The sequence below is a fragment of the Magnolia sinica genome, chromosome 15 (genome assembly GCF_029962835.1).
Source record: "Magnolia sinica isolate HGM2019 chromosome 15, MsV1, whole genome shotgun sequence".
Taxonomy (NCBI): domain Eukaryota; kingdom Viridiplantae; phylum Streptophyta; class Magnoliopsida; order Magnoliales; family Magnoliaceae; genus Magnolia; species Magnolia sinica.
Genome location: NC_080587.1, coordinates 71,275,843 through 71,347,931, shown reverse-complemented (window position 1 = coordinate 71,347,931; position 72,089 = coordinate 71,275,843). Strand labels below are relative to the sequence as shown.

General features: G+C 41.4%; 3 protein-coding genes across 5 annotated transcripts; all 3 read right to left on the bottom strand.

Annotated features, from left to right (window-relative positions):
- Positions 1–3,880: 3,880 nt before the first annotated feature.
- Positions 3,881–5,200, bottom strand: LOC131227714 (uncharacterized). Its single transcript, XM_058223517.1, has one exon. The coding sequence runs from the start codon at positions 5,118–5,120 to the stop codon at positions 4,170–4,172; it is 951 nt and encodes a 316-aa protein (XP_058079500.1). The 5' UTR covers positions 5,121–5,200; the 3' UTR covers positions 3,881–4,169.
- A 40,994-nt stretch (positions 5,201–46,194) lies between these two features.
- LOC131226986 (uncharacterized) lies at positions 46,195–47,103 on the bottom strand. Its single transcript, XM_058222674.1, has one exon. The coding sequence runs from the start codon at positions 47,101–47,103 to the stop codon at positions 46,195–46,197; it is 909 nt and encodes a 302-aa protein (XP_058078657.1).
- A 1,087-nt stretch (positions 47,104–48,190) lies between these two features.
- Positions 48,191–58,281, bottom strand: LOC131227037 (pentatricopeptide repeat-containing protein At2g15630, mitochondrial). Of its 3 annotated transcripts, none has more exons than XM_058222727.1 (2): positions 55,848–58,281; positions 48,191–48,463 (listed from the first exon to the last, which is right to left on the bottom strand). In XM_058222727.1, exon 1 carries the CDS (start codon positions 58,234–58,236, stop codon positions 56,350–56,352), a length of 1,887 nt encoding a protein of 628 aa, XP_058078710.1. In that variant the 5' UTR covers positions 58,237–58,281; the 3' UTR covers positions 48,191–48,463; positions 55,848–56,349. The 3 variants fall into 3 exon arrangements, with proteins under 3 accessions (XP_058078710.1, XP_058078712.1, XP_058078711.1); XM_058222729.1 differs by lacking the exon at positions 48,191–48,463 and adding an exon at positions 51,485–51,503; XM_058222728.1 differs by lacking the exon at positions 48,191–48,463 and adding an exon at positions 51,510–52,340.
- Between the last annotated feature and the right edge of the window lie 13,808 nt (positions 58,282–72,089).

The window sequence follows — 72,089 nt, the reverse complement described above, 5'->3', positions numbered from 1 at the left end:
GGATGAGTCGCATATGGCCCACCTGCTGATGGATGATTAAGAGATATTGAGCAATGACATCCCTTCACTGTCCACGTGGCTCACTTAATGATCAGGTAAATTGGTTACTGCGGCAAATGATTTCAAAGGCGGACCCGATTAATGTGTGATTATGATCTCCTACACGTGTCACGTTGCCACGTGTGAGTCCTAGAGTGGATTTAGCATTCCTGGTGCGTACCACGCAGGTCATGTCATGTCTCACCAGCATCTATTGACGATTACGGCGGACCAGGAGTTCCACGCGGGCAGTTATTTGATACTCTGGCAGAGCATGCCTCTTGATATGCACGCGCGGAAATTACACACGTTGCATGTATTAACTCAACTTAAACCGGCAGAAATGTGGGATGCGCTGCTTCTAAGTCACACTCCCAAAATCAGATTAACTGAGCGATCTCAACCTTCAATTCGTGGACACTTGTTGATTGAAATAAGACCACTCGATATTTTCATTTTCAACCGTCCAATAAATGTCCACCAATCCCGTAGTCAGATAAACAAATAAGCATACCTTTAGGTCCATAACACATATAAACTGGGACTCATAATTTGGATAGCTTAATGTGATTTATTTATATACCAAGCAAGCAATTTTCAAATAATTTCTAGGTGCCCGCGTATCATCCACACTCTGCCGGAGTATCAAAGATTCTCCCAGCATATCCCAAACAAACTGGCAAGAGGATATACGGCGTTGATATTAAACACATACATGGAGGTGGGCCCCACCACCCACTAAGCTGTTAGCCCTGCTTCACCTAATCTGGCATCGGATGTGCTGCGGACACGTGTAGGGGAGACGTCACGACACGTATTCCCTTCAGTAATAAGCAGACACATGAGAGCGACTCTGATGTCGTGAAGTTCGATATTTTCGCAGCACCCGCGGATACACAAAATATACTCTAGGTTTTCAGTTTGTATGAGTGGGTGCTCGTACTTCAATGATCCAGACCGTTGGTTCGCTGGTCCTACATCAGATGGACTATGAACCAAAATTCCCCTTAATGGGAGAAAGTAAAATGGCTTAGAAGACAAATAAAACAACCTTCAACGTTCTAAACATTGATGGCTAGGATCTTCCTATCTGGGAGATTTATCGTGAAAGTTCCGTCTGCAATAGGAGCTAGCAAACCAACGGTCTGGATCGTGAAGACGTAGGCGCTACTTGTATAAACTTGAAAGGCGCGTATAGTGCGAATATCCTCGGAGGTTCCTCGGTCGGGAGTGGATTAGGTGCGGTCCCGGTCTCACCCAAGACGGTACGGCCTCTACCGTAGGGGCCATATTGATGTATGTATTAAATATCCACACCGTCCATCTGTTTTTTGAGATCCTATTAGAGCAAGATTCCAAATATTAACCAGATCCAAATCTCAGGTGAACCATACTATAGTAAACGGTAGGATTGAACTCCCTACCATTAAAAACTACTGGGTCCCACCATAAGGTTTCTACAATGTTTATTTGACGTCCAACCTGTTGATAAGGTAACATAAACCTGGATAAAGGGATAAAACAATTATCAGATTGGTCTAAAAGCTTTGTGGCTCATTAATACTAAGTCACCACTGGTTAACATGGTTTGGTTCACTACGAATTGTTCTTCTTCATGTTTAGGTTAACGCCCTAAAATGATTTAGAAAAACGGATAGACTACGTGGATACCTAATAAATATAGCTCGGCCCCACTGTAAGGGCCGCACCTTATCCGGTCTCTCTTCGGTTTTTCTTAGGGATTGGGGGTACTTTTTAATTATAGGTTTATCTATCACTTATCTTTTTTTATTCGACCAGCAACAAAACTTACCTTATCAAACTAAACCTTTATCGGTATAATAAATCAATAAAAACAAAAATACCAAACTTTTTTAATAGTTTTATTGTAAAAGTTATGAGTATTTTTTATCCAAAATTTTCTTACCATACCTTAATAATTAACTTTGGTAAACATAAACTTTTGTGGGCGTTGAAAAAGAAGGGATAAGAGGGAAGAGTCTACCGTGCTAATTTTTCAAGGGGACCAGGGTTGTCAATGACCGAGCTTGGGCCTACATTAGAATTTTGAATAGCCCGGCCCGATGACCTGGCCGGAAGCAGTTCAAAATCTGGACGGAGACCAACCCAAGGCCCGGCCCATTGACAGCCTTACTTAAGAGGTTTGCTACATTACCTCCCCAGGTATTGTCATATCATATGGTGGACCTATAGAACTGAGATATGGGTGATGTTTCAATGATCTAAGCTGTTGAAAAGGCAAGGTATACAACTGATAGTGGTCCCTTGAAATCCTCAAGATTTTAGGAACCTCGACCTGACCCATACAACAACTGTTAAAGTGACGGTCCTTATTCAAAGGTTTGAAAATATCAATCTGGGTTTTTTTTTTTTCCTTTTTCTTTGGTCATCGGCCATCGATGGTAAGGACCATCATATAAACGGTTTGGATTATAGAAACATGACCATATATCCAACGGCTATCTGTCAGTTGTATACCATGACAATATGTAGGGACTCTTGGACCAAACCTCTTTGGGCCGTTCGTTTGAAGCTTCCTAACTATTTTATGAATTGACCCAAATATCAGCCAGTCATGCAGGCCGTTTTTGAATTGACTAAATCATTTTTGCTGCGTTTGGACGCACTATAGAATCAAATTGTGATAATCTATTAAATTAAGCAGACATTAGCCAGGTTGTAACCACCAGTCTTCGTGTCTGCTCACATGGGAGCAATCACATGTACTTTCGATCTGTGTGGGGCCCAACCATGATATGTGTGCAGAATCCAACCTATGAATCTGGTCTAATCCCTTGTGGCACTATCCATACGCAGATTGTAACTTGATCCCGGTGGGACCACCAGATGACTGATTGCAAGACATAACAATTGGGTGGGCCCAAAAAATGTCCCAATTGTTATCTTTGGTGTACTCCACTTTATGAAAGTCTGTGCAGAAGAGTGAGCCCTCAAGATCTTATGGTCTACGCGATATCTAACGGTCCACCTAACTACTATTGAAGCAGATGGGTCTAAATATTCATTTAAAGTTGAATTTGTAATTCAACTTTGAACGCCTATGTCCAACACCTTAGCTATGAATAAGGTGCAATTCTGGAATCTAAGTCTAACATTAGAACAGAGTTAAATGGATGGTTGGATGACACTCAAACATCGTAGTGGGTCCCACACAGCTTGAGCAGATGGAAATTACCATGTATCATTTCTATTTCGTTGGAGCTTTTACCCTCGGTTGATAATAAGAGAGATTTTTTACTTGCCTCGGAAAAAAGAATTATCTCACATCCATCTCTCTACTATGTGTTTGTATTAGAAGTGTTCATTTTTCGATCCGCCCCAAAACATGGGTAGATTGGGTTTGGCTAGAAAACAACAACAGATCCTAATTTGGAGACACACCCAAATCAAGAATGATTTAGAATGTTAATATAGTGATATTTACACAACCAAAAAAAAAAAAATGAAATGTGCAAAACGCTTTGCGGCGCGTTTGGATGGTCATTTTCATTTTGGTCACCCTCAGATGTTCAGCTCAATTTCTCCGTCTTGACTGGCTGTCGTATACGAAATGGTTGATACATGAATTCCACCACCTTTTACTCCACACTTTCAAGGGTATAAAGCAAAAGGGACATCCTCCCCTATCTGCCGAATTAGTTGGTTTTGGGAATCCAATGGGCTGAAAAGGTGGGACCTACATGAACTTTGATGGTAGGCCCATTCAATATTAATAAGACCCAAATGAAAATTAGCCAGGGTCAGGTCCAATAATCATCAATCAAGCCAACTAAACCATTAAAAAAGAGATTGCAATAAGTTAGAAACACAATCAATTCCAATCTCTACAATTTAACAGTATCAAGACAGCCTAATTCAGCTTTCTTACACTTTTTCTATACATCCAAACAGAAAAAAGGGCAGCTACAAGCCACCAATCCAAACCACACACCATGCACTTTTTTTAAGCACAAACCTCCATTTCTTAGGGTTTTTCCCATTCCCTTTATTGAATTCAAAAAAGGTCAGGGACCCCATATTTTTCTAAGGACATAATCAAGGTGGATTCCCACCTAAACAAGATGACACATACCTAATCCCAGACCTTTCTACCTCTCCATCTCTAAGGCTGTAAACCCTTTCCCCATGTGGATGAAGCTCTTCGATTCCTCAAGCATCTTCTCTTTCTGGTCTTCGTCGTCATCGTCATTCCTGCTTTTGTCTATGTATTCATCTTCTCTTCTATCGAGACACATGTACTCTGACCGCTCTTTATATAGCCTGAGCAAAATTAAGTATACCACCATCGCGAAAATGGTCATACAAGCTAAAGAAAAGCTAAATTGGATGTTAACGAGCGATTTCGCTCGATGGAGTGATTTTTCACCTTCACACCTCACCACAAGGTGCCCTACTTCGGAGTTCATCCAACATCCTTTTGCCACGAAGCCTGGGGTCCATAGAGCATAGCCCATGATTATGAACCACAAACCTTGGAAAGTTATACTAAGCGATCGAACGAAGCTAATTAAGAAGCTCCTTGGTCGGGCAATCCCCATAAGTGTTGTGGCAAAAGAGGTAAGGACGACAATTTGGAGGAGGAAGTGGTATTGGCCTTCGACGCCCATATGATCGGCTGAATGGAGGTGGAACATGAATAATTGTTGGCCGAAGGCTATCGCAGCGCTCAATTGGGCCAGCCCATAGCCTGCTGGGGGCCTTATATAATCAAGGACGATGGCGAAGAGGGCATAGATGAAGAAAGAGAAGGATATCAAGGAGTGCTCAAAATTCTGTAGGTGGTTCGATGGGATGGTCCAATCGGGGTCGAGCGGCTGGTGGCGATCGGGGCCGATGAATAGTTCCATGGCTATGGACATGGTGGACCCCACCATGATCAAGATGAGCTCAAGGTGCCTTAGGATGTGGGCTGGGAACCAGGGGGGGGATGTGTAGGTGTTTGGGCTGAGGGAGTGAAGCTTGATGTGGTTGAAGAGGTGCCATAGGCCTAAGAGGAGGAACCCAAAGCCAGGAGCTACATGGCCCACCAAGGTGCCCATTTTTTTTTTTTGGATGGCTGGGACGGTCTTGTGTTGGAGGGAAAGAAGAGGGTGTTTTGGAGTTTGGATTATGAGGTGGATTTTGGGTCTTGTGTTGGGATTTTATAAGTTGAGATGGGAGAAGTCTAAGGAGTCTAGACGTTTCCAAAATGAGTTTGAACTACTGAAAATTCTAATTGGTGGCTTGGAGATTAAGCTTACCGAAGGTTCTCTGGAAGGGTAGAATAGTCCTATTGTTATTTCTGACAAAAATGACCCTGGGTGTTGGAGAGGGAGGGGGACGCGACTTTGGTACAACACCAGTTGTACAAAGCCCGTGCAGAAAAAAGACTCTGTGGGGCCGACCTTGATTTATAAATGAAATCTACTCCGTCTATATATTCTTTCAGATTGTTTTAGGAGTGATATCTGAAAGAAAGATCGATCCAATGATAAAATTGGCCACACCATGGAGAAAATTTTAAAACCTTCGTTTGGCGCATTAAAGTTTTGCGTCAGGCTGATATTTTCTTTTTCACCTCATCCTGGTTGGAATAATATTTTGAACGTATTAGATGATGGCATATATTCATTAGGGTGGGGCCCAGAGGTTTCAACGGTGATCTCCGTAAAAGTAATTTTCCATGATTGTGGCGTAATTAAGTGTTGGATCAGTATGATTTTTGGTTTCTCAGACTAAAATGATTTTCCTCAGATACTGTACGAAATAGATTTTTTACATAGATTACGGTTGGCTACTATGAACATTTTGTTGTGGGGCTCCCTACGGCACCTGGTGTAGGAAATTTCTGTACGAAATACAGGAGGAGACAGGTTTACTACCCCCGGACGCGGATGTCCATGTTATCTCGGACGCGGATTGCGTCCTAGGGGCAGGGCTCTGTGGGGCCCAAAGTGATGTAAGTGTTTCATCCACGCCGTTCATAATGTTTCTCAGATAATTTTAATATGTAAAAAAAATGAGATAGTCCCAGGCTTAAGTGGACCACAAAGTTGGAAATTAACTTCTACCATTAAAAACTTCTTGGGAGCTGGAGAAGTTTCAGATCAAACTGATATTTTTTTTTCACTTCATCCACGTCTTTATGGCATTATTAACAGGTTGGATGTTAAAAAAAACATCATGGTGGCCCTTAGAAAGGTTTCAACGTGAGAGTCATTATCACTGTAGCTTTCTTTGATGTGGTCCACTAGATCTGTGGATCTACTTCATTTTTTGTCTCATACCATAAAATGATCTGAGAAAATCGATTAACGGTGTGAATAAAACACTTACATCACTTTGGGCCCCACAGAACCTTAGCTGAACGGATTACCGTCCGGGCGGGGGTTGGACGCAATCTGCGTCCTGTTGTCTCATCCGCACGCCAACACAAGCTGCCAACGCAATTGGTACGTTCCCTTGGAATGAATGCTGGACGCGGATTGCGTCCTACCCCCACCCGGATGTTAATCCGTCCAGCAGGGCTCTGTGGGGCCCACCGTGATGTAAGTATTTTATCAAAACCGTTAATTTTTTTTATATAATTATTTTAAATTACTAAATAAAAATTAAGATGGTTCCAGAATTAAGTGGATCACAAAGTGTGGATTGAACTTCCACCATTAAAAACTTCTTGGGAGCTGGAGAAGTGTCAGATCAAGCTGTAATTTGTGTTTTCACTTCATCCAAGTCTTAATGACCTTATTAATAGGTTGGGTGGTAAAAAAACATCACGGTGGCCCTTAGAAAGGTTTCAACGGTGGGTGTCATTATCACTGCATCTTCCTTTGATGTGGCCAACTGGAGCTGTCTAAGTGATTCGTTTTTCTTCTGTTAATTTAAAATGATAATATAAAAATGATTAACGGTGTGGATAAAACATTTACATCACGGTGGGCTCCACATAGCCCTGCCCAGACGGTGACGCAATCCGCGTAATGATACTCCGTTCGATATCCGCGGATCTTTCTCCGCTTCCGCCGTGCACCCACTCGACTACAAAACCAGATTCTCATATGGAGTAAATTCAATTGGGCCCACTGTGATTTTATTTGATTTATCCATACCTTCCATCCGTTTTCCCATCTAATTTTATCCGTTGAGCCCAAAGTTGAAGCTTATAAAAATCTCAAGTGCACTATACCACAGGAAACAGTGGAAATAATGATTTCCACTGTTGAAACCTTTCCAGGCCCACAGTGATGTTTATTTTTCATCCAAACTGTTCAAAGGATCAAAAAACATGGATGAAGATAAAAAAACAAATATAATATTGATCCAAAACTTCTATGGTCCCAAGAATTTTTCAACGGTGTAAATTCAATTCACACTGTATCCTTTGGTGTGGTCGATTTTAGCTTTTTACATGCTTAGGTTTTGAGCTAAGGCCCTAAAATTATCTTGTAAAATGGATGGACAAACCGGATAAAATACATAAATCACAGTTGACCCCACAGAGTCTAAGCATACTGGAAAGGTTTCAACGGTTGAAATCAGTATTGCCAGTATAATCCTAGATAAATCACATAAAATCACACTGGGCCCAACTAAATTTACTCTGAATGACAATCCAGTTTCGTGGCTGAGTGGGTGCACGGCGGAAACGGGGAAAGATCTACCAACCGATCTCTAACAGGGTGGCATTCATTGAAAGGGAACATTCCATTAATATCTAACCAAAGTCGTTCAGTATCCAATCCGCTCCCTTGCCAAGCATACAAGAGTGTGATCCATGACATCTGTCGGTTCTCATTTTTTTGATGCTCTGGCACAAGAATCAGGCTGATCTTCCTGGGCCATAATTTACCAAAGAAATGAACGGATGAAAAACTTTTTTAAATAATTCATATAGAATACGAATGAGAAGATTCGTCTGATGAACGGTTTGGATCTCAAGATACATGCCATGATAGCACATAACGCCGCGTGTAATTGGACTGCCCTGCACACGCGTGTGAACTTGCTAACCTTAATCGCTTGTATCAGATAGCCAATTTACGTGCGCCTTCATGTGAACACGTGGCATACAGATGATGAATCCGAGCGTTCATCATCAGGGACCTAATGTTTAGATGGCCTGGCCCAAATTTCAGACTTGTCCACTGATTATGTGGGCCATGCTTTCTGAAAAAAAATGGACGGCTATAAGAACTTAGAAAAATTTTCTCAACCGTCCATTGATTTCTAACATCGTAGACCATCTAGAGAGAATCTACACGATGGTTTTGATTAATGGATGGATAAGATATCATGGATGCAAGCCCCGTTTTCACAAGTGGCTTGTACGCGCGCGCGGAATTAGTAAAAATATTTACAGAATTCATAGAATACTCCTGCGTTCTTCGCGTGGTTACTTAGCGGGAGTAACTTTCTCTGACGTGGGAAAACGATTTAATTTAGATCAAATCCACTCCGTCCATCAGGTAGACCATTCTTAGTTTGGCCAACTTGAATTTTTTAATACTACGCCTTTTGGGTAATCCTTTCGTGCTGATGGAACACATCAGATGAATGGATTTGATGACATATAAACATCAGTGTGGGCCCACTTGAGTTTTGATAAAAATGCGTCAGAGGACGGTGCGGATGGGGTACTAACCCCACCAGGACCTAGCTAGAGACGGACGGTCCTGTCAGGGCTCTGTGGTGTCCACCGTGATGTATGTATTTTATCCACTCAGTCCATCCATTTTAAAAAATAATTTTAGTTGAGGATCCAAAACATAAGGCAGATTGAATCCTCAACTGGACCACACCACGAAATAGAGGGGATTGAATGCTTACCGTTAAAACCTCTGGGGGATCACAGAAGTTTTGTATCAAGCTGATGTTTATGTTTTCCCTTCATCCAGATCTCTGTGAATTTATGTACAGTTCGGATGGCAGATGAACATCACGGTGGGCCTTAGGAATGTTTCAACGATGCAGGTCATTGTCACTACTGCTTCCTATGGTGTGATCCATTCGACCATTCGATCTGCTTTCTTTTTGGGTTCTCGTCGTATAATAATTTTTCAAAATGGATGGACGGATAGGATAAAATGTATATATCACAGTGGGCCTACAAAGCCCCTGACCGAACCTTCCGTCTCTAGCTAGTTCCTGATGGTACCCAACCCGCACCTGGCGTGGATCTCGTGGAAGCTCCACGCACCTGGTGCTCTCGGTTAACGGTAGCTATCTAAGCGGACGCGGCTTTCGCAGGAAGTTCCTGCGCAAGGATGCTGAGTGGGGCCCACCACCATGTTTGTTGGAAATATACTCCGTTCATCCGTTTGGCGAGTTTATTTTAGGATAAGTGACAAAAAATGAGGTGGATACAAAACTAAAGTGGGCCACACCAGAGGGAAAATTGGGGAAAGAAATACTTACCGTTGAAACCTTAATGGCCTGCACCTTGATGTTTATATGCCATCCAAAACGTTTATAATGTCATTACCACATGGATGAATATGCCATCCAAACCGTTTATAATGTCATTACCACATGGATGAAGTGAAAATACAAAAAATTTAGTCTGAAACAGAGCTTTTATGGTCATAAAAATGTTTCAACGGTTCTCACTGAATCCCCACTTTTTCCTCTCGTGTGGCCCACTTAAGTCTGGAATCCACCTCATTTTTTGTCGCTTTTCCTAAAATGAGTTAGCAAAACGGATGAACGGAGTATATTTCCCACAAACATTGGTGGTGGGCCCACCCAGCATCCTTGCGCGGGAACTTCCTGCGCAAGCTTTCTAGTTTGTACAGGTGGGTCCCACGTTTCAGTAATCCACGCAATTGGTTTGTTGGTCCCTGGAATAGATGGACCACGTCTTGAAAATAGACGGTTGATTAAAAAAACACGGCAGTGATCGACATTAAACTAACAAAGGCCGATTTATTTTGGACCATGGTCTATCAAAGGTGGTCCACACCATTTCAAAGTTCTGGATTACTGGTCCATGGGCCCCACCTGTACAACCATCTAGATATGTCATTGACTAGCTCCTCTTCCCACACCTACGGCATCGCTTACGTCATCTCATTTGCAGAGGGAAATTTAAGAAAAGGGTATTATCGTAATTTCAACTCCTTCCTAACGTCTTCTATTCCTTCTCCGCGACGGCGTTTGAGATTTAAATCAACGCACGGAAACGAAGATGACTTCTTGTTAGCGACTTCTTCGGCGATTTTCACATTTGCAGGTGGATATAATACGGTAAAGGAGTACAATTCTAATATGGTACACCCACCTCTCCCATTGCGCACGTGCCAAGGTGATATGCAATCAAGACCGTCAATATAGTTTAAATGCCATGGATAGCCTGTTCTTTAAGAAATTACATATCATATTGTTTTCTACCGTTGCTTTGAAGGAGACTGATTAGATGGCTAGGATCATCTATCTTATATTTATTTTTATATACTTGTCATCCATGATGAGGTAGAATTATATAGACGGTTCTCATTGATACATCCTTGTTATAAATGTACTGTGCTGCAGTAAGATGGCTGTACCATATTCATTTTTAACATGTTATATAGAGCTTTCAAGCAATATGTTATATAGTGCTTTCAAGCTATTTGGCAAGAGCCACGCAGTTCAATCTTTTAAAAAAAATAAAAAATTATATAGTGATAAAAGAATAAAAATTTATTTAAAAAAAAAAAAAAAAAAAATCAGTTTACACTGCCATTTGCATTTGCAAATGACAACTGTAGCCATTCTCTTTCTCATTTCATTGGCTAATGATAGCCGGTAGCCTACAATTATTTACACCACTTCATGTTTCACATGGTTTGTTGTGAGTGAATCGGCTCTATATTTACTATAATCAAAATCTTAGAATTGTATGGACTCACCATTTTCTATTATAGATGTACGGTAAATCGTTTGAGAAATCCTTACCAAGGCATTTACAAGTGTAGTAAATCCTCTCTCTTAATAAACCCTAGCCCTTCGAAAGAAAACACTATGTATTTAATAAAGTCCTAATAAAAAATCAAACTTAAATATCCTGTTTCGCGCAAAATTGTGAAACCCAATGGTTACACCATAGTTGATTGTGAACATCACAGCGGATCATGGTTGACTGTGAAATTCCACGGTCTAAAGTGAATATTACATTAAGTCATGGTCGACCATGCCTGATAACTATTCGTGATAGCAAGCTCATGTTTTAATTGGTTGCCTCGGGAATTATTCAATACTCTAGTAGGATGCCTGTAACACCTCGGGTTTTCAGAGGCCATGTAGGAACTCGGCTCCCGAATTCCTAGGTGCCATGGGTGCCCTAATGGGCTTCGAATTTTAATTACATTTAGATGATCTCATAAACAATTGAGAGTTTAGCAGGGCATGAAGCATAAGTAAGTCATAATCAAATGAGTTAAATTTTAATTTATGATGAAACTAAGACCCCATAAGTTGGACAATTAAACTTTATTTACTGGCATGCTATGTATGTAAGTTTCAAGCGTATGTATGTATAGTCCATTGCAATGTTAAGTATTTTTTTTTTCTTCTCTCTCTCCTCTTTTACAGGATCCTTCCAAACGGAATGAAGCCCTTTTTATAGGAACCTTCCAAATCCAATCAAGCAATCTTGTACGGCATGCTATTGAGCATTATCCCCTTTCATAACAGCATGAAACAACATTATGTCGTTGTCATGGTTTATGGTGTTGCAAGCTATTATCTTGGTCTGTTATGGGCGGAAGCAGATTGTGTGCCCCACCATGATGTATGTTGATGTATGTGTTATATTCATAACATCCATCCATTCTGTGAGGTCATTATAGGGCATGTGCCCATGATGCAAGGAAGGACACGAGGTTGATCACAGTCTTTCACAAGGGATAACTACTCTGAATCCACAGACCTCTTTGGACTCATTACAAAGTTTCCTCGAATTAAATAGAAATAATTTCAATTAAATTTAAAATTAAATATATTGATGATATTAAAAAAAAAATAGCATTCGTACTAGACTTCATGGTTTTTGGTCAAAAAATAGTAAGTGTCCAATTAGCTTAACCACATTATTCTCATAAATTTTCCAAGCCCTTTTCATGTTGGCATGACTTCCCCTCCAACCAAGAAAAGTTATACACCAATTAAAACTTACCATTTATAGTAAAAATGAAATTAAAAAAGATATTTTACAGCTATCTGATAGAATCTCGCAAATTCGGCATGAGCAACCCAGCATAATAGGGTTGGTTGGATAAAGTACCTTCTTCTACCCCAAAATCATATACTGTATGTTGAAAATTTTATTTTAATTTGCGAGATACGACTATTTTAAGGTTATGACGATCCTAATCATTTTTGCCTCTGATCAGGCCTCCTCTGATCCATCTTTGTCACAAAAGTGTCCAAGACCTGCTCTACATTAGCCCGAAAATGAGGTAGATCCAAAGTTTAAGTGGACCACACTACATAAAGCAGTTTTGGCAATAACTTCCATCGTTAAAACCTTCCTATGGCCCACTATGATGTTCATTTTCCATCCAACTTGTTCATAAGGTCACACAGACCTGGATGAAGGGAAAACACAAATATCAGCTTGATGTGGCCCCCAAAAAGTTTTTTATGGTAGACATTCAATCCCACTGCTTTCAGTGGTGTGGTCCAAATATAAAAATATCCAAACACAAATTCAAAATCATTTAAATAGGGAACTAGTCCCACACATACATGACCCAAAGTGACTAGAGCCCTGGCCCATACCCTGCGGTAGCCCGAACTCAGACTAGAAGGATCCGCCTAAAGTTTGGAAGCAGGGAAGCTCCTCTTCCCTATCCATGCTCACCTCGCTCGGTTCGTCAAGCACCGCCTCACCTGAATCTAGTGACGTGTCTGGTTGGTGTTTTAAAACACCGTCCCAGAGTGCGAGTGAGTAGCTAACTCAGTGATTACTATTAGCCTTAAGTTACAACAAGCATAAATTATATGATGAATTTAATAAAATGTATACATTCACAGATCCCTAACTAATCTTGTTAATGTATATGCATGTATTATGATATGATGCATGACCTCGCAACAACACTCTCTCGAGCGACTTCATCTCACGGTCGCACATGACCAACACTCCCTCATTATGACCTCAACTGCCGAGTTACCAAATACTAGCTAATGCGATGCATGAATAATGTTAGCCGAGTATTTAATTAATTCCGTTCATCCAGCAGATTGGGGAAACTGGTACACCTCACGTATCATTGCCATCAACTGGTTGTGAGGCCAAGGCCCCTCAACGTGTGAGGCCTAGACCCCGCGATCCTTGATCCCATCGGGTTCCCCATCCCTGATTCAAGCACATGCGGAGTGTTGAGAAGAGAGATTGCTCACGGCCACTACAGGGAGGCTCGTCACCCTAGCGTAGGCCGACAGCTAGGATACAGTGTCTCATTCCACCATGTCTAGCTCTCGAGTCAGTGGATCGGCTTCAAATGGTTATTAATGGGCTTCAGTGGTTGAAGGGTGTTCCAGGTTTCATATATGCGTGAGCAAACATGGTTAACAAACATGGTTGGTCAGTAGGTAGACTAGACCGTGTGAGTTTACGCGAGTACGTGACGGACAACATCGGATACAAGTGACCCATGTAGTCCAACTACTGTCGCCCGTTTGCATCCGCCCAAATCCGTTGGTCTAGCCTCATGATAGTCCTACCGATGGGACCACCTTCTCTGGCCTCAGTTTCTTGAGAAACCTAGGGATTTAATGGTATTCAATAGCACTTCAACAAATTAGAGTTTATCATCTAGCACAAGTGATGTCAAGTAGTCATACATTAAACATATAAATTCAAGTTTCTCTATAAATGCGACTACTAACATTATTACGAAATAAATGTGCAAGTGTGTTGTGCGAGTTAGTAAGGAAGCCAAGAATTTCATGTATCTCATAGTGCAAAATATACAAGGGTTAATGCATCATACATGTTATAAGGAAACATTATACAAAAATCAAGCAAGGAATGAACAAACAATTATCAAATTCATACCCAATCATGTTGAGAACAACAAACATTCCATAATCATTCCATGTTGATTGAGAGAATCTAAAATGTAAGGTCTTACCTAAATTTTCTCTAAATTATCTAAATACATCACCCAATCAAACATAATCATTAGATTTATACTAAGATTGATGTTATGCCACCTAAGAATAATAGTCCTCACCTTTAAGAAGGAATCTCCGATTTTGAACTCCTAAGGTTAGGTTTTTAGAGAAAATTGTTGAATGACCTAAACAAACATACAAGCCTATGAGATTTGGGATAAACAACTATTGAAACCCTAAATTATATTTGAGATTCAACACTTACCTCCAACCATTGTCGGGAAAGCCCCAACGACGACTCCGGCTACGGCGAGGTGGCTAAAGAGGGTATGAGAGGGTGGAAGTGCACCAACACCCATACCCTAATGTCTCTCTTTTCTCCTTTTTCTTCTTTTTTTTCTCCCTTTTCCCCTTTTTTTCTCTTGCTTTAGGACATGAAATTCGTATGGGAGGAGGGGGTGCCCAAATAAGGCCTTTATATAGTGTCAGATTTGATGTAAATGGCCCTAAGGGTTGGGTTTTTACTATAGTGCCTTATAGGAGGGTTTTTTAGCCTCTAAGGCCCACTATGGGGTGTACATATTAATATACACCATAGGATAGTTAGTCCTAATGATGATCTACATATAGACATGTTCGGCCGGCCATTTGGATGCGTCGAACGACAGATATGGTTAGAAGTCTGTTCAACGGTTACCGATGGTCGATCGGGGTCACGGCTATATGGATATGAGCAGTGAAATATCCTTACTCCACGTGTGAAGTTTGGTCGTAAACAGACAGTCCGAAATCCTCAACTTTGCATAAGAGTGGACGACCCAATTCACTTAAGTTTCAGCCTCTTCTTTTAAGGTATTTACACTTCTCATGCACTCGTCATTTGGCTCAAGTTGAGCGGTTCTGGATAGTACCCAGGTCTGACTCCCGCGATGGACATCAAGCTTAGTAAGACGGACATTATTCTATAGTTTTAGAACTAGTGGCCCAACAACGAGCAATCTAGAGCTTGTTCGGAAAATCGGGACATTTTAGGAATGAATTGGGTATTGAGATTTCTCGTGGGCAATGATTAGGGTTTAGATTAACTATGTTCATAGTGTGACCTATTTATAAGTAGTGAAAGTGGAGATTTGGTCATGTTGACTCTAAACCGTCGGTTTTAGGCTAAAAGAGTAACATGGTTGATTTGGTCTATTAGTCAAGATCCGGGCCTTATCTAACTCGGCTTCGATTAGATCTTTAATTTAGTTATGATTGTCTTGATTAGTTAGCGATGGATTGGTTAGATTTGGGCCCTACGTGAGTAAATCATGGAGCTAAACTTGATGTTCAAGTGATTGGGCAGATTCGTTGGCTTCCTACAGTTAATTAATCGGACTTGTGGGGTTCTTTACTATTATCACCCATGTATAAACTAACATTGAGTGTCAATGGTCAGTAAGTGATAATATAAGTTAATTACATTTTAAAAAAATATTAAGAATTTTTTAGAAATTCAAAATAGTGAAAATCCAGAATGTTACAATGTCATGCTCAATACACAGCATGTCACAAACTAATCAAATTAAACCAATCAAACCATGAATTCACTTCGAGTGATTCATAACTCAAACTCAAATTGGTTGAACAATTCCAACCTAGACATTTGTTTGTTGAAATCGGACCAGTGGATAATTTAACCATATTGTCATTATGCACCAATCCAATGGTCAGATAATCAAATGAGTTAAATTTTAATTTATGATGAAACTAAGACCCGTTTAAATGCGCAGTTTGGAGTTCCTGGAACATAAGCACAAATGCACCTGCCGACTGAAATGAAAGAGAACTAGCATACATATATATATATACACACACATATACATGAGCAAGAAAAATATAAAGGGTCACACATGGTGTCACCTAACAAAATCACAAAAGAATAATATGTTAAAAAGGAATAAAGTGAGCCCTCTGCGCAGCGATCCAAACCCATCTACTGATTCGACGGGGTCCTGCTCATTAATCGGAAGTAAGGATCACTCGCCCTCCTCCTCGAGGTTCGCACACCGGGCTCCACCAAATCTGTACAACATGCTAGAATCTGGTTGGTGTTTTAAAACACCGTCCCAGAGTAGGAGTGAGTGATCAACTCAGTGGGTGCTATTAGTCTTAAGTCGTAACAAGCATCAATTATAATAAGAATTTAATGAAAAACAATCAATCATAAACATCTATTTAGTCTTGTTAATGTGCATGGATGCAAGATGATATGATGTATGCCCTCACCACAACGCTCCCTCGTACGACAACATCTAACGATCGCCAATGCCAACACTCCCTCAGTGCGACCTCGACTGCCGAGTCGCCAACCTAGCTAATGCTATGTAATGATGATGTTAACCGGGTTCTTAGTTAAGTCCATTCATCCCATAATTGGGGAATCGATACACCCCACGTATCAAATGTCCCGAACTAGTTGCGAGGCCAAGACCCCCAATGTGTGAGGCCAAGACCCCGCGATCCTTGACCCGTCGGTTTCCCCATCCCGACTTCAAGCACATGGGGGTGCTAAATGTGGGGTCGCTCGCGTCACTACGGGAGGCGCGTCACCCCAGGACGGCTCGGACATAATGTTCCATTCCACCATGCCCGGCTCATCAATATTCCATTCAGTATCGATGGGCTACAACGGTGGTGGAATGTTTCAGTTTCCATACATATGTGAGCAAACAAGGTTAACAAACTAGGTGGGTCAGCTAGTGGACTAAACCGCACGAGCCCAGGCAAGTATGTGGCGGAATGACATCGGGTACAAGCGACCCATGTAGCCTAACTACTGGCGCCCACACGTACTTATCCAAACCCATGGGTTTAGCCTCAAGGTGGTCCTACCAACGGAACCACCTTCGCTCTCCTCATGTTCCTGACCAACCCAAGGGTAGGAATAGTGACTCATAGCATGCCAACTACCAATGTAACATCAAACATATTCAACACCATGTTCTCATGTTACTCAACATACAATTCAAATTTCTCTAGCAAGTAAACTATTAATATCATGAATAAAGTGTATGTGTGTGGTGTGGGTTGGTGAGGAAGTTAAGCACTTCCTACACCTCAAGGGATCAATTACACAAGAACAATAAATCAACACACTAAGAAGCAACACATATGAGAGAAAAGAAAATCAAACAAACGTGAGCATGTAATCATCCATACACTAGATCATGAGAGGCAAGATTTAACATCAAGGAGAACTAAACATGTCATTCCATACAATCCAACAACATACCATTCCTAGGTTCCTCTAGATTCTTCCATACAACATACCAAGCAAACAAAATCATTAAACTCCAACTATAATTGGTGCTAGGCCACCTAAGGATAATAGTCCGCACCTATGGATCGTTGAGATCTTGGAAACGACTTAGGAATGAGGGCTTTTGGGGTCGGACGGCCGGATTCCCTAAAACAACCATTTGCATGTTAGAAATTCATGAAATCCCTTCTCATCACAAGGGTTTTAAGGAAAAAGGGGTGATGGGTCTTACCTAGACGATCAACGGGATGAATGGGCGGTCGTAGAGGAGGGATTCTTCTTGGAGAAGAGGTAGGGAGTTGTGGGGTTTGATTCTTTAGGCCCCACCTCGATCTAGGGTCCACCTTCACTCCCTTCTTCACTCTCCCTCTCTCTTTCTCCTCCTTTCTCCTCTTTCTCTTCTCCCTTTTCTCTCTTCTCTCCTTCCTTCTCTAGGGCAAATTCGTATAGGGAGAGGGGGTGCCCCAAATGAGGCCTTTATATAGTCTCAGGTTTGGTATAAATGGCCCTAAGGGATGGGTTTTCACTATACTAGACCTATGAGAAGGTCTTTTCAGCCTCTAGGGCCCACAATGAGGTGTACAAGTCAATATACACCGCAGGATAGCTAGCCCTAATGATGATCTATGCATAGATATGATCGGCCCGCCATTTGGATGCGCCGATCGACAGATATGATAAGAAGTCTGTTCAACGGTCACCGATGGTCGATCGGGGCCGCGGCTATACGGATATGAGCAGGAAAATATCCTTACTCCACGGGTAAAGTTTGGTCGCAAACCGACGGTCCGAAATCCTCAACTTTGCATAAGAGTGAACGACTCAATTCACTTAAGTTCCAACTCCTTCCTTTAGGGTATTTGCACTTCTCATGCACCCGTCCTTTAGCTCAAGTTGATCGGTTCTGGGCAGTACCCAGGTCCGATTCCCGCGATGGACGTCAAGCCCAATGAGACGGACATTATTCTATAGTTTTGGAACTAGTGGTCCACCAACGAGCGGTCTAGAGCTTGTTTGGATAATCGGGGCAATTCTGGCGGCCCTTTGACCATAAAATTTATAGGATAGGTGTTCCTTGGCCCGATGAAGGGCTATGTAAAATTTGGGAATGATCAGATATGGGGTTTGGTCGCACGGGTCTGATTCGCGATCAACGGTCACCGTACTATAATCGGGTCCCAGATTTTGTGGACGGGCGTAGGAAAATACATTAAGCCTTCACCGTAAATTTTAAAGAAATCCGATGGTTGAAATGTCTTACATTTCAGTTTCATTTACAAGTGCTAGATTCCGATTCTGGCATTGGTGGGGCGCAATTGGCAAGTGCCAGATTCCACTTCTGGGTGTCCACTAGGTCCGTGGTCCGCGATGACCCACAAGCTCAGTGAGATCTATGCTTATCTAAATTTTTATAATTTTCTGACCTTCCCGTGTGCAGTATAACCCGCACGGACTGTTGCTAAGTGTAAACGACCATCTGGCTTGACGGGTTCTATCAAGGCTCGTCTGGTCTATTCAATTGAGTTAATCTTGGTCTAATCTATTTGTGATACCTCACTATGAGTGACTTAAATGAATGGTCCTACAGCAAATCCTACGAGGACGCCTCAGTACACTGTTCTGGTTGGACGGGACGTTACATGATTAACCGGACTTATGCGGTTCTTCACTGGTACACCCTGTGTAAACTGACATTTAGTGCCAATATTACAGAAGGGGTGGGTGGGCTGTATGGGGTGGGACCTCTTTACAAAATCCACTCCAACCATCAACTGTGTGACCCAATTTTAAGCGTACGGCTCAAAACTCAGCCCTATATGTGATTCAGGTGGACCATATTATTGAAAAGAGTGTTTAGGGCAATGCCTACCTCTAAACTGTTTCCTTCAGTGTGGTCCACTTGAATTACGATTTCTTTTGATTTTTAGGCCCATGGCCTAAATTACTTTGTGACATTTATTGGTTTAAGTGGATTTCACATGATCATCACCACATGCCTTATAAAAAATTAATGGTGGACATCTCTCCCAACACATCTGATGGTCTTGAGTAGATTTCGCGTACACATCACAGGTGGGGTAGATGGGCATCTCATAATTTTTTTTTTCTTTTTAACTTTTTTCCTAATAACGGCGAAATACCGGAGGCAGACCCAGATGAAGCAAAAAAAAAATAAAAAAGAAGAAGTTAAGCTTGATCCAAAACTTTTATAGCCCCCAAAAAGTTTTTCACAGTCGACATTCATTCAACTCTATTTTGTATGATGTAGTCCACTCGAGATTTAGATATACCTTATTTTTTTATCTTATATCATAAAATGATCTAGAAAAATATATGGACAACGTGGAAGAAACACATACATCATGGTGAGGCCCACCTAGCACTGACCATCAGCCATTGGCTGGGGGCGGGGTAGCCAATCCGTTTCAAGCCACTCCCCCTGCCACCAGCCACCGTTGGTGCTCCGTGGGACCCACCATGGTGTATATGTTTCATCCACGTTGTTCATCCATTTTTAAAGGTCATTTTAGAGCTTCATCCCAAGAATTAGAGGGATATAAATCTAATGTAAACCACACCACATGAAAACAACAGTGATTGGATATCCACCACTAAAATCCTCCTAAGGCCCACTATGCTGTTTATTTGACATCCAATCGGTTGATTAGGTGAAATAAACCCGTATTAAAGAAAAAAACAAAGATAATCTTGACCTAAAAATTTTTTAGCCCCCAAAAAGTTTTTATTGGTCAACTTGAGATTCAGTTATACTTCTGTTTTTTTTTTCTTTTTTTTTTATATCATATCATAAAATGATCTAAAAGATAGATGGATGGCATGGATGAAACACATACATGATGGTGGGCCCATAGATCACCGACCATCAGCCATTGGCTGGTGGCAAGCGGAGTAGCCGATCCGTTTCCACTCACAAATGCCACGTGGCATCAGATTCAACACTGTTTAAGGAACGGTATAGCCACCCACAGGATTCCTGCGCCCATCTTTAGACCACATAACGTGGCGTCACATTTCCTACGCAGACTCCATTTTTTGAAATCGGCACGTGGCGGATTGACAACGCTTCTTAGCTGTTGGCGTGTGCCATGTTTGAAAGTCACCGTATATGAAGTCTGCTACCTTTTTCTCTAAAGACGATGACTCGCAAATTTCCCACCACAACTGCTGTACGGAGCCCGTGCAACAGAAAAGCTCTGTGGGACCCACCGTGATCTATGTGTAAAATACAATCCGTCCATCATTTCCCAGATCGGATTACAACACGAGAAAAAACAAGTCCGTTCAAAATTCAAATGGGCCACACCACGGAGTCGGACGGCGTGTAATCATTAATGGTGGGTCCTAGGAGGGTTCAACGGTAGGCGCGTTCCGATCTCCGCCTTTCCATTTGTTATGGTCACTTGTTTTGGCGGGAAAAGAGTGGATATGACGCAAATATCATGGTGGGTCCCACAGATCTTTTGTTGCATGGGCACGAAATTCATATCCATATGCATGCAGCATGCATGTACAGGAATCCGAACGATCGGAATCTATGCATCCCATCCACGTACCATGGACTTATGGGCTTTTACAGCTCAATTGGTACATTTTCATATGTATCAATTTGGATGGCTAGCATCATTTAATCTCTTATGTAAATGTTCTATCAAAAGTGGGCCCCATGATGTGGACAGTCTGGATTGACATTCATACATGCCCGATGTAACATGGGACCCATCACCACCATTTAAACAGATCGTATTGAACTATCACATTAATGTATTGATGACACAGAAAACGGAGCACGTCTCATTTGATGGGATTTGGTATATCTGGAAATTATTTTAGATTAAGATTAAAGAAAATCGATCACATACAGATAAGGTACCACAACTTGTGTGTACCTTATCATCATTAGGGAAAATCATATCCGTTGAGTAGAGAATCTGTACCATTGAAAGTATGGCTCCCACTTGTAATATTATCTGAGAAGAAAATCATGTATTTTCTCTCAAACATTGGGCCATACTATTGATATGAACATATAACCGATAGTAAAACTAAACATAAAAGTGTGACCCACCTAGTATGTATATTAGATTGATTTACGAAATTATATATAATAATTGTAAGACCTACCAATTTCATGGTCTGGATTTTCGACATATATGTGAGGCTAGCGGAAAAAATGGTACCGTTTCGTGTATGTGATCTGTTCTCTGTATTAAGTGAGGTTTGCTAAGTTCACGCGGCCACGCATGTGTAGACGTCATTGCCACACAAGTGTCAGCATGTCATATAGGTGCTAGATCTAATCCATCCATTAAGAGAAGCTGCCACCGTAGATTGTGTGGCCCACGAATCAGCTCCTTCTACTGGCCAGGTGGGTCAGATGTTATAAAGCAAATGTAATGGTTGTGAAAAACTCTGTCGGAGTTTTCTAACCTTTCAACCTGTTTTAAAAAAATCATCGACCACTTGAGGAAGTGGGCCACACTTATTTTCAGTAAAAGACGTCTAAATAGTAAGACATAGCTGATGGACGGCTTGGATATTGCACGTTTGACAGCACCGGTGCCGTGTAGATGGAATGCCTTGTAGACGCTCGTGAGGTTATCAAGGCTAATATTATATTGCGCATGAGAAAAGCATGATGTATTATTGTAATCTACAATTCAAAAGGTTACAAAAAGTACAGAAGATTCGATGGAATCGCCGGGAAGTGTAATCGTATCTGGGCCCGCAGTCAATAGGTAAAGTTGGAACCGGAATCCTCCACAGCCCGTCTTTGCTTAAAACAGCCTGCCTCTGTGGGCCCCACCAATATTATATGTAAAATCTACCCGTCCATCAGTTACTATCCTTGATTCTAGAATCTGGGGAAAAATTTCAGGAAGATTGATACTTCAGGTGGACCACACCATAGGGAACAAAGGATATGGGATGTCAACCATAGGTTTTTTGCGGCCACCATGGTGTGTTTATTCTTCATCGGATCCATTAATCAGGTGTAAATCACTAGGATGAAGTGAAAAAACACAAAAATTGGCCCGATCCAAAACTCAGATGAGCCACATTATATGAACTAAAAGGTTTTAACAGTAATTTTACATTTATTACCATTGGTGTGGCCATGATAACTTTTCCATCGGGCTTATCTTGTGCAATGTACGGTTCAAATAACGGTTATCATCTGATGGACGGATTAAATTTTCTAATAGAACATGGTGGGCTCCACAGCGCTTTGGTGTTTTATGCCGGGGTGTTGTACACGACTCCGACACGTAAAGGTGAGTCAGCGGTTAATATCGACCGTCGATGATGACTGACAATCACGCGAATCAGGTTTTTATATTATATCTTCAAAATTCTTTTCGTGCGCTGGAAGCAAAAGATGCTAGAAAGATTAAGAAGAATCAACTATTCTAGATAGCACGTGCTGCTGCACGTGGGGAAGTAAGGGAAATGATACACCACACGTTCCACACCTGATATTGGATATGGTGAATCTTACTGCCATCCAATTTGATGGGCCCCACTCCGATATAACACTTGTTGCAGAGAGACCGTACGACAAAAAGATCCGTGGGGCCCACCGTGATGCATGTGTAACTGTAGGGGTGTACACGAGTCCATCCGAGCCTAGCTCTACCCAGCTCGGTTCAACTCGACTCGGCCAGCTAGAGTCCTCAGCTCCGCTCGTCTTGGATCAGCCGTCGAGCTTGGATCAACAACTCGACTTGGCTCAGCTTAGCTCGGTCGACGGCTTAGTCCAATTTGAGTTGAGTTCGAGTCGGGTGTCTATGTAATGTGAGTGTGACTCTGTCTGACTCAGTCCGGGTGTCCGAGTGGGCCACAGCCACCAAGCTAGTGGTCAAGTCACGGGTGGTGTTCGACCGTCTGACTATACCAGAGCCACCAGTGGTCGGGGTCTGAGACATCTGATGGTCCGATTGGACCATAGCCACCCGGCCAGTGGTCGGGTAGGATCCGCTAATCGGACGGATACTATTCGCTGGAAAGGCATTGGAAAAATGGAGAGAGAGGAGAAGAGACTCACTTTTCAGTTGTCGATCGTCCGGACAAACGCTGGAAAATGGATAGAGAGGAAAGGAAGGAGAGTAATCACCTGTTGGGCCTTGGAGAATGGCGAGAAGTAGATGATACTGGTGAACGGCCGAGAAGATTTGAGCGTTGGGGTTAGATTCGGGCGAACGAGCGAGACGATTTGGACATAGGAGTTAGGGCTGGGGGAACGGGCGAGATGATTTGGGCGCTAGGGGGTTAAGAGCTTTAAAAAAAAAAAAAAAAAAAAAAAACCTATATATACTATATTCAAAAATCGAATCGAGTTGATCCGAGTTAAGTTCGTGCTCAATACCGAGTCGAGTCGAGCTAGGTCTAGCTTGGACTCGACTTAAAATGGTTCGAGCTCATTAAAATTAGCTTGACTTGGCTCGAACACAGTTTCGAGACTCATGTACACCTCTATGTGTGAGATTTACAGATTGGCTACACCACAAGAAATAGTGGGGGCGAAAACGTCCAATATTTAAACCTTTTTGGGCCTATTAAAACTTTAATTAGGCTCATACTATTGTTTTCCGTTCATCTTGATACGACTCACATACCGAATGACTTGGATGGAATGTTGAGATAGGGTGGGCCACGGGAAGGTTTCAACTGAGGGCATGTTACGCCCCAGACTCGGAAACTAAGCTCACAAAATTTTCGATCTCCGAATCCGGCGCCGACAGCCTCCGTAGTATCCCATTTTCGGCTCCCAGCACCCACACACCAGGTTCTAATCCTGAGATTCTACAAGGAGAATTTCTAACATAATTTTGACTCGTAATGAGCATAACCATAAGCATAACCCACGAACAATAATCACAAGAATACTATCACAAAATTCACTATGATCAAAAACTTTAAGTACAATGCGTATGAAGGGAAATACAAGATAATGATGACGGAAACTCCTGAAGCTCGAATGTACGCTCCCTCTGCGACTATGCTACGGTTGGATCCTGGCATCACCTGCATGCATCAATCGTGCATAAGCTTATAGAAAGCTTAGAGTGTGGTGTAAGTGTGTGCGCAATATGAGCGTACTCGGAATGCAATGTCAGGGTAATGCGGAATCATGCTGACGAGTACGTAAATGCAATCAGCCGTACCAAGGCTATGGGTGCAAGACATGAATGTTGTCGGCCATAGCATGGTTATGCGATACGAAATGCAACTCATGTATGTCAATCCTCATCCACATATCAATGCAGCTCCTCACTAGAGCATCAAATATCAGTACGGTTCTCATTCTGGATAATCACCGGGATTTAGTACCCTCCAAATGGCACTACCCCTTTCCTAGGTGCGCAGTCCAAGTGAGCGTAAGAAACCTCACTATTCGCCTGACCAATAGTTTACCAATATATATCGGGCACATCGATAGCGGACACATTCACGAGCTGGTCAAACTCAGCCTAGTAATGCCCCCTACCCTCGGACGAGTAAGGTCACACCCCTTTCCAACCTACTACGACACAGTGTGAGATGCGACCTCCTAGTATTCGGCCCTCGTGCGCTCATGTATCCACTCGGTTTCGACGTTGGAGTCATCCCTTAGTACCATCGGGTTTAGAGATTTTCACCTAGGGACATCTATAGCGCCCCGATGCTTAGTAACAATATTTTCAGTGTCTGATCCTGTTATCCACAATGTGCCTGTGGAGGCCACAACCCTGATGTCGTTAAGGCGTACAGTAATCATGTCATACAAATGCAAAGTGCATGAATCACACTACCAGTCATGCAGCGCTCATATAGGGTAACTCCGCCTATCAGGGACCCCATAAACAATCTGCCCGAAGGCATATACGGTGATCTGTCACTCCTCATATTAAGCATACATATGATGCGTATGAGCATGAATCATGGAACTATACTAAACATGTTATATGGTGATGGACTCTGTTCATAACGAAGATGGGCCTAGACGGCCTACATACTACAAGTATAGGCCCTAGGGAGAGTCATAATACAGACATTTAACTAACATTATCCTAACAATGTGGACGTCAAACCATCATTGCTTCCAGAGCACTTTCCGTTATAAACATCATTATAAACATCATTATATACACCACGGTGAAATCACATATTGCAATGGACCTAAATACATCCCATTAGGCCTTAAATACATCACATGGGCCACATCACATGGGCCTTATATTCATCAAGTGGGCCGCATCAATAGGCCTTATGTACATTGCAATGGGTCATAACCTATGGGCCTTGAATCCATCACAAGGGGCCCTCATATGGCAAGTGGGCCACATCACATGGGCCATATATACATCAAATGGGCTACACCAATGGGCCTCATGTATATCAAATGGGTCACACCCAAATATAAGTGGTGATAATAATTTCCACCATTAAAATTCTAAAGGCTCACTATAACATTTATTTCCCATCTAATCTGATCATAAGGTCACACAGACCTGAATTAAGAAGAAAAACAAATTTCCTACTAATCCAAAACTTCTGCATTCCCAAAGGATTTCAATGGTAGACGTTCAATCCTCACAGTGCAGTGTGGTCCACTTGATAAATAGATCTGTCTTATTTTTAGTCTCAAGCCTTAAAATTATCCTTCAAAATGGTTGGACGGTTTAGATGCAACACATGCATCATGGTGGGTCCCATAGGGATGGACGACATAGATGAAACAGATGGAACCCATAGAACTTAGTGACGCCACTATAGCAGCTATGTAGCTGGAGTGAGGTACACCAATCGTCCCACTTCCCCATGCGTGGGGAGGTGTGATTTGAACACAACATCAATGGGTCCTATGTGGGGCCCACCATAACATTTATCTTACATCCAATCTGTTAATAAGGTCGCAGGGACCTGAATGAAAAGGAAAAACAAATTCAAAACTTCTGTAACCACAAAGGGTTTCAATGGCAGACGCTTAATCCCACTATTCCCTGTGACGTGGGCCACTTGAGTTGTGTGTACGGTCAATTAAAGGGGGGGGGGGCGTTTTAAAAGAGGCCCACCAAATGCACGGTGTTGATGTCCACACACATCACGGTGGGGCCCACGGCTGGGAACGTGGGTCCCTGCCTCTTCCGCCCACGCAGCAGCAGCTAAAATGTTGTTGTTTTTTTTTTTTGAAAAACTATTTTTTAAAAGTTTTTCCTAGGTGGGGCCCGCATCAGGGGAATCCACTCCACCCATTGCATTCTACGGCACACGACCGACCAAATGAGCCCAATATGCGATGTGTTTTGGTGTATGGAAACATCAAGGTGGGTCCTAATGAATGTAAATAGTAGAATTCACTGTTTTCTAAGCTATGGCCCGCCAGAAAATCGGATTGACTTCATTTTTCGACTCAACGCCTAAAATCATAGGCTAGTATCTGCACATTGTATTTTTCATTTATATCATCTACAAATACAACTAAGCTATATATATATATATATATATATATATATATATATATATATATATATATATATATATATATATATATATATATATATAGGGAAAAGGTACAATGCGCTCGACCTCACGGGTCCGTCCCATGAGGTCGAGCTGTATGGGCCCTACCGTGATGCGTTTTGAACATCTACCCCATCAGTCAAATGCACCATTCCATCGTGGGCCTAGGTCTCAAAAATCAAGTCAATCCATAACTTTTGTGGACCACACCACATCTAGAAGTGGGGAGGGGCTGTGCACTATTATAACATTCATAATCATTTTTTGGGCCCACCGAGATGTGGTTTGCAAATCCAACCCATCTATTATGTGTGTCCCAATTGGATGAGGGTTCAGACCAAGTTTCACCAGCATTCAAAACTCAAGTGGGCCCCACCAAGTGCTTTTATATGTTTTAACGGTGTCTTCACATGATTTTAGATAGTATGGCCCACCTGAGTTCCGTATACGGCTGATTTTTGGGATCATAATTTTGAGGGGACCCATCAAATGCACGGTGTTGATGGTCGACACACATCACAATGGGGCCCACATAGCTCGACATCACGGGAGCTTATCATGAGGTCGAGCGCATAGTACCTTTTCCCACACACACACACACACACACACACACACACATATATATATATATATATATATATATATATATATATATATATATATATATATTATATATCACTCACCTCATGCCCTGCCAACTCATGTAGCCATGTCCAGCGTACTGACTAGGTGGGCCACCAAATGGTTGAATGGTGTGGATAAGACATACATCAAGGTCGGGTATATCTGAGTGGACCACACGGCCACATCATCATACACAAAAACAAATGAAAAGAGAGGGAGAGAGAGAGAGAGAGAGAGGGAGAGAGAGAGAGAGGGACACGTGTGATGGAGGGCTCCGCCACTATGAGCCCTCCATTGCATTCAATCATACATCAAGTGGGTCTCTTTACAAGTGGGGCCACCAAATTAAAAATCAACGGTGGAGATTCCTTCTCCACCAAAATGGAATGTCTAGATGACCCTATTCATGCAAGGAAAATAAACATCATGATGGGGTCCATGGAAAATGGCCCCATCATGGAATGATCATGAGAATCAAGGTGGGTCATCGGCCACATCTAGGGTCCAAAGTGAGATCCATACCATCAATCGATAGGCCTCACTTGGCCCATCATTAAAAAAAATGAAATCTACGCCTATAGAAACACCCACCGTTCGATCTTCTTAGTCCGATAGAACGCCGATCTCCTTGCCTTCAATTTTGATGGAGGTAGATAATGAATGAATGGTTGAGATGGGAGATGAGAGGGTAGGAAGGTGGGCCACACTTGTTGTTTTGGAGAGCTTTAGAGAGGCTTGGACGTATGATATTTTGTTGTTTGAGAGTGTTTGAGAAATGAGGGAGAGAGAGAAGTGATGGGATGATAAGAGGTGGAGTGATGGATGAAGTGATGTAAGGGTTGACTTTGGGGTAACTTGTGTAAGAGAGAGGTAAGGATAGGGTATGGGTTGTTTGTACTTAACTTGAGGTGTGATGTGTACTTGATTGATGAGATTAATTGATTGATGGGATAGGTCATAGAGATTCTCTCAGAATTCGCATGCGCGGCGTTTTCCTTGAAATGAACGCTGGCCCATATCTTCTAGCCTGGGTCTCGGATCAGTGCATGAGTCACGGCGTTGGAACTGCGGCGACAGCACGGTCGCTAGGGCACAAGTTTTGGGTCGAGCTGACTTCGACATGCAGGACTCGACCTAGGATCGCACGCAAACGTCAGATACAGGTCGAGGGTTGCAGGAATTGGACCGGGAGGACCGCGGAAGCCTACGAAACGGTACGGACTGTGATACAGGTCTTATAAGGCATCTACACCGGCACTTGGGTTTTGGATGGCATTGATTTTTGGGCTTACTTACTAACATGAGCTGGCTTGGAGATGGACGGATTGGATGTCACATACAACACGGTGGGCTCCACAAAGCTTTATGTTGCAGGGGTTTCCTACAGCAGAAAAAACTTGTGCATTCGCAATGGAAGCGACTTACGTAATGGGTAGAGCTGGGCATGTCTGACTCGATCCGGTAGATCCGACCCGATCCGAACCGAACCGACAGCCTGGATTGGTGTGGATCAAGTTGGGCCATTCAGATCAGAATATTTTTCAGATTGAGTTCGGATCGTGGTCAATCCAGACCAATCCGATCCGAATGGATCTCGATCCAATCCGGTCCGACCCGATCTGGAGTGGATAAACCACATGCATTCACGGTGGACCCCAACAGAGTTTAATCAGTACGTAAAAGAGCCGAGTTACGGAAGCAGATTTGCTGGTGTACCACACACCAACTACCTTTTCTGGTGAAATTATGATTTCTAATTTTATAGCCATTTAATGTTACGGATTTTCTGCTGTCAGATGCGGACTCAGGATCATACAATTCCACCAGTGATGAGGAGTGCTTATTCCAGGCAACTTGGGACGTTCATCAGAGGCCCCTACCTCAGTGACCGCCCCATCCTAAAATTACAGTGGCAAGCTCACTAGCCGAGCAGCATGTGTGCCATGAATGTTGTCACTTTTTCTCCAACCGTCCATTTCTCTTCACGTGTTTAGCTCACCTGATAAATGAATTAAAATGTTTTTCACGCTAAGGAATGTTTACGTGGGTCTCACACTATGAATGTCTCGGATTACGTCCACATATTGGCATGTGTAGCGCATGTAGGTGGGGCGCTTGAACATGAGAATATCTCCTCCTCGCCTATAAAATCTCTTCGCAAATAAACCAAAATCTTCCAACCACTTGTCCTGGAGTGTATAGCTGCCATAGGTACGTGTCGTGCGAAGACGAGCATTAACGCTCCTCGAGCTCTGAGTTGTATGAACGGTTCAAAGGAGATCAAAGTTATATGGGCCCCACAGTAATGTATTTATTATATCTACATCGTTCATATATTTTTAGAGATCATTATAGAGCATTTCCAAAAAATGAATAATATCCAAAAATCATCTAGACCACACCACAAATAGTAGCAATGATAATGGTTTTCAATGTTAAACAATTCGTGTGGTCCACTTAATAGTTAGATCTGCCTTATTTTTTTGTCTCAAGCCTTAAGACGAGCTTACGAAATGGATGGACGGTTTGGATATAACACATACCCCATGATAAGACCCACAGAACTTGCTAACGTCAATACAGCAATAAAGCAATGCACAACTACACTTTCGTGCACAACACGTCACTACAGCTGTGTAGATACATGTCATGCAAAGGTGAACGGATACGCACCTCAAGCACCAAGTTGTACGAACGACTCAAATGAGATCAAAATTACATGGGCCCCACAATGATGTATTTATTATATCTATACTGCTTATCTATTTTTCGTGATCATTTTAGAGCATTTGAAAAAAAAAAATTGAATCATATTTAAAGCTCAAATGGATCACACTGAAAATAGCAGCGAAGATAATGATTTTCTCCGTTAAAAAATTCGATCTGAATCGTACCCAACACGATCCGACTCGCTTTCCCTAACTGAGTCGGACTCGGTTTGAGTCAGGCCAACTGTGCATCGGATTGATTCGAGTCAGATGTCCTAGACTCGGTTCCGGATCAGATCGAGTTTGGATCAGCCTATGTAGATTTCAGACTGAATCGAGTTGGACTCAATCCGATCCGACTCGGTCCGATGCCCAACTCTAGTACTGGGTCAATTCCGTGGGGCCCACCATGAATGTATGTCTTATCCACACAGTACATCCATTTGTACAATCCTTTTAGGGCATTATACCAAAATTTGAATCATATCCAAATATCAAGTGGGCCACACCACAGGAAACAGTGAGAATAATGATATCCACCGTTGAAACGTTACTACAGCCTACAGTGATGTTTTTTTTGTCATCCAACCTATGTATAAAATCACATGGACATGGATGAAGGGAAAATACAAATATCATTTTGATCTAAAACTTCTATGCCCCCAAGGAAGTTTTCAATGGTAGATGATCAATTACATTGTTTCCTATGGTGTGGTCCACTTGAGCTTTAGATATGCTTTGATTTTGAGCTCAAGTACTAAAGTTAGCTGATAAAATGGATGGATGGTGTGCGAGTCCCACAGAGTTTACTCAGTACGCATTTATCTCTGTTCATAATAGGTAGCGGATTAGGTGTGGCCCTGACCGTTGGGTCCATCTTTTTAGACATATAGTATATCCATGTCATCCATCCATTGTTTCATCTCATTTTAAGGCACTATCCCAAAAAGGAAGTAGGTCAAAATCTCAGGCGGGCCACACTACAAGAAACAGTTATGATTGAACACTCACCATTAAAAACTTCTCATGTCCATGGACATGTCCAAAGCTCAAGTGGATTACATTACAGGAGACAGTGGGAATAACTAGGGGTGCACACGGATCGGTTTGGTCCGGTTCCGGGGTTAAACCGGAACCAAACCGTTCTTAACAGTTCCATGATTTTGGGAACTGGAACCGGATCGTTAGTATCCTATAAACAAACCAGAACCGGACCGTGAAAAACGGTTCGGTTCCGGATCGGGTCCACGGTTCTGGCTTAAGATTTTAATTTTTTTTTTTTTTTTGTTAAATGCTTTGGCACTCCAAATCTTCTCCACGGCAGCTTTTAGGTCAAAACATAAGATGGAGAACCAAGGAAGATTTTCTTTTTCTTATCAACAATGAAATCTTTTTAAATGAAAAGGAGGAAATGGGAGAATAGGTGCTGGGCTATTTGGAAGCAGGAGCAGCATCTAGCAACAAGGAATTTGCAACTAAGATAAAGATGTGTTGCAACTCCAAATCCTATTCCTATCTACTCCGTAACAGCTTCTAGGTCAAAACATAAGATGGAGAACCAAGGGAGATTTTCTTTTTCTTGTCAATATTAAAATCTTTTTAAATCAAAAGGAGGAAAAGGGAGAATAGGAGGAAGAGGGTAGGGGTAGGGCGCTAAAGGCTGCTAATATATTTCGATGGTTCGGATTGACGGTTTGGATCAACAGTTCAGTTCGGTTCTACAGGGCCCTAAACCAGAACCGATCCGTAACCAACGGTTCTGGAAATTCTGGAACTGGAACCGGACCGTTAGCACCCTAGAACCGGACCAAACCGGACCGATCCAACGGTTCCGGTCCGGTTACACGGTTCCACTGGTTCAATGTGCACCCCTAGGAATAATATCCATTGTTGAAACTTTCCTTACATTGATGTTTATTTGTAATCCCACGTCTTCACAAGATCACACGTAAATGAATGAAGGTAATATATATATATATATATATATATAGTGTGCATTTGATGAGTCCCCTTTAAATTATGGGATATCCCAAAAATTAGCCATATACGGAACTCAGGTAGGCCATACCATCTAAAATCATGTGAAGACATGCTTAAAACATATAAAAGCTCTTGGTAGGGCCCACTTGAAATTCGGATGCATCTGAAACTTGGTCTTACCCCTCATCCAAGTGGGACACACATAATGGATGGGCTGGATTTGTGAACCACATCTCGATGGGCCCAACAAATGATGACGAATGTTTTAATGAAGGATAATTCCTCTCAACTTTTGTATGTGGTGGGGCCCACACAAGTCACGGATTGACTTGATTTTTAAGCCCTAGGCCCACCATGGAAATGTGCATCTGACTGATGGGGTAGATGTTTGACACGCATCATGGTGGGCCCACACAACTCGACCTCATGGGAAGTTCCCATGAATATATATATATATATATATATATATATATATATATATATATATATATATATATAAGCTTGATCCAAAACTTTTGTTATATATATATATATATATATAAAAGCTTAATTCAGCCATGTCATCATTACATGGCATTATCATTACAAATAGATAAATGCAATAACGATGATGTGGCCCAATTAAAATATAGAAAATAAAAAATTGGATAAATGCAGTGATGATGATATGGCACAATCAAAATGTAGAAAATAAAAAAAATCATATTCCACGGAACAGAGGATCTAGACTTATTTTTGAAAAGTCAAAATAAACTTTAGGCAGAGATGATGATATGGCACAATCCCAATGTAGAAAAAAAAAAAAAAAAAAAAAAAAAAAACCATATTTCACGGAACAGAGGATCTAGACTTATTTTGAAAAGTCAAAATAAACTTTAGGCAGAGATTCAGGTTATGGCTGGTACTGGTTTCTACCATTACATTACCTATGGTCCACCCATGATATGTCCCATCGGTCAATTGGTCTAGATCAATCAACATCATTACTTTATTTGGGGGTGGTGCAAGGATGGTAATATAAGGAGCTCCTTATCTGGAAACCTAAGTGGGCCACCTTGATGTTTATGAGAAATCTAGCATGTCCATCAGTTTTTTTAGCTCATTTTTGGAGCATTAGCAAAAAATAAGCATATCCAAGACTCAAGTGGACCAAACTAAAAGAAAAGGTGGGTGGTGAGGTTCCCACCATTGAAACCTCTGTGGGTGTCGACAGTGATGTTTACATGCTATTCATATTGTTCGTAACATCGTTACTGTTGGGATGAACTGAAAACACAAATATTAGCTTCATTAATAATGCCTGTGGCCCCATGAATATTTTAACTATGGATGTTCAATCATCATGTTTTTGGCCCCACTTTAATATTGGGCCTGGCTCATTTTCTGCGCCATGCCCTAAAATGATTTCACAAAATGGACAGATATGATGGATTTCTCACAAGTATTATGGTTGGCCTCACCAAGGTTTCCAGCACAGGAACTCTGACTTTTCACAGTAAATCTGCGTCCCTAATCTAACTTGGTATGAACTCGATCTGTCCCGGGACCTTCCATGCTTTCAATGATCTTCGATGGATGGGCCTCACTTATGCAACGTTACTTTTTCTAATATCTGATTTGTCAATTTGTACGGTTGATTTGGGTGCACGAAAGTGAGGACGTGGCATGTGTCATGGGTGGAGCTCTTTGCGAATGTGGTGTATCTTAAAACCAAGCTGCTCCACTCATCAGGTGTGGCCACTTTACGCCCCACACATGTTATTATTGATTTTCTTTATGGGTAATGCTCATATGGTCAATGCTTGGATGGTTATGATTGGCCAAATATCAGGTGGACCACTGGAAACAATAGTGACTGAATGCCCACCATTAAAATTTTCTTTGTAGCGAAGGAACTTTTGGATAAAGCTAATATTTGTGTTTTTTCTTCATCTAGATTTGTGTAAGTACTATAATTTGTTAATAATGTGTGTTAGGGTATCTTAAGTCAGTTGAGTTCCCATTGAAAAAAGAAGATAACTGAAAACTTGCAGCACTAAGACTTAAAGATATAATTAAATTGAGGTTTCTTGGTGATCCTAACCCTAGACTTATTTAAGTTCCAAAACAATCTACCAATAGATGATACAAATCAATAGGAAAATCTTGTTTTATCATCCCAAGCATTAAGAATTTGTTTGAATCATCACTTTAATGAGTATTCCAACTTATATTTGAAGATGTATATATTCTCTTGCATTCTCTAGAGGTTAGACATTAATCTTATAGGTAAATTATTTGTTTATCATCCTCTAGAATGCTCATATAGGTAAATTCCCAATTGGAACCAACTATCCCATTAGTTGTTAAAGATTCTACCATCTCCATCTCCTATTATCTTGACACTCTTAATAAGAATATCATCGCAGGGTAGCCTATCGAATGAGTTGAAGAAGGTTCACCTCAAAGAGCAAGGAAGTTAAGGAGAAGCTAATTCAAGTGTAAAGAAGCATCTCAAGAAAGACGCTATCAACGGGGCTCATCTGACTAGTAAGAGTTTATTTTGAGTCCATTGTACACTTAAGTTTTATGTAGATTTGAGTAGAATTTGTAATTGAAACTCAATTAAGTATTTGTGTGAGCAACCGATGAGTGTATTTATAAAAGTTATTGATGAGCCTATAGAAAACCCTTGTAAGTTTCTGTGTGAGTAACCGACCAATGTGTATGTAAAGGTTATTAGTGAGCCTATAGAAAACTTTTGCAAGTCTCTGTGTGAGCCTCCGGCGGAAATGTATATAGTGTTTATGTGAGTCTCTAGTGAAAGTGTACATAGATCCTTATGTAAGACCGCAAACGTTGGTGGTGAACTTACAGAAAACAATTATAATGGTTGATTGTGAACCTATAAAACACGATTGAGATAGTGAAATTTGAAAATCTCAAGTTTGAGTTTATTATCCAGGAGTGGAATAGAGATTTAGCCGAACCACTATACATCATATTTACAATTGTTAATATGTATGAAATTCTATTTATGCTCGTGATTTAATTTGTTTATTATATATGAATGCATAAATAAATTGTATGCTAAACACTTAGTTCAGTGTAACCTTGTAGTTTAAACTGATTTAAGTTAGTAAATAATTTTAAACAGTCTTATTCACCCCCTTCTCTAACTTAGTCATAATTTTAAGTTCCATAAACTTTCGCATAATTTTAATATGTATGTCATAATTAATAGGTTGGATGGTAAATAAACATTACAGTGAACCCGAAGAAGTTATAATGGTGGGCATTAGATCACCACTTTCCTATTGTGTGGTCCACCTAAGATTTGTATTTACCTCATTTTTGGGCTCATGCCTTAAAATGAGCTAGAAAAATGGATGCAGAGCATGGATATTACATATACATCTCATTGGGGCCATAGAGCTTTTACAGCACCGACCTAAAGTGGATTGCATCCTGCCCTGCCTATACAAAATTGGTCAAGGCAGGGGATCCGTGGGGCCTACCGTGATGTATGGGTTTTATCCACGTAGTTAATCCATTCTCCAGATAATTTTAAGATATGAGCCAAAATATGAGGCAAATCCAAGGCTAAAGTGGACCACACCGCCGTGATGGCACTCACTATTGAAACCATCCTAGCCCTGTCTTGATGTTTATTTGCCATCCAACATGTTCATAAAGTCACATAGACATGGATGGATAAAGGGAAAAACCAAAATTCAGACAGGAAAAGGCGGTGAGGATGACGCTCACGTCAAAACCTTCCTAGAGCTCACCTTGATATTAATTTAAAGTCACATAGACCTGGATGAAAGGCGAAGACAAATTTCAGCTTGATCCAAAACTTCTGTATTCCCGAGAAGTTTTTAATAGTGGGCATTCAATCCCCACCCATGTGGTCTACTTGAGCCTTGTATCTCCTCATTTTTAAGCTCCTAATCTAAAATGATCTGAAAATGAATGGCATCGGTAAAACCCTTACATCAAGGTGGGCCCCATGAACCCCTGTCTAGACCGATTCCGCCGCAATCCGTTTCCACACCCACATGGGTATTGGAAGGGTCACTACTGAAACCGAATCCATTCCGATTACGGTGACCGTTGATTGGATTTCAATCACGATCTTGGTGTGGACCTTATAGCATCAGGCAGGGTCTGGCTCAAACCCGGCCCACTGCCACACCTAAAATAGGGTTGGCAATGAGCTGGGTCTGGGCCCAACGTGCGCTTAAGACCCTAGCCCAGAGCACAGTCCATCCCCAGCATGGAAATTAGTTGGGCCCAAGCCCATCTCAAGACTCAAAATTTTAATAAATCCCTATTGTCCCACTTAAATATTTCTTAATCTAAATGGGCCACATTTACACAAAGAAATAGAGATTTAGGAGAGTAGAACGGACGTTGTACATTCAAGATGCATGGGTTTGCCTGATCAATGATTGGAATGGTATATTTGTAGAATGTAACACATAAACAGATGAAGTTGAGTCAGGCGAGCCGGGTCAGTCTAAAAGGACTGAGCCCAAGCTTGCTCCAAAAGTTGAGTGGTCTGATCATTTGAGGCCGAAGCTTGGTCCATGGGCCAAGATAAAAAGTCCAATCCTAGTCCACAACTTCGTTGGTCTCGGTGGGCCAGGTGGGCAACCTAGCCCATTTCCACCCTTAAACGAACAGCGATGGCGACCTACTCAATCAATCCAGTTTTCGCCATTGCAAAGTGTATTTGGATGGGTGGATGTTCAATTATTGGACAGTTAACGTAATTCGATCAGCACCAAATTTTGGGCTATTGGACCCACATGGGTGGCCCATCGTATCAACATTTCTAATCACCGTCAGTTTTTCTGACCATACCGGGTCTGCCGGAGATGTTCGATCATTTATAGGGCACTCCAGCCTGACCTGTCACGTGATGGGTGTGGACCTAAACAGGTAGGCCCACCTGGTCAGGTAGCGTATTAAGGTCGGACTCATTTGATAAATGGGCCTAGCTTGGGCCAGAACGTTGGTCCATTCAGGCCGGGTCAGCCCTAAGGCTGTCAATGGTGCCCTGATCGGCAGGTACCCCATGGGCCTTAACCCAGTTTTAATGGGCCTGGGTCCCATTTATTGGACCCGCTAAGAAATTGGGTTGGGTCAGGCCTACGAGGTCCGAACCAAGTCCAGTTAATTTAAATAATAAAATTATATATATTAATTATATATTAATTATTCTAGCAAAGGAAATGAGGTTTTTTAAATCACACACATGTCAAAGTGGCACATGAATATGCAATATGACGTGGGGACGAATATGATGAGGTCGATCACCATCTTCCTCAAGGATAACTACTCCGAATCCATGGAGCTTCTCTAGACTCCTCATAGAGACTTCTCGAATCGACGAGGAAAAGAAATAGAAATAATTTTAAGATATATGAAAAGAAACTTTTTAATTGATTGATGAATGAAATAAATGAGTTCACGACCCTTTAAATAGGGATACCAAGCAATGGGAGAAAAATCAAAAGCAAATTATCACTAAAACTCCCTAAAATTCGTAACTTACTATAAATAGTAAATTTACTTTTATAGTAAGTGTCCTATATGGCTTAACCACGTTATTCTCCTAATTATTCTAAGCACTTTTCATGTTGGACACAACTCCCAAAGCCCAACGGATGAAGAGTTATAATCAAACTAAAACTTACTATTTATAGTAAAAACGGAAATAAATATGGAAATTGATTGTCGATCTAAAGTAGCTCGTCCTACCCTAAAATCATATATCGTACGTCGAGTAACTCATTCCAGTTTGTAAAATATACCTATTTTAAGGTTCTGACGGTCTTGATGACTTCTGTCTCTGATCGGGCGTTATCTGATCCATCTAAGACATGAAAGTGTCTGCGACTCGCTCTACATCACAATCTAATCGATCCATTGGGTGGGCCTAACCATGTAAAGTCTCTTATTTATCCTAAGGCTTCCAAAAACAGATGGGTACATGAGGGATACCCGACCCGTTTGGATTGCAATATAGGTTTTTAAGAACTGGACTCGGGCCTTAAAGAACCCAGACCCAGCAAGACCTAAATGTAGTTTTCCCGGGCATGGTCATTATAGGACCCGACCCAAATCGGACCGTTGACCATCTTAGTCAGCCCAAGCCATAATAGTGCTCCTAGTGTGTAGGGAACATGAACTGTCCAATCAATCCATCTCCATTGTCCATCAATTCCATCACATGTTTCAAGGACTGCAAAAATATTACACATTTTGGACAATTCTAACCATCAAATCAATAGGCTACAAAATGGACAATCAAGATGTTTAATGAAGAACTGGGATCCAATCAAACTATTTAAACCAAGCTTTCGGTGGGCCTCATGAATTTCTTGTGGTTCCAAAGAATTAATTTTGTCCTTCGAATCTAAGCATCTCATTCAAAGTTTATAGATTTGAATTCATGAAATTTTTGTAAGAATTGAAGCAAAAAGATAGAAAAACACTTATTTAAATATAGGCTTAAGGTGTATTATGATGTCGCTATCTTTAAGGCGATATTCGGACTCTACTGGTAATTAAATCAGTTTACAAGAGGGTTACAACAAATCTGCCTCCAGGATACAATAAGCGTCTTCTGCATAACTAGAGAAATGTGGGTTTCGGCTAGCAAAATCGAAAAACTGCTTCCTAAACACACTTTTGTAACATACACCCCCGACTATCTCCTGAAAAACTATTTGCAGTTTACTGCTGAAAAAAATTTGTTTGTAGTTTAGCACTTGGAAAATTGCAACTTTTCAAAGACCACCTAAAGTGAAAATAGAAAAGAAGAGGAGAAAATTGTTAGAATTATTGTTTTTCAAATTGACTCAAAGATGAGTTTATATGGCCTCTCAAAGAATATAAAAAAGTCATTTTCATAAAAAGACATGTCATTGCATGTATATATAACTTTTCAAGGTCATGCCTTTTCATCAATAGCTTTCTTCCACCATTAATGGCATTTCTTCAAATTTAATTCGAAATTAAATTATAGTTAATTCACCAAAAGGTATCACCATTGACAAATGATTAGTCACCAATAATCACCAAAAGCCACAACCTTTCTCTTACATTTTCCTTTATAAATTTGAAAACAAAATCCAATATTTTTCTTTTTCTTATTTTAAAAACTCAACAATTTCTTTTTCTTATTTTGAAAAAACCCAACAACTTTTAGATGAGTAGGATCTAAAGATTGCGGTGTGAGTGTAAGAGTGTGTACAAATGAATAGTCACCGAGAATCACCAGAAGCCATAACCTTTCTCCTACATTTTCCTATATAAATTTGAAAAAAAAAATCCCATATTTTTCTTTTTCTTATTTTAAAAAACTCAACAATTTCTTTTTCTTATTTTGAAAAAACCCAACAACTTTTGGATGGGTAAGATCTAAAGATTGTGGTGTGAGTGTAAGAGTGTGTATAAAAAAAAAATTGATAACTATGATTTTTACACGGTTGCCCATGGACTTTGTGATGGAAGACTTAGTCCAAAGCAACTGGTCCTCGTCTAGGTCAAGTCTGATTCAGTTTAGGACCACGACTTAGTATTGAGAATAGGGGAAACCAAGGCTCCTACTGGTTAGATGCCTTCAGGCTTGGCTAAGTCTTGACTAAACTCATGACCCAATGAATCGATTCAAGTCACTATTCTTAAAACTATACCATGGCCTTAAGCATGACTCATGCTTTAATGCAGGGAAGGGCATGAAATAATGAGATGAAGATTACCTTCTTCCTTGTACAAACAAATCCTTGAATCCACAAGTTAGTTTTTAAGTCCACGAAATACAAAAAGGAAAACTTCAAAATTGTATCAAGAGATGACTTCCTAATTACATCACTTATAAAGAAAAAATCAAAACTAATTTATCTAAAAGTCATTGAAATAGAATTTTTTTTTTTCTTCTAAAGTTACCTGAAATAGCAAAACTCTTTTAATGCTTACTATACCAAAAATATAAATGTCCAAATAAGCCTTACTGGAGCATTCCTAGCATTATTACAAACAATTTTTTTAAAAATAAAAATCTTAAAACTACAAGAATAAATAGATATGATAAAAATAAAAATTTCTAAAATTAGTATATAAAAAAAAAAAAATCTAAAATCATAATTTTAGAATGAAAACGTGTGTTTTCTTGCAGAACGATCATCCTATACTTGGAAGCATTGTTATATAAAGATCGATGGCTTATGTGTTTTTTGGCGATGCTTAAATCAAAACCTACAGTTGATTTATGATCCACACTTCGAATGACAATTTCTTCGTATTCTAAATGAATTTCTTCAAACAGAACATGCTTAGAACTAGTTGCATCATGTCGTACGTAGGACTAGGCCCAAATCTAGCAGACTACTTCTGCTTTTATTTGGGCTTCTTTTAGTCAAATCATGCTAAGAATGCATCCGTGACCCTCTCTACATCATGCTTAGACCCGATACAGTTTGATAAAATGAGTCAGCGAGACAAGTCACCCCTGGCTCAGCTGAGCTGTGGCTTGACTCAAGACTAGACTACCAATTTGAATCCTGAGTCTTAAATCCATGGATCGAGAACTCACCTTATTTCCTCATGGATGTATTAGTCCTCTATTGTATAACATGCTTTCAGCACTATGTCGCACACTACGGTGCGTGCGGTTGTGCAATATATGGATTGCCTAGATGTATCTGTAAGAGTTCAAGTCGCCACTAGCTAATATAGGCCTAGAACATACAGTCGACTAGACTTGTAGATTCACCTTAGGTTGAGGAATTAGAGACTTTCCAACTAAAACGACTCGTGGATAAGGTTTCTGATCGGAAATTCCAAGGACCTCGGTGATAGAGAATGAAGGGGTTAAGCACCCTTCTCTGCCTACACTCACATGTGGCCTCTACTTTACAGAATTTTAGAATTTTTTAAGATTTTCATAGTTTTGGATGATCTTATAGTAATTGGCTTACCAGTTATTGAAAATGTTAGAAATTGATTACTAAATTGCTGCTCAACTACTCGACCCAAACTAACTACAAGGAGATCGGAATATCCCACTTCGATTGAATTCGAAGAGATAGTAATTGCAAAGGAGAAAATGACAAATTCAATTCACCTATAAGTAAAAATAACAATAGATTAAAAAAGAAAAAATATATATATATTTTGAACCAATGGCACTTGACTTCTGATACACTAGGGTTTGAGAGTTCAATAAATTATAAAGCATACAATCAAGAGTTACTTAAACTATAAGCAAGGAGTGAGTGAGAGGGAGGATACGTGAATGGAAATACAAACTCAAATGGACGGTCAGATGGTTGATCATGCATGTGGAGATGTGACATGAGAAAATGAGAGCTAGTACACTCCTCTTAAGAGCAGAAGATCATAGACATCAGATTTCAACCCTACTATGTTGATTTTGAACAGTCAAGATGGCTTGGGTGCTTATATAGACTTGAGTTGAAATGTCGCATTTCAATCCCCCACTATTTCTTATGATGAGGTCTATTTGAGCTTTGGATTTGCCTCATTTTTGGGCGAGACTCGCCCTAAAATAGATGAACAGTGTGGATACATAGCTTGGACACCAGCCAGCCAACACACAACCATGTGTATGAGTACAAATTGCATGATGGGCTTCTTGGACTTAAAAGGGCTGTCAACGGTTCAGGTTCCTTTCTCGGGATCTGAATGGGTTCAGATACAGCAATCCATAGATCAAGTGGTCGATTGAGTGAAGATAACCTATATTTTCAACACTAAGGTCTTGGTATCGATTCCCAAGTGGGGCGTGGCTAACACCCGTCTTTGAGCATTGCTTTCAAATGGGTCCAGCTGAAGCTGTTGAGATCTTTTGGTAGTGGGGATTTCGAAGACGCGTGCAAGTTTGGAAAGGTCTGGTGGGTGTCTTTTCATAGATAATGGCGTCATAGGGTGGGACCACGCACGATATAATTTCCGTACATGTATGGTGATCGAGGCCGTTAATCTATTCGGCCACCACTGATGGAATGGCCGTCATACTCCAATTCCCTTCCCCTTTTAGGATATCACCCATCCATCTAGACATTCAGTGCGCACTCATGTACGTATGTTGTGGTGCGCACCTAATCACAATGCAATAGCTTCTTCTTCTTCTTTTTCCCTGTGAGAAAATAGCCTTAGGATATATATATATATATATATATATATATATATATATATATATATATATATATATATATATAGCTAAAAATGGCCCAAAAATACCTTATCATCTTTACATTGGATGGTTACTCAGTCGTTCACCTGAGTGTACTAGTTATTCACCTTTGTGTGGGGCCCACCCAGTTGTGTATGTGCTATCCAACCTGCACATAAGTGATGCCCACCATGACGATGATTGGGTGTGCCTATTTAATCATTCGGTGGGCCACACCATTGTAGACAATGGTACCTAGGAACCTCTAAATTTATCTAGTAAATAATGTAATGGTTTGGATTAGATTGATCTCTAGGCCTCTACCATAGTCAAGCAACCCTGCTGGAAAGGCCAGCTATTTCACTTGATCTTCTTCTTTTTTTTTTTTTCTATTTCATAAATTTAATTTAATTTGATTAATTCAACAAAAACTTTTTCAAAAATACTTATATAGATAAATGGTTAGTGGGGTTTTTGCGCCAGAAAACCTAGGTCACTTGAGTGCTTTTGGCGCTTTATTAGGCACAATTTGCATTTGACATGTGCGCAAACTCGCAAGAAGCTTTAAAAAAAATTTAATTTTTTTGATCACTTAGTTTGAACTAACCCAAACTACGGTGCAATTAGGGAGTAAACTAGAGTATGGCAAAAGGTTTGACTCATTGATATTCTAAGATTCTAGTTATATTGTTGATTGAGTGTGTTTAATAATAGTTGTACACGCTGCCATATATCATATATATGGCGCCGATTCATTATAATTTAGGTAGTAATTACATGTGTTGTCATATAAGCATTATTTTTTATTATTATATACTTGTATTTGTCTCGAAGAGAGAAGTAACTGCGGCAAAAAATTTGCCATGGCTATTCTTGGCAAATGATTGTTTTATGTAAATGGGTGTATGGATGTCCTAAAGAGGCACAAAAGTATCTCTATAAAAACGTCACCGTGTCTATATAGATTATATATATGATAGATGTTATAACCTAGAGGTTTTATATATCGCATCATGGCATAAAGGCGCATAACCATCCTGGATTTGAAACTAGGGCCTGTTTGTGAGTATGGATTTGGAACCCCCTAGATTCAGAACCCTCATATTTGAAACCCTCCTATTGTGTTTGGCACCCTAGATTGAGAATCAATTTTAATCCAAAAGCAGCTATGCTTGTATATTTACGGGAATTTGAATTTAATTACTAAATCAACTTTAATAGCTCTAATTAGTGACGTATGTAGTGTTTGACACAATGGTTGTAATATGCCCGTTGAAATATATGCTTTGCCCAAAAATGATGAAATTTCAAGTCTCAAATGAGCCACACGCACAAGATCATGTCCAAGTGACTAACCAACAAATTTTAACTGTTGATTTACATGGACAATGTTTGGAGGGTGCTGACTGTCATATTAAAGATTGATAATTTAATTGTTTTTGGATATCATTAGTGGGTCATGTGCCCGATAGAATAATAGTGTGGTGACACACATGTGACACACGTAACTATTGAAATGATTTTAGGTGTAATCCAAGCTCTAGTCTGGATTTCAAACCCCCTCTTTGAAGGGATTTGAAACCCCAGTTACTTTGTGCTACCAAACAGCCATGGGGATTTGAAATCCCCTCAAATCCCCCCAAATTCATGGTGCCAGACGACCCCTTAAATCAAGTCATCCATAGCCTTGTATTCTCTTGCACTTATTCTTTTAAGAATATGTTTGTGAGATACATCAGTGTCAACTCTTTAAAATTTGTTCAACACTTAAAGGTACAAATATTTATATTGAAGTATGTATGTATAAGTTCATTATATTCTGAGGATAATTTGCATCTCCTTTCTTTTGTGCTTATTGAAATAATTAGAAGAATGCAATAAATCTATTTTAAAATATTGACTATTAAGTTAAGAATTTAACCCAATTCAAATTTCTTCCTTTCCTCCATCATGTATTATTTTTTATTTCATTTCCTCTATCATGTATTATTTTTTATTTCATAACACTTAAACGTGGTTTCATGCACACCGATGGATTCGAATGCCCAGTTCATGATAGCAACAGAGGAAATCTGTTAAGTAAACCCTTTTCAAATAAGCTATTAGGTCTGTATGATTGCTGATGCAACCATCAGGTAGGCCACCATCAGAATTTAGAGGTTTTCAGGTAGTTGGATGATTTGGATCTTATGCAGTAGCCCACCATATTTTGGATCTGCGTGATTTTTAGGCGTCCAATTTTTATGGTGAAGCAACCTTGCTGTATGATTTGGATGCCACATATACAGCACCGTGGGTCTCACAAGCAGCCTGTTGCACCTCCTCTCCGTCTACAACTAGCTGCAGGTGAGGATTTCCTTACTTTAAAAAGGGGGAGTTATTTGATACTCTGGCAACATATAAAGCTTGATATGCAGGCAGAGTGGGTAAGTCATTCCAAATCCAGTTGACTTCGTCCAATCAGATCTCAAACCAAGTCGAGTTCAAGTCACCCACTAACTCAATTGGACTCGACCCGAAATCTAACTCGGTACTGACTCAACTCGATTCAAAACTCAACTCGTACATATATATTTTAAAAAACTCAGATATGACATTTCAGATATGAGATGCCTTGTAGCAGATGCAGAGGCTGCAATTCTGGCAACTGAATCTAGGTTTCGAATTGTGAATTCAGCCCATGGGTACCCGTTGCACCCGACCCAACTTGGTGCCGACTCAACCCGACTCGGTACTTGTGACTGGGTCGGACTCAGTCCGGATTAGCTCAGGCCAGACCTGGACTCGGATCAGGTCAGGCATGCTGGACTCAGTACCGAGTTCGGGTCAGGCCTATTTCAAAACCGGATCGAATCGGGTCAGCCCTAAGTTCTACTCGACTCGAGGCCCAGCTCTACCCAGAAATCATGGACGTGCAATATTCTAAAGCAAATCAAACCAACTAGATTGTGGAACCCACTGTCGCTCAAGTCAGTCCCAAGATCAGACCTTTTTAACAATCCTAACCCATTCACGGCCACTTGTTTGTTCAAATAGGCCCATTGGATACTTTTCATTTCAACCGCTCCATCGATGTCCATAAGACAATCAAACAAAATCTTATTTTGGCTCCTGATACATCTAAACTGGACCATAACTTAAGACGGTTTAATTTATATTACTTGTATGCCGCAGTTTTTGAGTAATTTCTAAGTACCTGTGCATCATCCATCACACTCCGCCAGAGTATCAAAGTTCTTATTTCTAAAATGCCTCTCCGTTAGAAATAAAATACCCACCTTCTGCCTGCACGCTAACTAGAATGTCCCGCTTCTCCCCACAAGTGGGCCCAGCAGTGTGCTGATGCAGAGTATAGATCAGGTGGGCCCCACCACTGAGATGGGAAGATCCTAACTCTTCCAATATCAATTAAAGCTGGGCCATTGCTATTGTTTCCTTGAGATCTATTAGGATCTCCCAATCTAGGAGAATTTTTTGAGAAATCCACAACGTGGCCTATCAGATCAACGGTCTGGATTGCCAAACCTCGAGCCCTACATGTAAGGAATTGGGACACTAGAGATCCTACAATATCTCTAAAGAAAATAGCAGTTTATATGATAGACAACAGGAAGAACCGTTAGTAGTCAGTGGATGTTCTTATGCATTCATGCATCCAAATAAGTAATTAAACCCCAAAGCTTTCAGGTTTACTCAGATTTACATGTTACTTACTAAAGTACAGTAAGACTGGTTTGCTTGAGTCCATCCGCATCGTCAATCACCATCAGACCCACATCCCGGATTCTACCATCACGAAGTTTCTCATACTCCGTTGACACGCTCCTATCAGCACATCTCCGGTCCGGCGTCAGACAAAGAAACGCCGCGAGAATCATGATTCCAGCAAGCATCCAACTGAACTGCAAGTTGGCTAGCGCCATGGCCCTCTGGGTCGCTTCATGGGTCCCACATGTGACGGCCCCATGCATGTCATCATCTTCCAAGAACCTCACAGAGCAACCCTTTGGGACAAGGCTAGGGACCCACAACACAAACCCCATGTTGATAAACCAACACCCTTGTAACAAGATGGACGCCGATCGGACTAGTGCAGCTGGGAAGCTGCTTGGACACACTGTCGTGGCCACAGCTGATAGGAGGGATACACACACTACAAGCTGCAGGAGCCAATGGTAATGACCTTCAAGCCCCACGTGGTCAGCTGAGTGGAAGTGCAACAACAAGAGTTCCTGGCCGAAAACAGAGCACGCGAGGACCCCGACCAGACCTGAGAAGGTGTCAGGCGGCCACTGGACCAGATCGACGGCCAGAGCAACGCTGGCATAGATAGCCAGGTGCAGGAACATGGTCGCATGCTCGAGGTCGATGAGCTTGAAAGATGGGTGGAAGAGAGGGTGGTCCAGGAGTTGCATGGCCATGGCAAGGATGGAGAAGGAGAGAATGGTGAGGAGTTCCAAGTGCTTGATGGTGAAGGAGGAGGTGGTGAAGGGGTACCAAGGCCTTGATGTGAAGCTGATGAGGCCCCTTAATTTGAAGGCTCGGATGGTGTTGATGATGTGCCATAGACCAAGGAAGGTGAAGGCCAGGCCAGGGACTATGTGTCCTACAAATGTGCCCATGGGTGCAACCTCCCTAGAAAAAACAAAAGGATCAAAGGATGTTGTGTTGGCTCTTCCTGCATGCCTAGCTCTAAACTTATATAGTGAGAGAGCTGGAAAGGGATTTTGAGATAGTGGGCCAATGGAAAAAAATGTAAAGTTTCATGAGGTTCTCAATTTCATGTATGTGGGGCCAATGGTTCAATGATCCGGAATATCCGCTGTATTGGAAAATCCAAATGATTTAACTAGTGACCTACAAATACTGATGATGGAAAGAAAAAAGAGGAGTGATCCTTGCATTCATCAGGAAAAGGGACAAAGATCCAGTGGTTGGGATTTTCTGATCTGGAAAACAGATCCGGAGCATTGAATTAATGGGATCGGTGTGCACAAGGGATTCCCCAAAAATCTCCTAGACTGGAAGATCCTAACCCTTAGGTTAGTGGCCAACAAATAGATCGACGGTGCCTGTCAGATCAATGATCTAGTTAAAAATGAATTGTGGGCCACCCTCCCCCCATGTAAAGAATTGGGAAGCTCAGTGACCTAACAAATCCTCAATAATGCATGGGGTTTTTTGCAGCAACTGGAAACTGTTAACTTCCACTAGTAGCATATGTGACAAGCATGAGAGAGAGTGATTGTGTGTGGAAAATGAGATGTTTCCACTAACAGGGGTGACAAATAAGGTGGTTTCCACTGGCAAAAGGTGACCAATGATATTCCACCACATTGATCAGGATACTGGCATTATAGAATGCTGAAGTTAAGTTCAGGCTTTCAGTTTGTATGGGTGGGCCCATTGGTTCAATGATCCAAACCGTTGAGAGTGGCCCATGCACCAAGAATTCCCCAAGATTGAAGGATCCAATCAAAGAATGTTTGTCCTTTTTCTTGACAGAAGGCTGTCTGTCTTGGCCACATTTTGAAGGGTTAGGAGGGTTCTCCAATCTTGGGGAACTTTTGGTGCATCCATCATATCAACTCTTTGAATGACAGAATCATGGACCCCACTTTTACAGACAGGAAGCCTGAATGGAACTGTATAAACATTCAGCTGAGCATCCTATAATGCTTGTGTTACATTAGTAGTAAGATGCCTGCAAAAAGACAAATCCACTGATAAAAAGCGAACTTGCGCAACAAATCCCATTATAAAAGCAAATTGCCTTTGACACCTTTTGTAATAGAAAGGCTCACCACTAACAATTGCAGAAGAATACTAACCATTCCTCATAGTGAAGAGTCATTATAAATTTGGAGTTGCCATACACGTCCACGCATTGGGGGCCCCATCACTTGGCTATCAAGACTGTGGATCTGATGGAGTGGATTGGATGATACTAACCATTTGGTTGGTGTCCTACAAAACAGACAACTAAGAAAAGTTAACAGAAGTAGTCCAAAAAGGGCCAAAGATCAAGGGAGGGAGCGAGTCCGCAATGTGAAATACAAGAATGATGAATGTATGGTGAAGAACAGCAGCCATGTGCACTCAGCTTGTGTTGGACAAACACAATATTAACTGAAAGAATTATCATGATCTAAGCTCCTGCCAAAAAGTTGTGAGGCTTGAGGGTGTGTTTGGATCAACATCATCATCTAAGCTTTATCCCAATTAACTGGATTCGGCTACATGAATCCTGCTCTGCCATTCCACTCTTATCAAGGGCCAAACATTCAGTTAGACCATAGGTTATCAAGTCTATTCTTACGACCACCATCCACATCCTTCTGTGCCTTCCCCTGAGCCCTTTTAGAGCCTTCAACTAGTGACAACTCACTTCTAACTAGCATGGTTTGTGGTCTCCATTGCACATGACCAAAAATCCAAGTCTACTTTCCCTCATCTTATTGCCTATTGGTGCTACTCCTAAGTTTCCTCGAATGCATTCATTTCTAATCTATCCTTCCTCGTCTTGCCACTCATCCATGTCAACATCATCATTTCAGCTATACTCATCCTATGAATATGTTGTTCCTTAACTATCCAACATTTTTCCCCATAACGAATGGCTGGTCTTATAGCCTACCCATTCCCTTTCGGTTTGAGTGGTGGTGCATGACGATCATATAAAACTCCGGAGGCACATCTTCATTTCTTCCACCCAGCTTGAATTCTATGGGCAACATCCTTCTCAATCTCTCCACTCTCATAAATTATTGCCCAAGGTATCAAAAGTGGCCATTTTGGGAAACTTCTTGTTTAGCAATCTTAACTAATTCCTCGTTTTCACTTGTATTGTTACTAAAATTGCACTTCATGTACTCTGTTTTAGTCCAACTAATTTTACATTCTTTAGATCCTAAAGCATACCTCCATAAGTCTAGCTTTGTGCTTACACCCTCCCTTGTCTTGTCAATCAAAACTATGTCATCTGCAAACAATATACGCCATAGGATCTCTTCCTGCAAATGCATCGTTAACTCGTCCATAACCAATGAGAAGAGGTATAGGCTTAATGGTGACCCCAGGTGAAAGCCTAAAGTAATTGGGAACTCACTTGTCTCTCTACTAGTGGTCCTCACGTTTTTTGGCAATTGATGATAATTATGCTCGCTATCTGAGCATCGAAACTACTCTCATTAATAGATTTTTCTTTTTCTTTTTATTTTTTGCCCCACACATTTCAGTTCTCTCACAAGCAGAGCAGAGAAAAGTCTATTGTTGGCTTCTATAGTAGAATAATTCAAGGAGGACCAAAAGCCAATGGTTTACCCTATGGCGGATGTCAATGCTATGAGACCACTTATCTCTAGTTCGTTACCTTAGCTGTGCTTATCTCTAGCTCGTTACCTTAGCTAATACAAAGATACAGGATAACAACCAATTTTTCTGATTCAATAGTTCGATCTATAATTCATCATTCATGGAGGTTGATAAGATCCATTTACCCTAAAATAGAAAATATCCTTCCATTTAGCAGCACCTTAGGATGGCACAGCCTTAATGTTAATGGCGAGGTTCAAATGAGGAAATGCTTCAACCTTGTGGGGCTTGCTGTTATGTACGTGCTTGATCCACGCAGTCCATTCATTTTTCCCTCTCGTTTTAGGGCTCAGGTGGACCACAACACAGAAAACAAGGGGAATTGAACGCTTACCGTTCATTTCTTCTTTGGGGCCATAGAAGTTTTGGATTAAGCTACTTTTTTTTTTTTGTGTTTTCCCTTCATCCATGTCTGTGTGACATTATGAACAGGTTGGATGGCAATGACACATCCCTGTGGGCCCTAGGCTCATTTTAACTTTCAACAGTAGCCATTCAATTCCCCCTGTTTCCTGTGGTGTGGTCCACTTGAGCTTTGTAACTGCCTCATTGTTTGGTTCATGCCCTAAAATGAGCACATAGAACATATGGACGTTGTGGATCAGACACATGCATAACGAAGGGCCCTACAGATTTTACCACCATAATTTTGGTCCAATATCAACATCTTTGTGCCACAGTTTTTGAGGCCAAATTACAGCCTCAATTCCTCTCTTCCAATCAGGTGTACAAAGAAATAATTATATATTTACATTTTATTTATGGTGTATTTTGAAAAACAAACAGACCCTTAGGGAGGCAACCTCTATTGAAGACCTCCAACATAAATGTTAAACATCTTAAAAATCATTGCAAAAAACTTACAGCAGGAGCTCACAACATTAACTCTGTCCAAAGAATGTCAATATATTAAGAAGACCACCCAGCATATGTATCTAATCCTTTACTTGTCTGAATGATGATTTTAAAAAATAAATGAATAAAGAAAAGAAAAGAAAAGAAAAGGAAGTAAAAATATATCTATTCATAACAAGTCCAGCAATATTTATCTAACTGATTGGCATATTGCCTGTTAAGCCCATGGACACCTACTATATGTATTTAGATGTATTACAAAAATACTAGACCCAAGAACATGTAGAGTTTCTTTAGGTTCCCAGTTTGTATGACTGAGGTCCATGGTTTCGTGATCCAAAAGCTTCAAATAAAGGGCCCCAGTGTGATGGCTTGTAGGAAGAGGAAAAAGAAAGAAAGAAAGAAGGAAAGAAGAAGAAAGAACCCATGGAGGGGAGAGAGAGAGAGAGAGAGAGAGAGAGAGAGAGAGAAGAAGAAGATCATAGGGCTGGGATGTCTAACCCTACTTTATTAATAACAATAAGAAAGGGTACAATTACATATATACCCTTATTAGAAGGAAAAAACTAAAGAAAGACAGAACAAATAAGGAAACATAAAAATAAAGATAAAACAGGAAAAAAGGCTAAGACTAAGGCCCAGGTGTAATGTGTACCTATGGTCCAGTCATAGGCCCACCCACACATACACCCACATGGCCCATTCAACAAAAATGTCCCAAATGAGAAAATTCAATGGGCGAAATTGAAAGATTGCCTGTTTCAGATCTAGTTTCTCTCACGATGACAAGAACCTGATGTATCACCAAAAAAATACTCCTGTATTAACAATTAAAGAGCACACGTACACAACCAAAGAAGGTAATCTTCAATTCCTTTTTTTTTAATCTCAATTGGTATATCATTATTTTATAGCAATCATTCACTTTTATTAATTTATTTATTTTGAGCAAGTCACTGTTTATCTGTTATAGAAAAAAGCGATAAAATGCTGAGAAGAAAAACTGGCAATACAACCAAACAAGAAAACAAAAAATAAAACTGCCAGAGTTAAACGAAGTGTTTAAACAGGTCTAGGAGCTAAGCCAAGATGTTGGCCATTCACTGCTGATCTCAGAGGCAGACATCCCAGCGAAGAGATTTGCATAACGCAACACATTCAATGATATTTATTCCCTTTGATTTTGTCCAGCTAGGTCTCCGGGGAACTTTGAATGTCATTGAAGATTCTATTATTCCTCTCTTTCCATATTTCCCAACAAAGTGCAAAGGGAGTGAGGTTCCAAAGAGTTTCTTTTGCTGCTGAAAAGGCTATCGTGCCAACTGATGAATTGCTCCTCCAACACTGTGCACAAAGACCACTCCATCTTGAACTTTGCTTGAAAGAAATTCCACGCCGCCTAGGCAATTTGGCAATGTAGAAGAAGATGAGTGCTGCTCTCCTCACTGCCTTTGTACAAGACACACCTGTTGGGAATGGGTGAACCTCAATGATGCAACTATCATTAGGATTTTCTGCTTGATAGCCAGCCACATGAAGGTTGGGACTCTTGGAAAGTGACGAACTTCCACAGAGGGATCACATACTCAATTTTGGGGTCATTTGCCAAGCATCAGAGAAAAGACCTTGCCTGTGAATTTACAAGTAATCATTCACCTTGATGCAAATGCTTAACTCTATATAAGGACTTTCATGCCTAATAATCCTACCAGCAAGATAAATCAAAGCAACAAATCCATTCACATAGGGGCTGTTCGGATACAACAAAGTTTTTTGTTATGATTAAAAAAAGAAGACTAACTAAAAATAATAGTAAAGTTAAATTCTGTACAATTTTTAATCCTGTTTGGTAAACAAATGTGAATATGGAACAATTTTGAACTCTGTTTAACAAAATAATGTACCATTCTGGAATTGAAATTTAATATACAAAGTATTGTCCATTAGGCATCCACAAATTTGACAATTAAAATATTTCTCCTGTGTGATTGTGCGTAAGGGTGGCAATCGGTAGGGTGGCCTGCCAAACCTGACTCAACTTTGGACTATGCTTGGACCTATTATCCTTGCCCGCATACCAGGCTTGGGCCTGACTTGCATGTTCTGATCAATTTTTTGACCTGGGCTTGGACTCAAGTCATCTTACCCCAACTTGGCCTAGCCCAACCCAGCTTGATCCAACTTCATATGCACGTCTTATATCCTATAAATGTTATTCTAGTCCTTGATTAAGCAATCCATGCATCTTGAATATAGACTATTAATTTTGTTCATTTAAGTGTTTTCTTTGTACGTGTGTGGCCCACTTGCTTGGTGGATAGATCAGGAATATTCAGGTAGGAAATAGGGAATTTATCAATTTTCAGGCAAAGTTTGGTCACGCCCATGTCCAACCAATTCTTTTGGGTTTAGGTTTGGGCCGATGTTAGTGATAAGGGCATCCAAGCACCTACACGAGTTTATCGGAGGAGGAGAAGAGCTGAGGCCCCAGCCCCATCTCTAGTTTCATTATGGTTGGATGATCATTAGATGAGGCCTAGTGGGCCCAATTCGAGTTCTTAGCCGCAATAAATACCCCCACACCATTTTTTAAGACCCCACACTGGGAAGATGCATGTGGGCTGCGTATTTCGAACTGATTGATACATCTTTGGACTATTTGAACATCACCTAGCCTGACCTAGACCACGTCTGGACATTACAAGCATTAGACCATATCGTTGGATATCTATCTTGGACACATCGATTTGGTGATCCGAACTGTTGGATATATTAGGAGACCTGGGTCTAGGTGTACGGACACTCTAGTTTGCACATGCAAGCCATGGACATGTTGGACTACATTCATCCAGGTCGGTAATCACGTGGACATACTTGTTGCACATTAGAGATCATCCTTGTGCCGTGTGGCATATCTTTATTTCTGTTTTATTTTTCAGTTTTATTTTAGGTTATTAGATATTTATATTTTCATCTTGACCATTAATAGATTCGGACGGTTAAGAATAGTTCTAAACTTATGGTTTGCTTAGGTTTTCTTATATATACTTGTTTGAAACTTGAGAGTTGAGATTATGTACATATTGAATGAAATTTCTCTTTACTTCTTTTGAGCAAGAAAACTTCATGTGAATGGAATTTGGTATGAAGCCATTGGAGTGATTCCAAGTTATCTTCCTTATTCTTATCAAGGTGTTTATTTCTTCTCTCTCTCAAACCCTCTTTTCCCATTGAATATTTTTTTTTCTCTTCTTTCTCAAACCCTAACTCCATCATCATCAACCCAACTCATCGCCGACCAAACCGACCCAACCCCACCACACCATCCGTACAACTATGCGAACGTGCACATATATTGCATGGACCTGTTCGTACAACATCCGTACAGTCGTACCCCCCATCGATCCTTTCTCTTTTTCTCTATTTTATAAAACCTTAACCTTAGCCTTTTATAAAATCCTAAATTCCCAATTTCTTGATTTCCAAACCCAAATCATAATCCATGCAAACCCTAGCAAAGCACAAATGAATCCTCGAATCTAGAACGAATCCTATGCTACATGGAAGTTCTACATTTCATTGGGCCATGTCCGATCAATAGCCTTGAGGATCTATTTTGTAGGATTGTGATGTGGTCTTTAACTTGAGCTTAATCGAATATTTGATTTCTCTAAACTTGTGGTAGATTGGCTTTATTTTATACTTTGATTTTCTCTGGTAATCCATTAATTAATATATTTGCATCATTCTAGTTTAGACCATCCGTACTGCATCAGATAAGCATGGACCAAGCTCGAGCGTAGGCCCTTATGTATTAGGTTAGGCTGGGTCCAGCCCAAACCCGACCCATTGCCACCATTAGTTGTGTACTTAGGTGAGAGGGAGAGAAGTATGAAAGTGGTTAAAAAGGAAAACCACTATTAGGAAATTTTAAAAAATAACCAATTTTTTAGGGTTCTTTAGTCAAAAAGTCAACCAAGGACAACTATTCCACTTTTCATTGCTTAACCAAACATTGTTACGAAATAGTTACTGGTTATTTTGTTAACTTAACCAGTTACCCGTTATTGGTGTATCCAAACAGCCCCCATAGAATTGTCACAAAGCATAGTTATGGACCCATCGGTGTATAAAAATAAAAGAGCGGCATCACTATAGAATATATCTCATATTGCAACTAGCACATAAGTAGTTTGATCGGTCACAATAATAGGATCACCATCTGCAAACCTCGCTACCTAATCTATTACACTTTAGAACATCCATACATCTAATCAAATGCTATTATACAGATGCATCAAATGCAACTCATGGAAACCCAAGTACCGAATCTACCATTTTCTCATACATCTCATGATCCAAAGCATCCAATAAGAGGATGCAAGTTAGCATTGTTTGGACACACAGATACATCTAATCAAATAATGAGCATTGCTAAGCATAGACACATGCAATAAAGCTCGTGTAAATGCCACACATGTGCCAACTGCCAACATGGAACGTATGTGCTAGATCTAATACATCCATCAGTTTGGTTGGACCTTGTTCATGTTTCCTCAAAAATAAAAACTGGTCTAATCAGCATGTGGGCCCCAATATTGGAAACCGGTGGATGGGTTCGAAAAGTTCAGCAAAGTTTTTCAGAGCCATCCATTTATTTTGCAAACCGTAGCCCAACTGACGAGTGGATCAACCTGATTCTTGGGCTAAGGAATCAATATAGTGGTGCCATTCTGATGGATGGATTGGTTCTCAGACCTATTATGCTATGCTAGCACATGTGTGGCACATACATGAGTTTTATTGCACACATGTGTGGGCTTAGCAAAGCTCTCAAGTAATATCACACATATGGTCTAGAGATTTTTCTTTTTCTGTACCAATTTACACTTTTATAGAATCTAGTAAGAGGGTTCAAACAAATATTTCTTTTCCTTAGGTCTGTCATGAAGAATAACCTATGATAGATTCTAGATGCTTCAAGCTGGTGGCTGCATTAGACCTACCTCCAACGCCTCAATGCTAGTAAAAATCAGCAGCAATGCATCAAATGCTATGTCATGTCATATACTTCTCCAATGCTTCAACAGCATGTCTCAGTTCATGTTTGTAAATGTTAAAAAGAGCAGGGACTCACCTATATTTCACCGAGAACTCATAAGGTTTCCACTGACAAGAAAAGCCAATAATAAGTGCCTGCAAGTTCTCCCATGCCACTTCGGGCAGGACCAACAGACAACCATGTCAATGAGTTGAGAGAGTGGGACACCTCATGTGATGGATCACGCCCTAGATATCTCCTATCCAATGCTTGTAGCCATCCGATGAAACTAGACGATAGTTAAGATTTAATAGGGCCCAATAAGATAGCTAGACTCATCCAGTGGGGAAACTTCTTTCTTGTATCTCCCATCCATCATGGTCATCCATATGAAAGACCGGATTACGAAATGGCGGTCCTTGCATTCACAACTTATTGGGCTGAACAAATGCTCAACTGGACCTTATGTGTCCCTCAAAAACATGTTGCATATTGCCTCCCAGCTCCCACCAACTGGAAATTGATTTCCTTGAAATAGGATCACATGTTTCAACCAAACACTGATATTAGCATGCATTCTTCCAACGAAAGAATGGATTTACACCCCATTACTCACCACCAAGCCATCACCTTCGCTAAGGCCCTCAATCAAAGAGATGTACGTACTGTCATCAGGAGTGATGCCTTTACTTACCATCTCCTTAAGGAGCTCCTCTGCTTGATCTCCGTCTTCATTCTTACAAAGTCCTTGTATGAGCGCATTATAAGTAAGAAGAGTCGGATTAAAGCCTCTATTCAGCATCTCATCCCGAAATTTAAATGCGTCATTCATATTGCCTTTCCTGCTATACCCACTAATAAGAGTATTGTAACTGATAAAATCTGGTTCAATTCCCCTCCCTCTCATCTCATCCAGCAGTCCACGAGCCTCATCAGCCTTCCCCACCATACACAATCCCCGCATCAATGTATTGTACGTAACCTCATCAGGACGCACATTCCTCCTATCCATCTCCTTCAGAAGCAAAAATGCCCGCTCCATGTTTGAATTCGAGCAATATCCATCAATCAAAGCATTGAACATGACGACATCCGGCTTCAACCCCTCACTCCGTACTCGTTCAAACAACCCATTCGCCTCACTCATTCGATTCGTCTTACAAAGAACATAAACCAGTGATGTGTAAGTCACATTTGTCGGACGGACACCTTTACTTGACATTTCATCGAACAACTCAAATGCCTTCTTCACATCCCCTTCTTTGCAATACCCATTGATCAAAATGTTGTATGTGACTGCATCTGGACTAACACCCCTCCCCTCCATTTCCTTAACCAATGCATCCGCCTCATCAATCCTACCTTCAATAAACAACGCATGCACGAGTGGATTAAAAGTACAAACCGTTGGCTCAATCCCTTTTGTACACATTTCGTCCCGATATGAAAACGCCCTCGACAAATTCCCTTTATTACAATACCCATCAATCAAAGTATTATAAGTAATTGCATTTGGAATCAACCCATTATCCACCATTTTCTGAAAAAATGCAGATGCCTCTTCCAATCTACCCTCCTTACACAGCCCGCTTATCATCAAGCCATGAGTATAAGAATCATGGTCAATACCCTTTTCAGTCATTTCATCGAGCATCTCAAATGCGCTTTCAATCTTCCCCTTAGAACAGTACCCATGAATTACTGTATTATACGTCACAACGGTTGGTTTGAATCCAAAGTCTTCCATGAAGGATATGAAAGCTTTCGCCTTCTTCAGTTTCCCTTCTTTACACAACACATTGATCATGATATTGAATGTGATGACTGTCGATGGGATTTTCGACCGGAACATCTCAGCATACAAGAGCCAGGTTTTGTCTGTCCGTTTCGACCGCAAGAATGACGACAAAAGATTGTTGCAAGATTCGATCTTGGGGAGCAATTTGCTGGTTTTCATGAGATAGAAGGTCTGCAAGCCGTCATCGGGTTTGTTCGATTCGCAGGCAGCTTTGATCAGGAGATCGAAGACATGGGTCGGCGTAGATTTCAGCTGGCCGCGGGCAGCGGCTAGCGCGTCGAAGATCTGACGGTTGGATGCGAGGTTGGCGGCGATTGCTTGGTTTAGGAGATTGAGAGCAGGGCGGGGCGATGGGAGACGGGAGAGGATGACGACGGCAAGGGAGATGGAAGGAAGATCGAGGCGGTTGAATTCCAGCCGTTGGATGAACGAGAGGACGCAATGGGGGGAGGAGTGGAGGTTGGAAAGGGCGGTGGAGATTTGAGATGGGGAGAGGTTTGAGGGAATGGAGTGCCATTGGGACGATAGGATTGCGTTGTGTAGGAGATGGACGGTCGGATCTTGAGAATCTGGAGTGGGAGACGAGAAGGGTCGGTGGGGTTGGTTTGGAAGGATGGGAATGGTGAGACTGTAGTGTGGTCGGACGGGAAGGAAGCTTAGACGCTTTAGGAGTCTGATCTTTCTCATGGTCAGATTACAGGGATGAAATTGAGAGAGAGACAGAGAGAGAGAGAGAGAGAGGGAGAGGGGTGGGTTTTAGCTTTTGTAAGGGTTTAATGGGAGTGGATCCCTCATTGTGGGGCCCACCTTGATGCATGTACCTTAAATCCACGCCGTCCATCCATTTATCTCATTCTTTCTTTGTTATTATTGAATAAAATAATCCTCTAGATCAAATACATTCATTTCTTATTGAAACAAATAAATTTTTCACTAACATCACCATGTGCTCCATCTAAATTATCATAATAAGAAATCCGCGTTATAAAAGATAAGACTCTAACTTTGTAATTCAGACCAAATTATATTAAAAATTTCATAATCATAATAAGAAATCCGCGTTATAAAAGATAAGACTCTAACTTTGTAATTCAGACCAAATTATATTAAAAATTTCATAAGCCTTTTTCGCTTTTCAAACATATGGATCCTTCTGTCTCTAAGTTGCAGTCCCAAAATCAAATTTGTTGGGCAATCCAATCTCTGATCCATGGGTACTTATTTGTTGAAATACGACCTTCAGATATTTTCATTTTTTAAATACTGGATAAAATGTCCATCATTCTTGCCACGCCCCAAACTCGGAAACCAGGCTCATAAAATTTTTGATCGCTGAATCTGTTGCCAACAGCCTTTGTAGTACCCCATTCTCGGCTCCCAGCGCCCATACGCCAGATTCCGATTCTGGGATCCTACAAGGAGAATTTTTCCAAAGTACATTTGTCTTATAAAAAGCATAACCACAAGTTTGCCCAAATCACAAAGGCAACATCATCATTACATATCTACTAATATAAACTTTTGAATACAATGCTGAAAGGGAAATACATATGTCGATAATCAAAGCTCCAGAAGTCCGTTGCACGTTCTAAGCTCAACGTTGCTGCAACCTATTGCCACCTGCACGCATTTATCGTGCATAAGCTTATAGAAAGCTTAGATGACAGTGAAAGTGTGTGCTCAAGGTAAGTGTCAAGTATACAATACAGGTCCATAAATCATACAATGTCAGAAATATTGGCAAGTCTGTAAATCATACAAAATCAGAGTATGCAATGCAGATTGATTATGCAATGTGGAGACATAGAGAGCTAAATATCAGATGCCGAGGATGCAATGCAATATACAATTCTTGATGAGTTCACGAATAGCGTTAGCCGTATCTAAGCCATATAAATTTAGAAACATAGTAACCCAAAATGTCATATGTCGCGGATGCAGTATGCGATATGCGGTGCGAATGAAATGACCAAGCTGGAGTGTGAAGTCGGGTTGATAGTACGTAGTATCGCAGGCTATGGGGTCTATCACAAGGGACTTCTATCCAAACCAGTCTCATACCTAAATTTAGATAGCCAGGCTTAATATGGTAGACTCCTGATCTCAGGTTAGTCCCGTGCCTAATCGAAATCCTAGTCATTGCGAAGGTATACATATTAAATTAGTTGCCCACCACCAAGCCGAGTGGATAGTGAATGAATAAATGAATGAGTAAAATGTTGAGTATACAACTCCCGATCAATAAGTCCGCATATTAATACTGTACATATTTGGGATTATCACCGGGGTCTAGTACACTTTACATGCAATCACCGCTCACTTAACATGCAACCATGCAAGTGGAAGAGACCTCACTATCCGTCTGACCAGTAGTTAGCCAAATTTACTCGGCACGTTGATAGCGGACCCAATTACAAGCTGGTCAAACTCAGCCTACCTATGCCCACTACCCTCGAGCGGGTAAGGCCACAACCCCTTCCCAACCAACCATGACACAGTGGGAGACGTGACCTACTAGTATTCATCACCCGGGCGCTCATGTATCCACTCGGTCTAGACGTTAGAGCGTCTCCTGGCCACGGAGGTTTAGGAATTTTCACCCAGGGACATCTATGGCGCTCCGATGCTAGTAACAGATTTTCGGTACCCCATCTGGCCAACCACGACATGCCTGTGGAGGCTACGACCCTGATGTCGCTAGGGCGTACAATAATCACAACACACAATGCAAGATGCATGAGTCATACAATCTTGCGCATACTGTGCGCTCATGTGAGACAATCTCGGCCTATCAGGGAGTCTCATAACAACCTGCCCAATGGCATATGCAATGGTCAACCATATCTCATAACAGACATGCAGATGATGCGTATGGGCATGTATCATGATGTTATGTTGTCACATAGTCATAATCGGTATCGATAACCGGTACTGATAATCGGCATCGATAATCGGCCTCGATAAAGGCCCTAAGAGAAGGTCACAATGTAGACATTTAACCATCATTGCCTATCAATGTGGATATTTAACCAACATTGCTCCCAAGGAGTGGCCTTCATAGGGCCAAACATATGATGGGCCCATGGCCTCACATAAGGGCCTCATCCACAATATAGTGGGCCACATACCATCTCAATGGGCCGCATCACATGGGCCTAATATACGTCACATTGGGACGCACATATGGGCCTCTCATACATCACATCGAGCCTTATCAAAGGTCATGAACACATTATAGTGGGCCTCCTCACGTGGGCCATATATACATCACAATGGGCCTCATACATGGGCCTAATATACATCACCATGGGCCACAAATATATTATATTGGGCCTTATCACATGAGTCATATATACATCACAACAGGCCTCATACTCGGGCTGTAATTACGTCACAATGGGCCCTATACATGGGTCGCAAACACATCACAACGGGCCACATCTATGAGCCACAAATATATCACAATGGGCCGCTCACACAGGCCTAATATACATCACAATGGGCTAGACGACGTTGATAAAATGCGTATATCACAACGGGCCCCAAGGATGGACGATGTGAATACAAAATACAAGCATCTAGGTGGGCTGCACAAGTGGACGGTATAGATGAAACATACACAGCATGGTGGGCCTGTACAGTGCAAGCGAGCCCAGCACATGCAGTAAGTGGGCCCTGCGCCATCAAAACGGGTAGATAGCGCGGATATGAAATACATACATCGAGGTGAGTCCCACCATCCAACGGGCTGGACGGTGTGGATATACAATACATTCATCATGGTGGGCCATGTCAATCACGTGATGGACGGTGTGAATATACAACACATCCTTAAAGTGGGCCCCACCCCAACAAATGGACGGGCAGCATGGATGAAACGCATACATCATGGAGTCCCACGTGGGACCCATGATCTGGACGTACGACTTGGACATAATACATACATCCAAGGTAGGCTCCATAGCACAACATCAAGGTGGGCCCCACCTCCACACGTGTAACACGTGTGGAGTGGGTCCCACGTGTGTACAAGATGGACGGCTTGAATAAATACATCATGGTCGACTTCACAAGCACCGTCCAAATGGACGATGTGGATACAAAATAAATACATCACGGTGGGTCCCACCCGCTACCAAAACAGACGGATGATTGGGATATACCACCTACCTCAAGATCAAACCAGACTCGCTGATGTTCATACAAATGGATGGACGATCTGGATGACCATTACATACATGCAAGGCGAGCCACGTGGATGGGGTCCACATCCCAGCAAGGGATGAATGGTTAGGATAAAACCCATATATTAGGTGGATTTTCATCGTCCAAATAGTGGACGTGTGTGGATGAAACACTTATATCACTGTAGGATCCACAAAACTTGGTGATGTCACTACACATCCCACCTATCAGTAGAGTCCAGGCTCGTGAATATGCCCTGCATCACAAACATGATTAAATCAGGCCGTTAAACAGTTATATGTTTGTAAATCCTGGCAACAACTGGGGTCTGATATGCAATATTCGACCCTCAACAGCCATCCAGCAAGCTAGACGGTAAGGATAAGACCCATACATTGCAGTGGGGTCCACACACCCACGTGGACGGTGTGGATCTTCACACGAACATCATGGTGGGTCATGGATGGTTAGGATTAAAACACAAACCTCATGGTTGGTCCTACCGTCCAGACCCCTGGACGATGGACAACATGGATCAAACTCAGGCATCATGGTGGGCTCCCACGTCCAGCGTATCTGGACGGTGTGGATTTAATCCACTCATCAAAGTGGGCCGTAAAGGAAAAAGGAGAGAGACGTGAGAAGGGGATGGACCCCATTACTATGGGCCCTCCCTATACAATGCATACATTAAGATAGGTCTCACCATAAGTGGGCCCTCAAATCACAAAAACTAATACTATGAACACCCACCTTTGATCTCCTCTTCCTTTTTCCACTAATGCATTCTAGAGCTCTAAGGGATGCGATTCAACGGTCGAGATGATCTTTGGAGGGTGAGATTGGGTGGTAGGAAGGTGGGCCACACTAGCTTTTCCTCTTCTCCCATGGAATGCTTGGACGTTAGGTTACTTGGGAGAATGAGAGAGAGAGAGGTTGTGAGAGAGAGAGAGAGATGGGTGAGTGATGGGTGTACTTGATAGGTAAGGGTTGTAGGAGAGAGAGAGTTGACTTTGGAGATGGTGTTGTACTTGACATTTGATGTGTGATGTGTACTTGATTGATGGGATATATTCTCTTGGGATTTGCAATGCGCGACGTTTTTCTCGAACTAAACGCGGGCCCATATCTCCTGGCTCGGGTATCGCCTCAGCTGCGAGACGCGGCGTCGGAACCGCGGCGATGGCACGGTCACAAGGGTACAAGTCTCAGGTCCAGTCGACTTGGAATGATAGGGTGCAACTCAGGGTCATGTGCAAATGCTGATTATAGGTCATGTTTTGCCAAAATTCAAGCGGGAGGACCATGGAAGCCTACGGAACGGTACGGTATAGGATACGGGTCTCATAATTCCGATAGTCAAAATTTAGTTTACTATACATTTAAACTTGAACTCGTGATTTGGATAGTTTAATTTAAATTATTTGTGTTTACACCTATTTTAGATGCACCAACTGGACCAATAAGATGTCACCATGTGTTGGCACCATGAGCTCAATGCTGATAGAATCATACTCACGTGTGAATATATCTTTTGCCATAATTTCTCTGACAATAATAAGCTTTTTGTTATTAATGTGATGGCACAAAATAGCACGCATATCTTTTGAGAAACGAAGCAATGAATGACACATGGCCCTAAGGCGCATGATTGAGGCAACGTATGCAACACGTATATAAATGAAACATCGAGGTAATGATTTTATCATAGATCCGAATATGCTCAGTAAGGTCATGTCTCATAATCCTTTCGAAATGGGGAGATTTTCCCAAAGACGTTCGAAGTTCTCTCAACGATTATAAAGATTCTGAAGATCCAACTAATATTTGAGCAGATTTGAAGCAATGAATTGGAGCCTGATGGATCTAGTCCCATTAAATCCATAAGAATTCATAGGCATAATAAGTGGAATAGTGGAGATATGACTAACGGTTTTAGATTTACATAGACTCCCTATGGAAAGGTTATAAGACGTAACTACAAAAGATCTTGGACCATTAAGGAAAAACAACATGAGGCTTTGCCGCCTCTTAGAGCCTAAAGGAGAACACGATAAAAGCTTGAAGCCCCACACCAAAATCAATCTATCTTTCTTTTTCTTTTTTTTTTTTCCTTTTTTTTTACATTTACATTTAACCGCTACAGTACCATAGGAATAGTATAATCATTCACAACCTTTTGTTGCTGGATTCTCTTCAACCAATTTCTAACTTGAGAGAATGAAGTTTTTAGTCACATCCAGTTAATCATTCGCTTAGATTGTATGTTCATATAAACGGATAAGATATTTATCTATTTTTTTCTGTATTTATTTTTACTATGCCGATTGTAAGAGCATCATTCATTTTTTTTTTTTTTTTAAATGGCATTGTTTTATGCTTCTTTTGTCTATTTCTTTATTTTTATTCCTTTGAGAATCGTGATGTGCATTAAGCTCTTGAGTGAGGCCCATTGTCACGCCCCAAACTCGGAAACCAGGCTCATAAAATTTCCGATCGCCGAATCCGATGCCGACAACCTCCGTAGTACCCCATTCTTGGCACCCAGTGTCTATACGCCAGATTTCAATCCTGAGATCTTACAAGGAGGATTTTTCAATGTACATTTAACTCGTAATAAGTATAACCACAAGTATACCTAATTCACAAAGGCAACATCATCATCACATATCCACTAATATAAACATTTGAATACAATGCTGAAAGGGAAATACATATGTAGAAAATCAAAGCTCCAGAAGACAGCTGCACGCTCCAAGCTCAACGCTGCTGCGACCTAACGCCACCTGCATGCATCTATCGTGCATAAGCTTATAGAAAGCTCAAAGGGTGGTGAAAGTGAGTGCACAAGGTAAGTACCAAGTATGCGTTACAATGCCATAAACTATAGAATATCGGAATAAGCAAAAATACCGACAGATCATAAATCATACGATATTAAAGTAAGTAGAAATACTGACAAGTCCATGAGTCAAACAATATCAGAGTATGCAATACAGATCAGCTATGCAAATAAGGAGTCATAAAGAGCCAAATATCAGATGCCGAGGATGCAATGTAATATACAATTCTTGATGAGTTCACGAATACCGTCAATACTAGACCATATAAATGTAGAAACACAAGAATCGAAAATGTCATATGCCGCGAATGTAATGCAATATGCGGTGCAAATAGAATGACCATGCTTGAGTGTGAAGTCGGGATGATAGTACGTAGTATCACGGTTATGGGGTCCATCACAGGGACTTCTATCCAAACCATACATACCTAATTTGGATAGTCAGACTCAATGTGGTAAACTCCTGATCTCATGTTAGTCGCGCACCCCAACCGAATCTTCGCCATTGCGAAGGTATACGTAACAAATAGTTGCGCACCACCACTCGAGTGGATAGTGAATGAATGGATGAATGAGCATGCAACTCCTGCTCAATGAGTCCACATATCGCACTGTTCATCTCTGGGATCATCACCGGGTCTATTACACTCTACGCCATCTTGTCGCCCTATCCGAGAGCACAACCGGATAAGTGGAAGAGACCTCACTATCTACTCCAATATCGGGCCCGGCTTATCAATAGCGGACCCATTCCCCAAGCTGGTCAGACTACCTAGCTATGCCCCTTACCCTCGGGGGGGTAAAGTCACACCCTCTCCCAACCAACCACGACACGGTGGGAGACACGGCCTATTGGTATACGGCCCTCATGTGCTCATATATATCCACTTGGTCTCGACATTGAGGCATCCTCTGGTATCAAGAGAGTTTAGGGATTTTTACCCAGGGCCATCTATGACGGCCCAATGCTAATAACATATTTTTGGTATCCCATCTGGTCCACGATATGCCTATGGAGGCTACGACCCTAATGTCACTAGGGTGTACAGTAATCACAACACACAATGCAAGATGCATGAGTCACACAATCCAATCATGCATCAATCCTACGCATATCGTGCGCTCATGTGAGATAACCTCCGCCTATCAGGGAGTCTCATAACAACTTGCCTAATGACATATGCAATGGTCAACCACACCTCATAACAAACATGCAAATGATGCGTATGTGCATGTATCATGATGCTATGCTGTCATATACTTATAATCAGTATCAATAACCGACATCAATAATCGACCTCGACAACGTGGACATTTAACCAACATTGCCCCTAAGGAATGACCCACATAAAGCCTAACATATAGTGGACCCATGGCCTCACACAAGGGCCAAAAATACAACACTATGGGCCTCACTCAAGAGCTTAATACACATCACGATGGGCCTTTCACATGGGCCTAACATACATCACAATGGGCTCCATAGCCTGACCCTCAAATGCACCATAATGGACCTTATACTATCATAATAAGCCGCGTCACATGGGCCTAATACACATCACAATAGGCTCCATAGCCTGGCTCTTAAATGCACCATAATGAGCCTTATACTATCATAATGGGCTGCATCACATGGGCCTAATACACATCACATGGGCTACATACCGCCCTCAAATGCACCACAATAGGCTTCATACTATCATAATGGGCCGCTCACATGGGCCTAATACACATCACAATGGGCTCCAACGCCGGCCCTTAAATGCACTATAATGGGCCTCATACTATCATAATGGGCCTTTCATATAGGCCTAACATACATCACAATGGGCTCCATAGCCTGGCCCTTAAATGCACCAAATGAGCCTCATATTATCATAATGGGCCGCGTCACATGGGCTTAATACACATCATAATGGGCTCAATAGCCTGGCCCTCAAGTGCACCATAATGGGCCTCATACTATCATAATGGGCTGCATCACATGGGCCTAATACACATCACATCGGCTGCATCACATGGGCCTATATATATCGGATGGGCCACGTCCCAAGGGCCCTGGATACATCACAATGGGCCACAACCCATGGGCCCCAAACACATTGCAATGGGCCTCTCACACAGGTCCATTATGCATCACATCAAGGTGGGCCTCAATGGATGGCCATAAATACGTCACATTGGGCCTCATATTCATCAAGTGGGCCGCATCACATGGGCCACATATTCATCACAATGAGCCTCTACCACGGGCCTAATATACCTCACAAAGGGCCGCATCTCATGGACTCCAAATACACCACAATGGGCCACAACCCATAGGCCCCAAGCACATCTCAATGGGCCTCTCACACGGGTCCATAATGCAACACTTCAAGGTGGGCTTCAATGGATGACCATAAATACGTCACATTGGGCCTCATATATATAAAGTGGGTCGCATCACATGGGCCACAAAATCGATCGATAATCGGCCTTGATAATCGGAATCGATAATCGGCCACGACAATTGGTATTAGCAATCAGCCATGATAATCAGCCTCGATCGATAATCGAAATAGGCAATCAACCACAACATTCGAAATCGATCAATAATCGGCCTTGATAATCGAAATTGGCAATCAGACATGATAATCAGAATTGGCAATCGGCCATGATAATCGGCCTCAATAATCAGAATCAGGAATCGGCCACAACAATTGAAATCGATCGATAATCGGCCTTGATAATTGGTATCGACAATTGGCCACGACAATCGGTATCAGTAATCGGCTATGATAATCAGCCTTGATCGATAATCGACCTCAATAATCGGAATTGGCAATCGGCCACAACAATCGGAATCAATCAATAATTGGCCTCGATGATTGGAATCGGCAATCGGCTATAATAATCGGAATTGATCGATAATCGACCTCGATAATCAGAATCGGCAAATAGTCACGATACTCAGCCATGACAATCAGCATCGGAGGAAGGGCTTAACAAAGCCTAAGGGAAGGTCACAATGTGGACGTCCAACCATCATTATCTATCAATGTGGACCTTTAACCAACATTGCTCCCAAGGAGTGGCCCACATAGGGCCGAACGTATAGTGGGCCCACGACCCTACACAAGGGCCTAATATACATCATCATGGGCCTCAATTGCATCAAATGGGCCAAATATATCACAATGAGCCTCTACCCATGGGCCCCAAATACATCACAATGGGCCTCTCATATACAACAAGTGGGCCGCACTACTTGGGCCGCATCATTCATCCATCTATAGAGATCATTTTAGAGCATTATCCAAATAATGACTCAGATCAAAAGATCATCTGGACCATACCACAAATAACGGTGGTGATAATGATTCACACTGTTAAAAATTTAGAGGCCCACCATAGCATTTAATTCCCACGCAGACTGTTCATAAGGTCACAAAAACCTGAACAGTGAGGGAGAACAAATATCTTATTGGTTCAAAACTTCTGTAATCCCAAAAGGGGATTCAATGGTGGGTGTTCAATCCATTGCTTTCTGTAGTGTGGGCCACCTGATAATTGGATCTGTCTTATTTTTAGTCTCAAGCCTTGAGGCGAGCTGGCTGGATGAACCACATCCATCAGGGTGGGGTCCACGAACGTGGCCCACCATGGCGAGCATGCCAAAAATAAGTGGATGGTTAGGATAAGCATGGCGGGTCCCATCCACATGGACGGCTGGAGTGGGTGTAAACCTCTCGGCAGGAGGTCCCACACACCTTGCAGGCATCAATACAGCAACTATATAGCTGATGTATGACCCTCAAATGGCACAGGTGGGTCCCATGTGGGGCCCACCACAAATTATATAAAATATTATATTTATTATTTATATCTAAATATTATATATTATAATAATATACCCTCCTAGCATCTAGCCACCCATTGCTGGACGCTTGATGTATTACAGTGGAGTCATCACATGGGTAGGGCCCACCTAAGTCCATCTAATATAATATATTATATTATATAATATTATATATATAACCAATGTAATATATATTATCAAATATAATGCAATATATATATATATATATATATATATATATATATATTATACATTATAATACAATATATATATTATTATATTATACAATACCACATCCAGCGTCCAGGGAGTGACCAATTGGGCCTCATCACAAGGTGGGTCCACGTGGAGTGGCCCACAAAAAATTATTTCATTATTATTATATATTATTATTATATATTTTTTCATTCTCTCGTGCGTTAAGGTACACCCCACTTCCAGCTTTACACTTCACTGTTAACCACCCACTGTCCGTTCACACTTCACTGTTGGCCATCTCCACCGTCAATCCACTCTCCACTGTACGTCCAAAATAATATTTAAAATTGGAAGAACGGTGTGGATATATACCTCATCAAGGTAGGTCCCACAAAGGTGGATGGTATGGATAAGATACCTACTTCATGGTGAGCCACACACTCATCATCAACGTCACCAAAAGAAAAGGAGAAAGAAAGAGAGGGAAAGAGATCGGTGTAGTGGAGGGACCCCGGCATTAATACGATTACATCACATAAATCAAATTGGGTCCCATCACAAGTGGGCCATTAAATAAAAAATCAACGGTGGATCACCCACCTATTGGCCTTCTCCTTAGCTCATTGAACTCCTATGCTCCTTGGCTTGCCTTTTGATGGAGGTTGATGGAGGATGAATGGTTGAGATGGGAGATAAGTGAGTGAAAAAGTGGGCCATACATGTTGCTCTTGGAAATGCTTGGACGTTGGAATTTGCTCTTGGGTGTTTGGAGAATTTCTTAGAGAATGAGAGAGAGAGAGAGAGGGAGGTGATGGATTGATAAGGAATGGTGGGATAGGTGTTGTAAGGAATGAGGATGGGAAGGTATGGGTTTAGTTGAAAATTGTGTAAAAGAGGGATGGGTAGAGAGAGAGAAGAAGGAAAAGGGATGGGTTGCTTGTACTTGAGGCATGGTGTGTACTTGACTTGATTGATTGATTGATTGATTGATTGATGGGACATGTTGTAGAGATTCTCTTGGAATTCATAATGTGCGGCGTTTTTCCTCAAGGTGAACGCGAGCCCACATCTCCTGGCCTGGGTATCGGATTGGTACGTGAGTCACGCCGACGACGTGGTCGCAGGGGTACAAGTTTTAAGTCGAGTTGACTCAGATATGTAAGACTCGGCTTAGGATCGCACGCAAATGTCAGATACAGGTCGAGGGTTGCTAGAATTCGACCGGAAGGACCACGGAAGCCTAAGGAACGGTACAGACTATGATACAGGCCTTACAATCACTAACGATGGCTCGAGGCATTCTGAACCAAGAAAGAATATTTTCTTTTAAGAATTAAATGACCGTTTGATGGTTATGGTTCCGGCATGGGATCGGTTCGACCCATTTAGTGACATAATCTACTACTAGCAGAATGTACAAATTTTTAAAAGATTGGGGGAATGCTCCATGAAATCGATGCCCTGATAATCAAATGCCTCAATAATAAGAATAGGATTCAGAGATATGTGATGTTGTCTTCGTGTATTCCCAAGTTATGCTCTAATACCAACTTCTGTCACGTCCCAAATCTGAAAATTGGATTCATAGGAATCCCGATCGCCGAATCCGGTGCCGACAGCCTTCATAGTACCCCATTCTCAGCTCCTAGCATCCATACACCGTCCCAAAAACGGGATTCTACAAGGAGGATTTTCCAATGTATATTTAACTTGTAATAAGTATAACCACAAGTATACCTAAATCACAAAGGCAACATCATCATCACATATCCACTAATATAAACATTTGAATACAATGCTAAAAGGGAAATACATATGTCAAAAATCAAAGCTCCAAAAGTCCGCTGCACGTTCCAAGCTCAACGCTGCTGTGACTTAACGCCACTTGCACACATCTATCATGCACAAGCTTATAGAAAGCTCAAAGGGTGGTGAAAGTGAGTGCACAAGGTAAGTACCAAGTATGCGTTACAATGCCATAAACTATAGAATATCGGAATAAGCGAAAATACTGACAAGATCATAAATCATACGATATCAGAGTAAGTGGAAATACTGACAAGTCCATGAGTCAAACAATATCAGAGTACGCAATACAGATCAGCTATGCAAATAAGGAGTCATAAAGAGCCAAATATCAGATGCCGAGGATGCAATGTAATATACAATTCTTGATGAGTTCACGAATACCGTCAGCTGTACGTAGACCATATAAATGCAGAAACACAGTAACCTAAAATGCCATATGCCACGAATGTAAAGCAATATGTGGTGCGAATAGAATGACCATGCTGGAGTGTGAAGTCGGGATGATAATACGTAGTATCATAGGCTATGGGGTTCATCACAAGGGACTTTTATCTAAACCAGTCCCATACCTAATTTGGATAGTCAGACTCAATGTGGTAAACTCCTGATCTCAAGTTAGTCACGTGCCCCAATCGAAATCTTGGCCATTGCAAAGGTATACGTAACAAATAGCTGCGCACCACCAGCCCGAGTGGATAGTGAATGAATGGATGAATGAGTATGTAACTCCTGCTCAATAAGTCCACATATCGATATTGTTCATCTTTGGGATCATCACCGGGTCTATTACACTCTACGCCACTTGCCACCCCATTCCGAGCACACAATGGGTAAGTGGAAGAAACCTTACTATTCGCCTGCCCTATCGGGCCGGCTCGTCGATAGCGGACTCATTCCTCAAGCCGGTCAAACTTAACCTACATATTGTCCCCTCACTTAGGCGGGTAAGGTCACACCCTCCCAACCAACCACGACACGGTGGGAGACGCGCCTCGGTGTACGGCCCTCATGCGCTCATATATATCCACTCAGTCTCGACGTTGAGGCGTCCTTTGGTACCAAGAGAGTTTAGAGATTTTCACCCAGGGCCATCTATGGTAGCCCGATGCTAATAACATATTTTCAATATCCCATCTGGCCATCCATGATATGCCTGTGGAGGCTACGGCCCTGATGTTGCTAGGGCGTACAGTAATCACAACACACAATGCAAGATGTGTGAGTCACACAATCCAGTCATGCATCAATCCTCCTCATACCGTGCGTTCATGTGAGATAACCTCCGCCTATCAGGGAGTCTCATAACAACCTGCCCAATGACATATGCAATGGTCAATCACATCTCATGACAAACATGCAGATGATGCGTATGTGCATGTATCTTGATGCTATGCTATCACATACTCATATTCAGTATTAATAATTAGCATCAATAATCGACCTCGACAACGTGGACATTTAACCAACATTGCCCCTAAGGAATGACCCACATAAAGCCTAATATATAGTGGACCCATGGCCTCACACAAGGGCCAAAAATACAACACCATGGGCCTCACTCAAGAGCTTAATACACATCACGATGGGCCTTTCACATGGGCCTAACATATATCATAATGGGCTTCATGCCTGGCCCTCAAATGCATCACAATGGGCCTTATCATATAG

Coding starts and splice junctions, on each gene's coding strand:
- LOC131227714 (XM_058223517.1), bottom strand. CDS start 5,120: ATGGGCACCTTGGTGGGCCATGTAGCTCCTGGCTTTGGGTTCCTCCTC.
- LOC131226986 (XM_058222674.1), bottom strand. CDS start 47,103: ATGGGCACATTTGTAGGACACATAGTCCCTGGCCTGGCCTTCACCTTC.
- LOC131227037 (XM_058222727.1), bottom strand. CDS start 58,236: ATGAGAAAGATCAGACTCCTAAAGCGTCTAAGCTTCCTTCCCGTCCGA.